At 37.9% G+C, this 62,886-nt stretch overlaps 2 protein-coding genes across 6 annotated transcripts in view; one reads left to right on the plus strand and one right to left on the minus strand.

The window, feature by feature from the left end:
* The window catches only part of LOC111865007 (spermatogenesis-associated protein 6), a 32,172-nt gene extending 5,865 nt beyond the window's left edge, over window positions 1-26,307 (plus strand). For 4 of the 5 annotated variants that reach the window (XM_033751650.1, XM_023852690.2, XM_023852688.2 and 1 more), the window contains 7 exons: window positions 1,521-1,658; window positions 3,055-3,270; window positions 6,288-6,407; window positions 17,237-17,436; window positions 19,643-19,812; window positions 23,286-23,413; window positions 23,635-26,307. In XM_033751650.1, coding sequence (XP_033607541.1) covers window positions 1,521-1,658; window positions 3,055-3,270; window positions 6,288-6,407; window positions 17,237-17,436; window positions 19,643-19,812; window positions 23,286-23,413; window positions 23,635-23,676 — 1,014 coding nt within the window. In that variant the 3' untranslated portion in view covers window positions 23,677-26,307. The remainder of the gene's footprint in view (window positions 1-1,520; window positions 1,659-3,054; window positions 3,271-6,287; window positions 6,408-17,236; window positions 17,437-19,642; window positions 19,813-23,285; window positions 23,414-23,634) is intronic. The other variant, XM_033751652.1, reaches the window with a different exon arrangement.
* Window positions 26,308-29,374: 3,067 nt separating this feature from the next.
* On the minus strand, window positions 29,375-59,196 carry LOC111865016 (LMBR1 domain-containing protein 2 homolog). Its single transcript, XM_023852707.2, has 11 exons — window positions 58,930-59,196; window positions 55,538-55,773; window positions 54,602-54,769; window positions 53,882-54,092; window positions 52,218-52,394; window positions 49,512-49,689; window positions 46,756-46,934; window positions 45,164-45,403; window positions 42,833-43,034; window positions 36,764-36,880; window positions 29,375-30,880 (listed from the first exon to the last, which is right to left on the minus strand). Exons 1-11 carry the CDS (start codon window positions 59,101-59,103, stop codon window positions 30,507-30,509), a joined length of 2,256 nt encoding a protein of 751 aa, XP_023708475.1. The 5' UTR covers window positions 59,104-59,196; the 3' UTR covers window positions 29,375-30,506.
* Window positions 59,197-62,886: the final 3,690 nt, after the last annotated feature.

A 62,886-nucleotide genomic window follows, 5' to 3' on the forward strand; every position in this document is an offset into this window, starting at 1 on the left:
AAGAGCAGTACCGGCTTTCATCATATAACTTGCGGCATCAGTCACAAAGAGCAATATGCGCTCATACTAAATGCCATTTGGCCATAGTAAATTCATGGAATTGATAAAAAATTCAGAAACTGCAGAGCTATTTGTGGTTTCAAATTGCTCTACTGCAAGAAGATATGGGGTAGAGTGTTCATTCTTATTAAGGGATCCAACTATACAATTTGTAATAAACCGTCCCTCACAATCTTGTGTTTCATCGATTGATAACCACACAAAATTATCTTGAATCTTATCTCTAATGCTTTCAGTTGTAAGATCGTAACACTGCTTCACGTAATTTTTGCACACAGTAGATTCATCCGGCACTTTGCACTGTGTATACTTCTCTATGAAGTTTCTCGGAGTAGGATTGGTTAGTTTCCACAGCAGAATATCTGTCGCTAAAAAGGCTTCGCATAAATCAAAGGGAAACTGTGAAAAACTATTATTAGAAAATTCACTACACAATTTTTGAACAGGAGCACTTTTCATGGATTTAATTTTAATATTCTCTTTGCGTATATTAGTGTTCAAATGCTGAAGCACTTGAAAGTGTATACACACGACCATGATTGAAAATTTGAACATAAAATTAAAAAATATATGTGATAAACATTTTAAAAAGGAAATATGCAGTATAAATAGAGATCTTAGAAAATATGATGCTTATTCATAAAACAGGCAAAATATGCAGTTATATGCACTGTCAAACCATGTCCAAAATTTAAGAAATTAAGTAATTCATACATATATCCAAATGAGCATACTTTCTGGTTGCAAGAAAGAAATATGCATTTGCATTAAAATCCGATCCCTAGTAATCACTGAAGATTATATACACAACAGTATTTGTCTTGTGGAAAGGATTCATGCCTTTATTTATATAGCAGTGTTTTCAATAAACAGTACCTATGAAACTCAATTTTCTACCAAGGAGAAAGATTAAAAAACTGTTCCATTAAAATTATTTCTGCTTTAGCTAATGCACCAACAGAGTACTTAAAGAATAATGCTTGAAGTTTAACTATAATGGTTAACTCTTTACACAACAAATTCTAGGTGGTATATCAGCAGATACCAGTTAATTAGTGTTTATCTCTTAAAAAACGCCATGATGATCACTGATGATCAATACATATCATGTAAGAATTAAAGACTATTTTTCCATGCACGTGCAAGAATTAAGAGTTTTAAAAATTAAATTTTGAATTTTAGAACTTTTAATGTGAGCTGCATGGGAGCTGGAAGTGAATATATGGAAAAATATACAGTGCAACAGAATAAAGACTAATTAGCTGGTATTTGCTGATATACTACCTAGAATTTGTTGCATAGATGGTTAACCATTACAGTTAAGTTCTAGCAAACAGCAGGATGCAAAAACTGAAGATAATTTTCAAAGTTTTATGTTACAACTGTTTATTCATTTAATGTTGATCTCTTGGCCTACATGCACCTATATCGTAATATTAATGTTTTTTATTTTGTTTAAGGTGACATGCCCAGGAGTGTGGTTGTGCCCAAATGGCAAAATCATTTTGAAACTTTTTATGTTTGGAAGTTCAGCAAGAGCACCTCATTTACCACCCATCTTTCCCTTGCTGTACCATCAAAAATTTGTCTTTCAGAAGGTAAACTGTAAGAATTTTAGCCGTGTAATTAAACAGAACACATTCTCTTAAAATAGAGGGCAAACAATAATACACAGAAAACAAGTGTTCACAGACGTATTGGATTAGCAGATAGACATTTGATAATGTAATCTGCAAGGGGCCAAGGTGTTCTTTTCCAAGGGAAAGTAATAATACAGCCGTCATGCATGTGACTCATGGCTTTACTCTGTCCTTTTGTGTTTATTTCAGTTACACTTCAGTTTCTTTCTATTTGCCATAGAGCGGTAACAAATTGTGTTACTGTGTGAGCTCTACTCCCTGCATTCTTTTGTATATAGGACATTCCATAACTTTACATCAAAAGCACAGGAGCTTATTTCTGATATCGTGCTTGGTCAGAAATGTCCTCTCTGAGTCCCAGTGCTGGGCTAGAATATTTGAAGTTTATCAGTTTTACATGTGACTAAGCTGCAGTATTGAACAGGTTTTTACATTGCATACATCTGAGTTTATAGTAAATGTTCAAAGTGACCACCTTCAGCTTGAATACACATTATGATTAATCTGACTACTGAATGTGAAACCCTACCAAGAACTTCAAGATCAGTTATGCATCTTGGAAAATCCATTAGTCAACAAATCAGTTAATCTTTAATTTCTGATTTTTGTTCCTATACAGTGAATTGAATGTGACCACACAGATGAAAATTTAGTTCACTGAGATCTGTTGACCTTAGTGGCCTGTCATAAGACATAGTCAATTCAATTTGTTTACTTGTGGTTAAGATACTGTGTCATTTGTTAGCTGAAATGTGTAGGTGACCGATCATACTGTAGGTACATATGTAATTGTATTAATCAGAGGAACGTTTTCTTAAAGGTGGAGCAGTTTATTCTGCAAATGAATTGGTATAAATGTTACATGTAAGCTAGTTTGCTGTTATAAGAACTCAGAATTGATTAATTTCTGGCTTTACAGCTGACTCAGCTGAACACATTAATCATGATTCTTTAAGCCATGTCAAGCAATTCAAATCACAACTTAAAGAAAAGGCAAAACTAACTTACATAATTTTTGTTAGTGGCATATCCTGTGCTCCAGACTTACTAAAGAAATATTAAGGAATGTATCCTACCCTTGAAACACCATGAACAAAGGACAATTAAGTGAGTCATAAATGAGACAGGACAGGCTGTGAAGAAGGGGAAGAGTGCTTATTAGAATCAGTGAGGGAAATAGTACTATAAGAATTACACCCTTCTGCTGTGGAAGTTGGCAAAATAAATGAGAGGTAGTATTTTGAATTTGTTGCTTCTCTGATTGTTGTGCCAGCATTCTTCCTCACTTTGTGTGCAACTTTTTCTCACCTTTGAGTTTTATGCTAATACACCATTTGTATTATTTATTTTACAGACTTTCACAAATGTTCGTTATCTAACAGATCTGCAGCATCTCCTTGGCAAAGAGTTTGTACATGCAGAGCTGATACAAAGTTCTGGTGGCAGTGGAGCCGTTTTGGCATCATTTGAAACAACAGTGCTTGAATTACTATACCCATCTCCATGTGTGAAGGGTTTAATCGCAGGTGTGGATATAGATCTTCTCATGGAACCAAGAAAATGTTTTCCTGTAAGCTGCAGTATGTACATTTTTAACATTACAACTTCTTATGGTTCAAAATTTGAACTGTTTTAAATGGTTGTTTCACTGTTGTTTTAATAAAACAGTGTGGTAGTTCCTGTACTTATGGTCTGAAATTTGATTTTCTGAGGTAGCTTCGTTAATCTCGAAGGATGAGTTGTTACTTTTGACACACACAGCCAGTTTATCCAAACTGAGCTTGTGTAGTTTGCATGTACATACAGTGAAACTGTAATTAAGTGAGAGCATCTTACAATAAAGATTTAATTATGGCAGTATAAACCATTGTATCTGTGAGTTTCTTAATGTTACATACATGGAAACCACTGCATAAAACAGGGTTTTTGTTTTCCTGCATGTTTGTCATAATGAGTGATTTGTAACTATTCACCATTGTTTTCCTGAAATATTTGCACCAACAATACTTTCAGTTTTACTTCTGAAGATATTTACAACTAGCAGTCTATTAGCTAACACTCTCTGTCCAGGAGGAAGTTCAGATTTCAAAATCTCAGAGCAGCATACCCCCTACAAATTTTAACCACTGGGGAATGTACATCATATAACCTCCTCAGAATATTTCCATTGTGCATTGTGTTGCTTGGCTTGTTTATTGAGGTACTACAGAGTATCTTTGCTTCCTTGTCCTATACGTTCCCCTCCCTCTGAGCTTCCACTGACCTTGGACTATGATGTCACAGAATACAACTATGCATGCATATGTTTAAGGTTTTGTCCCCATCAAACATCTGCTGCATTCTCGTTTGTGTTGACTGCACAATTTTTAAAAGTCCTAGTTATGGCATTGAAATGCAAGAGATTACACTTGAATATGAGGCTTGAAATAATATGAAAATATGCGTGAAGTTGGCACCTTGTCAAAAAGTGAAATAGGAAGGTGAGATGGGTCATTTTCACATTGTTTATAATACTAAAGAGAAGAAACCACGGTATTTACTAAACCCAAGCAACATGAACGCTCATTTTCACATCACATAAGGCAATACATATTTGTGTCATGATATCAAATGTCATAATGTATGTCACCATGAAAACTTAAAAAAGTCAGGATGTCACAACATCTAGATTAATGTCATGAATGAAATCCAGTTTGAACTTTGGTGACATCTTCAATAACTTTGCCACCCACAAAAAATTTCACACTGTCATAACCACAGATATCAGAACAACTCCAAATATCATGTGAAAACGACTGTTAACATTGTTCCTTATGAGCACATACTGGTGAAATTTGTTTCATGATCTCAGTTTTGTGATTCTGTGATCACCACAATGAAGTGAAATGACATAAGCATGGGATCTAGAGATGGTACAGATGCTATCCATGTATGTTATAAAGAGTTATTTTATTATGGCTATGGTAACTTAAATTTAATTTTATTAGGTTTGAAAAATAAACAGTCATAGGCTTATTCATGCTTTACCTGCCACTACCATGACATGAATTTTACTGTTGTGCAGCTAAGTATGACTGTTTATAACTGTTTCTTACATACATAATGTAATATGCATTCCAATTATGTTGTGAAATTTAAACTGCTTTGCATTTTGGTCTTTTACTTGAGTTCGATATGACATGATGCAGGTATGAACTTTTCAGTTCAGATAATGCTAACAGCAGTGAGAATGTTGAATTACTCTCAGTTATTTTCATTATTATTCCCCCACATTAGTATTCAAACCTTAGTGTCATAGTATATTATACTGTCACATGATAGTGGCTAGATACAGGGTTTGAATTGGTAATTGGATTTATTAGACTTTTACAGATTGTAACTACACTTAATTAGGGCACTGGTGAATTCACACATTCCACAATATGATGTAGTACACACTAAGTCTCTTTACATCTTCACTTGTCTATGCTGGGTAATGGATTCCAACACTGTAAATTCTTCAGCATCCATGTTCACATTGTCACCAGCTACCGACTCTCTCATAATTCCTCATGGCCACAACTGCTGACCATTGGCTGCCTAACCACCACTGGCTACTGCAGGCTATCACCCCCAACTCAGGACCTGTCTCAGAACAAACTAACTGCAGTGCAGTCACATTATATACAAGGATGCATTCCTGAAGACCTCATATAAGTCAAGAGAAGTTTTCTCATCAGAACAATTGTACTGTCATATTTTGGGGATTCACGTTATTTCAAACTTTGCCCAAAGAGTGAGACTTTATTAATATTTTTATATCCACTATTTCAAATTCACTTAAAATGTGACCTAACAGTATTAGGTTTAGTCCCTGGTATATAGCCTTGGCACAGACCCAACAGAGAACACCACCTCCAACAGTTCTACTGTTGCATGTGTATCTGTTGCAGCGTACCTGTGTGGAGGCGGGGTCGAATACCTCCAGCGTGACCCTGTGAGTCGTCGGAGTGATGAAAAGGGAAGTCTCAAATCTGAGACAGTAAAATATGGTCGTGAGTCCATAGGGACTCAGATCCAAGAAAGACTGCTCTGGCAAGGAGCGTATACAAAAGACAGACCTGTCCTTTCGTCAGAGAAGGTGCCCCACAATAGCAAGACTGTAACTGTCAAACAGTAATAAATATTTTTACTGACTGACTGACCGTCTGTCGCAATGTGACTTTGACTTTGACTTTGTTGCAACAGTAACGTGATTTGGTTGTCATGGAAATGTGTTTACAGAGCCATTGCCTAGCAACAGATGTCTGCTCTGGTTCTGCAGTTTTGGCTTTCAGCAGACATGTCCATGTAATTGGAAGTTAGGTGACAAACTTGTACTTATATATTTCAACCATTTTTGAACATTATGATTGTTAGAACAAGCATTTTTTTGAGTTTTATAACACTCATAATGTCAAGGTTGCACTGTGCTATGTAACTGTTGTATGTTGCAATTGGATGTAAGTATGTAAGTTTGGGATAGTTAATTAGTTAAAGAATTCTCAAGTTAAGGGACTTTAATAATCACTGTCAATTGGAAGTGGCTGATGCATAATATTGTTTCAGGGAATATTAGGTCCAAAAATTAAGGTATCAACCAAAACAACAATAGAAGAAGTTCTGGACACATCACCATCCAATAAACGAAATCCTGGTCTTATAAATCATAAGCTGCTGAGTTCTAAGGTATAGTTAAAATGATTGGTACTTAATAGTTTTTAAAATCAAAAAATTTTTTTACTTGAATGTGTTCTTTAATTTCAAATTAATTTGAAGTTGCACCTCTTTAGACTGAATGGAATGCCAAATTCAGGTTATATAAAATATCAAGTGCTATTTCATCAGTTAAATAACCTGTATCTAAACATACAGTTGGTATCCTGGTATCCTCTAGTTTATTGGCTGTTGTGATGACATCTTCCCTTGTGAGTGATTTCATTCATCAGACATTCATGCTGGTTATTTCATACTTTCTTTCAGAGTCGTTTTTGTTGACTGCATTCCACTAGATATGATAAAGTAAAGTAAAGGTAACCCTGTAACAGGCCGTTGAGGCCCATAGGACTGTGAGATGTTGAGGTTCCCATATTTTCTAGACAATTGGCTCATAGATGGCGGCAAGGTTGTCAGCCCTATGTGCTGGCCACCCTTTACCCGCAAGAATATTCCTGGTATTCATTTCTGTTGGAGGCTGAGTTGACCCCAGGGCCATAGTGCAACTGGAAGGATTAGATCAATTGAAAAAAATCCAATGACGTCATCAGGACTTGAACCCGTGACCTTCCGGCTTGTAGCATAGTGCCTCAACCTACTACGCTACCGCGTTCCCCACTTGATATGATAGCGGTCTCATTTATATTTAGTTCATGATGAATAGTATGTAAATGCTGATGTTTGATTATGTTCCCCTCCCCACCCCAAAAAATTCATGTTCTTCCAACAATCTTGCTGCAAAGTGTGAATGATCTTCTTCCCTCATGATTTGCTTACCACTGAGATATTCTGATACAGATTTTCTTGAAAATATTACAGACAATATAAACATTTCAGTCAGAGAGTCTCAGTTATTAGAAACTGATGCAGAATAAGCCATAGTTCATCAAAGAATGTTCAAGAGCTGTTAGATTAAAGGAAACAACCCAAACTGCAGTGGTTACAGGATCAAAGCAAAATAAATTAAGACAGTCTGAACAATGCAAGACATGAAGCTCGTAGACATTTCAGGAACAAAAAGAGGGAATATCCAAAAGACAAAATTAATGAGCTTGCAACAAACAATAAGGACAAGAATATTGGAGACTTACTCGTATATAGAGGTATAATTGGATTTAAGAAGAATTACTGACTAGCATTAACTTCGTTAAGGAAGAGAAAGGTGATATATTATCAGATTCCTACAACGTTTTGAATACGTGGAAGAATTACTGCCCTTAGCCATTGAATCTATGTTAGTGATGTTGGCAGATAGAAACAGATACAGCTGAGCCAATAGTGCTTCAGCATAGTCCTTTGATGTTGAAACTTCTGCTGAAAAGTTGAAAAAGGTGTAAATTACCAGGTATTGAAAAAATTGCAGAAGTGATTCAAGCAGGAGTCAAAATATTATATTCTGGGTTCTTTAAACTCATTTAATTCTATCTGGAATGAGGAAGAATTGCATCAGCAGTGGAAGGTGTCTGTTATAATACTGACTTACAAGAAGGGTGTTAAAGTAACTGTAGTACCTATTGAGGCATATCATCGTTATCAACATTATATATAATTGTATCCAATATTTTTCTGCGAAGTTTACGAGTAAGTCCATATTCATAGACTTCAAGAAAGCCTATTATTCAGTTAGGAGGGAAGTACTGTACAGTATTCTCATTCCATTTGGTCATACCCATGAAGCTAGTTAGGCTAATTAAAATGTGTTTAAATGGCATCTATAGTCTAGTGCATAGCTAATTTAAAAACCCGCGTTTGAACCTTGGACAGTGCTATATCATTGAATGTGTAACGTGTTTTGGTTGTTGAAGACACCGTTCGGATCGTTAATTGATTTATTCAACAACCTACAAGTAACGGCTACAATTAATTATCACACAGTTGCGGGGTTTCACACTTTATAACACTAATCACAAACCAATTCACTCTGTCTTCAGTAGCCTACACGTTTACAGTAGGGGAGCTATGTATCACTGTATCACACGCTCCCAATTACACAATCACACACACGTCCGGTTCTTCTTTCCGCGACGGCTGCTATATTCCAACTCAACTCGCAGGCTGCTGCCTTGAGAACTCTTGATAACACACTGGCTCGACTACTACTGAACTCAGCGATGGCCACATTTCAACTCTTCTCGCAGGCAGCGCAGCTCTCTTATGTAGTGGCTGTGTGTGCCTGTTACGTAGCAACGCTGTTACCTCACGCCGTCTTACGTCACCGCGCGTTGTGCGTTACGTTACCGTGCGGAGGGGGGGAGGGGAGCACTGACTCATCCGCCACGTCACTGTGGCCTGAGTTGCCACGTTGCTGCTGGGTAGGGAGGGGTTCTCCGTTGCGCAACATGTCACAAATGTTTAGTGGTAAGCCTGGCACCAGCCTGTCTGCTTTCAGGGTGCAGGCTTAGGCTTGTTCAGCAGAATTGAGTGAACTTGAAATCAGTGGGTGCAGTTGCAAGTGTTAGCATGTGCACTAACGCATGCCCAAACCCCTCCTTCTGTTCAATGAAGATGTGTGAGGGCTGCTTGGAAAGTAACCTGTTTGTTTGAGGCAACTAATGTAGGAGCAGGGTGGAGCTTGTGCATGTGAGGTAGTGTCATGATATGTCCTGCAATTGCTTTCTTCATGCAAAAAACATGAATGCTGTGGAAATTGATGGTGAATTAGGCACGGTTTATGACCAAAATGTTTTAAGTGAAGGCACTGTTTAAGACAATGGTGTAGAATGTTCAAAGATGGGTGATCAGATGTTCATGATGGAAAGTAAAGTGGTTGGCTGTCTTTAGTGAGTGATGTTCTTGTTCAAAATGTTGATCAAAAGATTTGTGAAAGACGGCACTTCACATTTTCAGAACTTTCGTGTGAATTTCCACAGATTTAATGCACTGTTCTCTACAACATTGTAACAGTTAGGCTAGGCTATCACAAGTTTTGCACAAGATGGGTTTGAAAATGTCCATGGGTGCACACAAAATGCAGAAAATGGCTTTGGCTTTGACATTTTAGGGAAATACCACAAAGATTGTGATGAATTTCTCAATCACATTGTATGAGTAACAGGTGATGAAACCAGGATATCATTTTTGAACGTTGAAACCAAAGAGCAGTCAAAGCAGTGAATGCACACACATTCACCAAAATGCTGAAAAAGTTTAAACAAATGTCTGCCAGAAAGCTGATGGCAACTGTTTTCTGGGACAGGAAAGGAATGCTGATAGTGGGATTCATGCAATGAGGGACCACAATAACATCAGAAGCGTGCTGCAGAACACTAAAAAATCTGTGTAGGGTCATCCAGAACAAAACGCATGGAATGCTGGTACTGATGTAGTGCTCCTCCATGACAGTGTGTGTCCACATACAGCTGCTCGAACTCAAGCACTGCTGGAGCATTTCAACTGGGAGTTGTTTGACCACCTCTCCTAACAGCCCTGATCTCGCTCCGAGCGACTACCTCCTGTTTACCTACTTGAAGAACTTTATGATATCACAGCTCTTCAACAATAATGAGTAGTTGATGGAATGTGTCAAAGCATGACTGAGCTCACAGGCGGCAGACTTCTTTGACACAGGCATACAAAAACTTAATCTCAACATGACAACCGCTTCACTTCTGGCAGTGACTACGTTGGGAAATAGCTGAAGTATGTATGTCTTTTTTTTTGTATACAAGGTCCATATAAAAAGTATCAGGGAAAAATCTTTCCCTTACGTGACTGTACACCGCAGCACACTCGCACCGCGCAGGCGTGGTAGTGGGGTCTAACCTTTAACACGTGCCAAGCGCTATTCGCCTGAGCGCGTTCGTAGAGGCCACGCCGTGTTTTGAGTGGACTCCTGTCGAGTGAGTCTGTGCAAGCGCAGAATGCAGCGAACGATTGAACAGAGGTATGCCATCAAGTTTTGTGTTGGACTGGGGAAATTGGGTACGGAGACGTTGGGCATGATTCGCCAAGTGTTCAAGGATGAAAGCATGTCACAAACTGCAGCTTTTAAGTGGCACAAGCTCTTCAGAAGTGGCCGACAGAGTGTGGAGGATGAGCCCCGCGGTGGACGGCTGTCGACGTCAAGAACCGACGACAACGTGCAACATGTGCATGACGTACTCAATTTAGACCGTCGGTTAAGTGTGCGCATGATTGCAGATCATGTTGGCATTGATAAGATGACGGTGCACACCATTATCACTGAAGATTTGGCGATGTGAAAGGTCTGCGCGAAACTCGTCCCGAAGGTCTTGACGGATGACCAAAAGCAGAGACGAGTGGTTGCTTGCGAAGACCTTCTGCAACGCGTTGAGGAAGACTCCGGCTTTCTGGACAATGTCATCATGGAAGACGAAAGTTGGATATTCGAGTACAACCCGGAAACAAAGCGTCAAAGTTCCGAATGGCACACTTCGGCATCACCTCGTCCAAAAAAGGTGCGAATGAGCAAATCCAGAATGAAAACCATGCTCATCGTTTTCTTCGATGCCCAGGGGGTGGTCCACTACGAATTTGTACCTGAGGGGCAAACAGTGAATGGAGCTTTTTACCTGGAAGTGCTAAGAAGAATGAAGAGAAGGGTCAATCGGGTGAGGCCAGCCATCGCCGGAAATTGGAAATTGCATCACGACAATGCACCCAGTCACACCTGCTCCAAGGTGACCGACTACCTGACAAAAAACGGCATCGCGGCGGTACACCAACCCCCCTACAGTCCCAACTTGGCACCAGCAGACTTTTTCCTGTTCCCGAAAGTGAAATCCTCCCTCAAAGGGCACCGTCATGGGACCCTGAGTGCCGTCAAAGAGGCTTGCACGCGGACCCTTAAGGACCTTCCGGAATCTGCCTACCAGGGAGCCTTCGTGTCCTGGCAATGCTGTTGGCAAAAGTGTATTGATGTACAAGGGATGTATTTTGAAGAATTTTGAGGCATTGTAGCAATATCTGAAATAAATCTATTTTCCCGGAACTTTTCCCGATACTTTTTATACAGACCTTGTATACTCGTAATAACATTCTTTTTTTCTCAATGCATGTTTTGTTAACAGCTCCCCTGAGGATACTTTCCAAATAACCCTCGTATTTTAATGTGCTTACTGGGGACCCCTCACCCTATCACATTTTGACTGGACGACTGCCTTAGTACTGAAAGAGGGAATTATTCACTTCTTGTTGGATGAGAGTTTTCTTGGTCCTGTATCCCTAAACAATTTTAAGAAACATTGTGGTATATGTGCCTGAAGACGAAGGAAGTGTGCAGGAATGAATCTTGATTGAACCCTAACATCATACCGTCCTGTGCCAGCCCATACCTGCATATATATATACACACAGGGTGATTCATGAAGTTTTACCCCCACTTAGGGAGGGCATTCCTGAGGTAATTTGGAACAAAAAATGTTAATATACTAATGGTATCCAACTCATAATTAAAGAGATAAGTAATTTGAAAACTGGCGAAAAATCTTTTTTTTTTTCAATTTCAGTCAAAACAAATTAGAAATACAATACAAACACTTTTTATATCGTTAATGTTTTAGGAAAGAAACATTCTAAAACCAATTTTTTTTTCTTCAATTTCTTAATTTTGCATTGTGCAACATTTTTCGTCGGTTTAGTGTTACAAAATTACATTATTTTCAGCATCCCATTCCGTAAACATACCAATGGTTGCATATCACACCCTTCTATCACTCTGTTTCCTTTAAACAATAGTGCTTTAGAAGACGACTGGATTTACATAAGATTTTCGAAAATGTCTCCCTGCACTTTAACACAATGTGTCGCACGCGTATGAACCGCTCTGCCTATCTACCCACGTGCAACATTCAAACTGGTCTACCTTATCTGCTGACATAGCTGACTGGAACGTATGGTCGCCCACGCTGAAGCATAGCGCTGCATTCACAGTGATGTGTTTCGAAAATCTGTTGTTACTCCGTAACTATTGAAAATCGACCACAAGTTTATAAGGAAATTTTGTAGGAAATAACCCAAGGAATATGTACCATAAGCCGGGGTAAAACTTCGTGAATCACCCTGTATACATAAATTTCCCACGTCCATGAACTGCCACATCTCTTTTGCCCATTACTCCAACCCCTCACAAAGTCCCACACAAGCCTGAATTCAAGATCTCATCCACTGACATCGCTGAGCAAAGCGAGCTAACTAAGTGCCTGAATTGCATTTATCTTTTGTGGACCCAGTCCACTGGCAACCAACTAGAATTATGTACACACACATGTCAATATGGTGGAACTGTGGATCAAACATTTGTTTGATATGTTTCCTATTCAAAATGATCTGAAGCAAAGAGATGCATTATCACCACTGCTTTTCAACTTTGCTTTAGAATACGCCATTATGAAGATCCAAGATAACCAGGAAGGATTGATAGGAAGATTTCTAGGAAAGAGATCACTAGGAAGGCCAGAACATAAGATTGCAGAATAATACTGAAATGTATCTTAAAGAAATAGGTTTGGGGGTGTGGACTGGATTAACTCTTAACGTACGGACTTTTAAATTGCCAGCAGTCCTGTACAGCTGGAACTCAAATCACCCTAATTAATTATCATTACAAAATTTCAGAAAAAAATGGATATTTTCCGTTCTATGTAACATAGAAATATGAACTAAAAAGAACTTGAAAGACAATAACATTCTCTACATATACATAAAAGAGCAAGTTTTACAAATGAAAATTAACTGTGAATATTTTGTCATGAAATGCAAAATATAATCTTTATTATATATGTTATGAAATTCCAAAGGACCTACACATTGGTTTTTCTTCAACCTTGAATCATGGTGATATTGTAAATATAATCACACTATATACAATAATATTTTGTTCAGACTGTACGCGAGTTTGAACTGCGTCACTTCACAGTTTACGATAACTCACACTCTGACGTGCGTGTGCCACTTCTCGAAGCAGTTCACCACACATAGCGCAATGTCGCACTTTTTACAGTAGTAGAGCGTGCTTCTGTGCTTCTTATTCTGAGAACAAATACGTCTTTGTTTCCTTTGGTTGGCCAGTGTTGTGAATGTTTCACCTCCAGTCGACACAATTGGGCCCCAGATGAACTTGGCCTCCCCTGAGAAACGCCACTGACTGTGATATTCGCCTCATGTGATGAAGAATCAAATCCCGCACCAATATTTCACGGAACTTTTTGTGTGTCATTTTTCCACCACATGAGTTGTGTAATAGATATGAATTTAGAATAGTCATGTATAGAAGGTGGAAAAACACTTTCTTTGTCCACTTCCATGTCCTAGCAATGCCATAACTGTTTATCATCCTGTTAGATTTATCAACAAAGCCCATGTGTGCATTGTAGTCTTCAATTACATGGGGTTTGACAGCATGGCCAGATTCATCTCGGAAGTTGCCTTCCAATGGAGGGGGGTGCAAATTCGTCAGAACATACACATCACGCTTGTCTTTCCAACGAACAACACTTAGATGCCCCCTGACTCTTGTAACAATATTCCCTTTTTTCAATTTCATTGACTTTGGCCGAATTTCTTGTGGCATTCCACGCCTATCATTGCGAACGGTGCCACATGAATTTATTTTCCTGTCTAAAAGATCGTCAAATAAAGCAGGAGAACTTAAATAACTGTCCATGTAAATTTTGTGTTCCAAGCCTTCTACTCTTCGAATTAGCTGGAGAACAATGCCATGTGTCGATGTAATTTCTTCTGTCACAAGTTGCCTTTGTTTGCCCAAATAAACTGTCATGTCATAAGTATGCCCAAAAAAATCGCAAAGCTTGTAAATTTTTATACCAAATCTTTTGCGTTTCTTTGGAATATACTGACGAAAAATCACTCTTCCTTTGAACAACACTGTGACTTCATCAACAGCAAGACGTTCTGCTGGATTGTAAAGTTCACAAAATTTGTTGTTGAGATTCTGGATTATTCTTCAATTTCAATACAAGTGTGATGCTGCTTCTCTGTTATAACAATATGTCACTTGTGTTTTTGACAGTCACACAAAATAATGTGTACGAGTATATGAAATACCGCAACCACTAAAGAAACTGAATCCCAAGACTCTTTTAACACAAAAATGCTGAATCAATGAATCATGTAACCAGCACATGCCAACTCACTAACGTTGCCAACTTATGCACAAAAATATGTTTGCTTATTTGTCAGAACTTGTATTTAAAACGATTCTTCATGTTGCAATGTCTTATTATGAAATTAGCCACTTTAGCTGGCTGAGAGGGTGACTCTGCAAACTTTTCTAATCATCACAGCTTGAACAATTCTGTCACCTGCTTCATATGAATAATCAGTGCATGTTCAGAATTAAAAACTGAACAAATAAGCCCAATAAGTTGTACCCATTTATGTGGCTGTAATCCAAATCATTGCATTTTATTCATGAAAAGGTATAATTTGGGACAATCACACAACAAATAATCAAAAAGAAATAAAGTAGACACTACTGTCTCAACATTTGTTTTTATGTGTTGCTGGTGGTAACGCTACATGTTTCTGCCCTTCTCTTGGGTCATCTTCAGGGGCAAAATGTGGTTCAGATATAGTTCAAACTAGACATTCAACTTGCTATTAAATGGATAAAAATTAAAATTAAAATTACAATTAAAATGGCTGTTAAGGTATTTATAGCCAATATTACAAATTCCATTTAAGCCTTATGCCTGCTGCATAACGTATGTGTGTTGTTTGTTGTTCCACTATGGTAGTGATATTGTGCTGTGGGGCAAATGCTTTCTGGGATCTTCTTCAGAATATAGGTCATGTTGTTTTTTTCTTTTTGATTATTTGTTGTGTGACTGTCCTATATTATATCTTTTCGTAAATGACACAACAGGATGCATACCATAAAGGTTCATTTTATTCATTTCATCATATTACATTTGTTTCAGTATGTTACCATATCATAACATCTACTGCCATATTGAGTAAAAGTACTATAAATTTACACAGCTTACACTGGAAAACTATAAAATGAAGAGTTTAAAATCATAGGTTTAGTTGTTTTGCCCACATTGTTGCTATTAAATAACCTCAGCAGTTTGTAAAATAATCTTATAAACAGTTACATTGAAAGTCCAGATTGCCAAAATATTGCATTTCATAACTAATTTGAAAAATGTAAATGCATAACAGGGAAAGTCGAGTCATAAACTCCTTAGGTAACCTGAATATGCATATCGAGTACACTGTATGGATTCTTTCAGAGATGCCTGTAGTTTTGACTTGACAAATGTTAAATTTAAAGTTATCTGTAAATTAATTAACCTTAAAAAAATCCCATCTACCCCCATTTTAAAGTCCACTACTCTTAGAGTATTCACAGTATTCTGTACCACCTGTTTATGGGTGTGTGTTTTACAGGAGAGGTCATGACAAAGGAAAGTACAATGGAAACTTACAACTATTACAAGGGTGAGTCAAATGAAAACCTTAAATTTGTAATAAAAAATCGAAATTTCACGCCATTATCCTGTAAGTTGGTAAGCGTGCTACAAACAGCGTGCAGAATGGCCTGTAGGTTGCAGCATAGTGCAGATGCATGAACACCGTCACATCACCAGTATAAGTTGGCTGCCCCACTTGAGACTGTGCACCAGGGAAGAACAGCATTCTGTTATTCGGTTTTTGTGTAGTGACGGTGTGAAACCTATTGAAATTTATCGAAGAATGACGTTTCAGTCTGGTGATGCATGTTTGTCACAGCAGCAAGTGTACGAATGGAGTAGGAAGTTTGCAAATGGTGTGACTTCAGTGGAAGATGCTCCTTGTCTGGGTCAGGCACATCGAGTTGTGACTCCAGAGAACACTAGCAGTTGAAGCCATAGTGAGGGAAATCTGCCGAGTGACATTGAATGAAATTGCAGCAAGTTTAAATATTAGTCATGGTTCAGCACACCACGATGTGCTCCAGTTTCACAAAGTGTCTGCAAGATGGGTGCCACAGCAGCTGACTCCTGAATTGAAAGACCGATGTATTGATGCTTGTGAAGAACTTCTGCGGCGTTTTGAACGAGGTGATGACTTCCTTGCAAGAATCGTTACTGGGGACGAAACCTGGGTTCACTTCCACCAACCGGAAACAAAGAGAGCGAGCAAGAAATGGCGCCATTCCTCGTCTCCAAAACCGAAGAAGTTTCGAACACAACCATCAGCGGGGAAGGTTATGCTGACTTTTTTTGGGGACGAAAAAGGCGTCATCTTGGAGAACTACACACCTAGAGGGACCACTGTCACCAGTGCATCATACTCAGATCTCCTAAAAAATCGTCTTCGCCCTGCAATCAAATCAAAGCGACGTGGATTGCTGTCCACAGGTGTCCTTTTGTAACATGACAGTGCAAGGCCCCATACTGGCTGTACAACAGTTGCGATAGTCAATGACCTGCATTTTGAGTGTCTTCCTCATCTGACATACTCACCAGACCTTGCCCCAAGTGATTTCCATATGTTTGGACCACTCAAAGAAGCAATGGGAGGAAAGACGTTCCGTTCTGATGAAGAGGTACACCACATGGTGCATGAGTGGTTGTGCGGACTACCGAAAGAATTTTTTTCTAAAGGAATTGTAAGTGCTGGAGGACTTGCACTGAGTGTGGGGGAGATTATGTTGAAAAGTGATACAGCTTTGTACCATTTGTGCACAATAAATAATACTCAAAAAAATTTAAGGTTTCCATTTGACTCGCCTACGTATAATGACAGTAACATCCGCAATTCCTTTAAGTAGCAACAAAGATTGGAGGAGTATAATTTAAAGAGTGTTATTACTGAAAGACTATTTTTCTGTGTAGAATTCCTCAACAACCAAAGGATGTTATCAGAATAAAACATATCATGATAAACATCAACCACACAGAAGCCCAGAACTGAGAAAGAAACCAGAGAGTCCATGCTGCAAACAAAACCCTTCATTATCTGCTGTGATGCCTAATACTGATGGCTCCAGTAGGTGTACTTGTGGTCACTGTCAAATGGATACTACTGGTAACAGGTATGAATTAATTTTGATATTAATTAGCAGTACTACTAAAGATGCTTTCCTGTGCAGACAACATGACCTGCTTTCTGGTAATGGAACTCACAAGGTTCAGTGCCACTAGTATTAAAGCCTACCATTGGACATGATCCTGAGCTACTTTCATCCTCCTTCAAGCCTTCAGCTACAAGATCCATCTTGATATTATCCTCCCATCATCTTCTTGGTCTTCCAAGTGGTTGCATTCCACATTTACCCACTCTTGACATGCTGGAATATTTAGATACAGTTGATAGTGACACTGATGATACAAGTGAAGAAGATGCCCCACATGCTACACCCCCAGCTGCTCACCCTACGTCTGACAGTGAAGAGGATGACATAGGTGATGACTGTAGGGAAATTCTATCCAAGAGATGTGCGCAGCAAGTGATTAGCAGTGAAGTGGGTAATGTTCCCACTCCTCTAAAGAATGGGAACAGAATTACAGTGTATGACATGAAAGGATTCTGGCTTGTATTCTAAATATGGGCATCACCAAAAGCCAACTATAGAATCATGCTGGTCAACTCCTTTCCGAATCCACCCCCCCTATGATTTGGGAAAATGTTTACCAAGCATTGCTTTTCCCACTTGCTGTGCTTCTCCACCTCATCAACAATGAAGGATTGCCAGACCATGGAGAACCAGACTATGATTCCTGTGCAAGGTACCAACCCTTATGGACCATGTAAACAGTGCAATCTGGCATCACTACACCCCTCATCAAGGAATTGGTGATGATGAAATCCTGGTAAGTACCAAAAACAAAAATTAGTCTCATGCGGTATTTGCCTGACAAGCACTGCCACTGTTGGGGAATCAAATTTTGGATGTTGTGTGACTCTGTGTCGAACTACTGTGTTGGGTTTTTCACATACTGAGGAGCCCACATACAGAAAGCTTTCTGTACACTGCCGTGAAAAAACTGCTTGAGATTGGAGGGTACCTCAGCAAAGGCTACCATGTCTTTGTCGAGAAGTATCTCATGTCTGTTCCACTTGCCCACCATCTCCATCAGCTAAGCACCTATGTTATTGGAACTGTTAGGAGGAATTGGAAACTTTTACTTCAGCAGTTCAAGAACAAATTTGCAGTTGGACAAAAGATGTATTGCAGATCAGTGTATTTTCTGCAAGAAGAAATCACAAAAGAAATGCTGTCATTCTTCTCTCCAGCCATGCCACAGTCCAAGAAGAGGAAGTATGGGGAAGACATGGTGGCAATCCACAAATAAACCAAAAATCATCACATCATACATCAAGTCCATGTCCATAATCGAGAGCTTGGGGAAGGAGGGGTTGGGGCTGAAGGACAATGCTGGAGCAGATGATCCTCGGGGATGAGGACTCAGAAAACTCCCTCAAAAGAAAGAGTCCCAGTGCATTGTCTGCAACACAGAGGAGAGGAGGCAGAGAGCCAGAACAGTATGCACCAGATGCAACAAGGGGCTGCACAGAGAATGCCTCCCTAAACACAGGTGATAACTGCAAAAGGAATGTATGCACTGTTTTACATAATGTGATGTAGTTCTGGACCAGAGAGCTCTTCATGCATACAACTTATATTAAGATTTGCAGAAAAATGTTCTCTTTCTTACAAGCTTGATGACAAGAGTAGAAGACCAAAAAGAAATTTTATTTTTTGCCTAAATGGTGTAAACTTTAAATTTCTATATTTAATTCTTTCAGTTTTATTTCTTTTTCAAATTAGTTATACTGTTAGCACTTGCAGGCTATTTTCATTTAAATATGCTGTTTATAGTGAATAAGTGTGATTTTTTCATATATCTTTGACAAAAATTGTATTTTTGGTGAATTTTTGAAGTGAGACTGGTAAATTGAGCCAAAATCGCTGGAGTATTTTAGGCCAGGTATTTGGAAAATAGTCTGAGTGGGAAAGGGTTAACCAGCTGGATCATGCGAATGTGTCATTACAGTAGTGTAATATATAGCCAGGAGAGGTTAACTGTATTTCTAAAAGTGAAGAGAATTAATGGGTGTATTCATTTGCATTTAAGGAACATAATCTGATCCTCTCATGTATTTTGTTACTTCTGTTCATCTACATATACCATACCTAAAGTTGGGACTATCATATATAATTTGCTCCAATTCATATCCTGTAACATAAACCGATGTAGCACACCTTGTCTTGACATGCAGTCTGTTCTATACTGTAGATCACTGTATTCGCAGAGTGCAGAAACATTTCAGGATTCATCTGCGCAGTTGCCCACTTCGACCTCACCTTCTGGGAGAGTTTACAGTCCACACACACACCATAACATTGTCAAAGCGTCAGCACAAGAAAAAGAAGAGCATCATACTAAATGGAGGAAAACAAGGAAAGGTAATTACAGGAATCCTACACATATTTATTTGTATCCTATAAAGTTAACTCTTTATAGAGATCAGAGGTTACTGTCTGTACCACATGCTTTAACATTAAAAGTGTCTGCATTGTGCCCACAGACTGTATTTATATCTTTTATATGATTCTGAGAATGAATGGGAATTATTTCCCTGAACAGCATTTAATTATTGGACTTTTTAATAGGGTCACAGTGTATTAACTGTGAGGTACGGACGGAACTTTTAAGTATTATGTAGGTTATCCAGAAAGTAAGTTCCGATGGACTATTGAAAAAAAATTATTTCCTAACCATTTATATTGCCATTTGATGTGCATACTGTATGCTCCTTTTCAACATAGTTTCCACCATTGTTGAGGCACTTGTCATAGTGGGGCACCAGTTTTTGTATCCCTGCATCATAAGACCTGTGATGCAAACCACGTGTTAATGGCTTCTTTGACCTCGTTGTGGAACCATCGGCCACCAAGGAAAGTTTTCAGATGCAGGAACACATGAATATCACTTGGCCCTTGGTCTGGGCTGTGTTGATTGTTGAGCCTTGAAGCAACAATTCCACAAGCAAAATGCCTTTTCTGTCCCAAAACACTGGGCACGTGACCTTGCGAGTTGAAGTGGTCTGTTTGAATTTTTTCTTTATCGGCGATGATGTGTGCCTCCATTTCATTGAATGCTGCTTCAATTCAGGGGTTACATGTGACACCCATTTCTTGTCCCGTGACTGTGCAGCTCAAGATGTAATCGCCTTGCTCACTGTATCGTGTCAGAAAGGTAACACACTGGCCTGCCGTTTCAGTTTGTGTTCATTTGTAAGCATCTTTGGCACCCAGTGTGAACACAATTTAAGAAAACGAAGTTTATCAGACACAATTTCATGAAGAGGTGACCGTTAAATTTGTGGAAAATGCAGGGAAAGTGACGAAATTGAGAATCCTCTGTTCTCTTCAATCTTCTCTTCCACTGCATGCATCAAATCTTCATTAACCACAGATGGTCGGCAGCTCCTTGGATCATCAAGCACATTTTTGCATCCTTTATTAAAGTTGACAATGAATGTCAGCCAGTTTCATATTTCTTGCATTCAAGAAACAGATTACAGACCGCATTTCACATGCGGCGGGCTTCTCAATTTTCTTGAACATTGTAAACACACAGAATAATGCATAAACATGGTTTGATTGTCTGCAAATGGCGTCCGTGCCTTCAAAAAGGACCAACAAACTCTGCACACATGCGTACCATAGTGACCGCAGTGCTGCAGCAGCAATATTTGCAAGTGGAACTCATTTTGTGGATACGCTTCATATTTATAAGAAATTTGTGCTTAAAAGGAATAAGCAGAAAAAGGTAATGAATAGTATGAAAGAAGTTTGAATGTACTATTGCTTCTGTCGTGATATTTTAATAAGCACAATTTTTTTTTATTTTTATGTAAAAACTGAAATATACTTTCTAAGAAATGAAAAGAGCAGTGTTAAATGCAATTGTCTTATTTTTCTCTGATACACTTCTCAGCTGATTCTTACATGTGTTCACTGTGCAAATGGAGATGGAAAGGAATGAGCGTAAGATGTACAGCATTTGTAAGACTAAATTTGTGCCTGATTGACTAAAATTACATAACATGTGGACAGAGAGACAGGTAGGCTGACAGAAATGGACAGGTGACTGGTTATTCTCAACTGTTAACACATTTAAACAAACAGAAATAAAAAATTAGCAAGTAGATAAATTATATGCATCCCATGTATTCTCCCAGAAGAATGTGGAATATATCAAAATGCAATAAAGTCAGTGCATTTGAACAATGAGTTCTAGAATTAAAAAACTTATCTTAGGAGATGTGCATTCCTGCAATCGCAAAAACTGCACTCATAATACATACCAATATTACTAATTAAACATTAAGAATTCACTTGGGTTAGCCTGTTGGTTTCATGTGATAGCTCTTGGACATGATTTCACATAACTGGTATATATGGATATCTTACGGGTGTCTATTTTGAAAAGAAAAATATCTTCCAAATCTTTATAAATTAATTCACATTCCCTCAAAATACCACTGCATTTCACATATCCACATCTAAATATAAGTATTATCAGAACTCCAATAATAAAAACTTGTACATTGAAACAAGAAACTGCATGCTGCATGTTTGTTCATCACAGCAGAACAGATTTGTATGTGTTAACACTGAGTCACTTGGTTGCTTTGGTAAGCCAAAAGAATAAAATTTTTTCATCTTTTATAAGTCTGCGTGCAAAACTTTTATCTAAAAATTCATAATTAAATTTACACATAAAATGCATAATGATAAACAGCCATGACACGCAACCCATCCAGCAAAGAATAATTAGAAATAAAAGACGAGTTTCTTCCAAGGAATGCAATCACAGGAATTACATTTGGAGATGCAACAGGTTAGTCTTCCATGAGGATGATGATAAAATCTTAGAGCAGGAACTCAATGAAATGAAAGAAGCTGTACTTAGAGTCAACAAAAGTGTGTTGGATAAACAAATTGTTTCCAATGTGAGAGTACTTAAAAAATACGACGAAAGGTTGTGGAAATAGATGCATATACTACTCTGTTAAGTTATGACTACTGGAGAAATGATCAGTTTCACTTAATATACATTTAGTAGACATGCATCTGTCAGTTTCTTTCTAAGGGAAAAATGTTACACATTGCTGTCCTAATGTCTGAAGAACATGTACTTTCTTTTCCCGCATAATGTGACTTATATAGAGAGTACAAGTTTCTTAGTACCTTATGATAATTATTCTGAAGAGGACAATTTGATGAAGGATTGTAAAAATGAGATTAAAACTTATTAGCTTAAGTCTTTTCAGTGCTTTTTGGTGATTGATCATCTTCACTTTTGAGTCCAAATTCTGATATGTTCTTCAGTTTCACAATGCCACACTTTGATTACCATCATTCAGATCAATTTGGTGTGTTTACACAACACATTTCAGTAGTAATGGATAGTATCATAAGCTAGGTGCTAGTTAACAATGGCAAGTATTGTACAGTGGAACAGTCTGTTCTGCATTATTATGTCAGCAATTAACTCATAGTACTCAAATTCATTGTCTTCTAGAACAACATTAAATGAGTATTTCACTGTAGTAAGGTTGCTACCTTTTGAGTGCAAGGGTCTGGTGTCAGCATTTCTAATTGGATCATTGTAACAGCACACTGTAACCTGCTCATCGTAGATTAATCAGTTTAAACAAGGCATATCATGAGAATGTTCCCTGAAAAGATTCTTCAGTCAAGTGAGAGGAAGAAAATATTACGAAGACCTTGAAAAGATGGCAATACTTTGTTTGTAGTATCTATAAGAGACCAGTTAAGTATAATAAGTGGAAGGATGATTATATGGTAAACGATATGTCCTAACCTACTGTATTCTAGTGTAATTATTTTAATTTTGTGTGTTTCAGATTTTCATCATGAGACTTGCCATGGTTGTAAATGTCATGATAGCCTTAGTCACAGGGCATGTAACTGTCCAGTATGCTCTAAATACAGGACTTACTTTGACAAACACACTGGTGTTGACCGTTCTGCTGTGAGTTAATATTCTGTATGTGTCCAGATTAAAATTCATTTAGTTATACTACACGAAATTCAGGAAGAATGTATGACACATATGAGTACTGTCCTTTAAATTCCTCAAAGAATATGGTGTAGCTAGCAAGAATTGTAAATTATCTATATTGTACCAGAGAATTACCCATTGAGATCAACAGAGAACTGAAAATATTAATACAGGGATCCTATTTGTTACAGGCTGATTCCAGAGAAAGTCATTCCTTATTAGAAGAAATATAAATGCAACTTAAAGTGGAAATATTTAGAGGAAATAGTAAAGTTTAGAGGTTTATTATAATAAAAGGAGATGTCATCCATGTGTGCTGCTGTTGCTATTCAAAAAACAACTTATAAGGATAGCATCACTAATTAAGGAAATGTCAGGAAACAGCATATCTATAATGGATTCTACACACTGCTTTAATTTCATTAACTTTAGCAGCCATGAAAGTTTCAAATATTATATAAATCGCTGGTTGTTACATGTCACCTTTACTAAAGCCAGCACAAAGTAAAACCATGAACGATCAAAGACAAGAGGTAACGCTGGTACGAATTTTGTACACCATTAATTTTTCATGCAATTCAGAAATTACTGACCACTTAAAATTTCATTGTCTATATTGAGTTTCATCATGAAGTGCAAGAACAATGCTTATATGTTAACTAAGTAAAATCCAGCATTTTAGCACAGGTTGCAAGTTTCTGAAGAATAAATTAAAAGTCTGTGATGTAATGATAGGGTTAGTGTAAAACAGATTTGTCTGATGCAGTCATCACTTTTTGGACTATATATTCATGCTTCACTGGAATAACTGTGTAGTAATTACTACTACAGGTTGCCAACAATTTTAATAGAATATTCAATACTTCAAACATGTTATTAAGCAAACAGTTAATTAATATAATGAATAATAAATTAATATATAATTGTCATATTTAAATACTATTCAGTTACATAATATTTTATATTACTTTCATGCCCATTTTAACAAACATTAACTTCTACATCTTTAAAAGTAAGTCCTCAAAATAAACTCACAAGCAATTGCTCAGTCACTTCCTCAACAATATTTACAAAACAATACACTACAACAGTACATCATAAAATAAAGACATATATAGAGTACTAAGATATGGAGAACAAACATAATGACAGCATACAACAGAGGGAGACATGTGGTCATCACTATGTCTATGCTTCACTATACAATTCATTTAATAGTTAATCCTTATATTATTATATACAGTATGTTATCAATGTCATAACATAGTTCCAAGGGCTGTTTTTAAGCAGTGAAAGAACAACCCTGAAATGTTCAGACAGATATGAAAAGTTGCTACAATCAGTTTCCCTGCTGTACTCTTTGTGCTGGGTCTTGAACATATGTGTGATTAAGGATAATCATAAACTGTACTGGAAATTACTGCACCATATCACCATATTACTAATTCTAAGGTGCTACTGGCTGTAACATGGCAATTACCTATGGTATTTGAAATTTTATTTAAAAATTAAAATACAACCATATGTAGTTATTACAGGTATCCAACAGCAAACTGAGATGATAATTGAATCTTCAAAAATGCCAATGATACTCAGTCCTCACACCCCTTCCTGAGCGTTGATTTTAAGAAATGTTTTAATATGCACCAATGAGCATATGTGTAACAATGAATGCTGGAATTTTAAACAATAAAAATACACAAACATTTTTGGAATGTCATCTCTGTTTACTATCTTGTGACTAGTGTTATGAATATGAAGAACTGCCTTCCACTTTAATCATACAATATAATTTTTTGACACTGATTCTTCGATCATCAAATGTAAGATGCACCCCAATTTCAGAAATTTTAAACTGCCCAAAAAATTATCTTAGGATTGAGAAAATATGTCTCAACATCACGTGACAGTTGTACATGAAACCAAGCCATAAAAACAAAGCTCAAGATGAAATATTGAGTCTCTGTATTTAAAATGTATTAGGAATAAGAAGAAATATCTTCCCTATGTTAGAATTGGTAGGAAATAATGGTTAAAGCAACAGAAGGTGAGAAATATTCTTATATCATGGTATAACTGTATGTCTATATATGCCACGTATCCTTCAATTCTCATTGTCTTAAAATTAGCTGCTACTGGTGTAAACCATTCTGAAAAACAGTAATCTGCAAGTCAAGTATTGAAAGGAATCAAATCCTCATAGATGTATTCTTTCCAAAATATGGGAATGTTTATTCTCAGATCAGTGAAGTTCTTCAAAGTTTAAGAAGTGGCTTACATGTTTCAATTATTTATGCAATAGGGCAGGTTGGAATAAGGGGCACAAAAAAGCCTTTAAACATAATATAAGTAAAAGTCATTTTCATTACTTTGCATTCACACAGTTTATTGTTCTGATGCTTTAAGAGCATATAACCGTCTACAGTTCATTCATAATGTTGGAGCACACCAGTCAAGAATGTTTTATGTCAATGTAGCACTTGTAAAAGAATCCACAGGGAGTTCCTATCCCACTTCCTATAAGCTAAAGGGACATATATTTCAACCTAAGTGAACACTGGGATTGCAGGTTTGAATTCTGCCTAGGACATCAGTGTATTTTTATCACAATCATCCTATTAATCATATTCACTTCATTTCCAAAATTCTGCCATGAGCTATCCATCCTTGTAGTTAAAACAATGCTTTAAGAATTGTGGAACATAATTTCTAGGGATGGATGAACCTAGCAAGTCAAAGAACAAAAACTCAGATTATTTCTATTGTCCTAAAAGGTGTTTTGCTAAGATGGTGTTTTAACTAACTATTTTCACTTGTGTTCAGATTTTTATTCACAATAAATGATAACACTGTTGATACACTTGCACCTGTTGTGTTACTGATGTTTTTACTGCATTTGTATTTTAAAATCCTTCAAATATAAATAGGAAATTAATGAAAGAGCAGAGAGTTTTCTATTGCAAAGCTGGTGCAAGTAAAACAAGTCTCAATAAGTAACTGCTGCATTTACTCACAAGTATCAAGGTGTCCAACCACCAACCCAGCAAGCAATCTGTAACTTCAGTGCAAGATTTAAAGACACTGGAAATTTTGAAGACTTCCCACAGTGACAGGCCAAGACTGGCTGTAGCACGAGGTTTTGTTCATAGTCCTAACAAGTCATTCAGAATATCATCATGAGAACTGCAAATGTCATGAAGTATCATACATTTAATGTTATAATCTTTGTGAATCAAACCGTACAGACCTCACTTGCTGCATGCTTTAAGTGATGGCAACCGAGACGGAATTCTGTGAGTGGTTCCTGATTATGCACAAGGCTGATCTTGGCTTACAAAAATTCTATGAACAAATGAAGCAACATTCAAGACAAATGGAAGAGTTAATTGACACAACTGTGTTTACTGGAGCGATAAAAACCCACACTGTGAAATAAAAGAAGAGCTTTGTGTTCCAGGAATTACTATTTGGGCAGAAGGTGTGTTTGGGCCTTTATTCATCAAAGGTACTGCAAATGCAGAGTAATATGGGTCTTGCTGCAAAATACTGTGATACCAGAAATCAAAAAACACCATAACCTTAAAAATTTGTTCTGGCAGCCAGATGGTGCCCCACCCTGTTCTGGGCACAAGGTTCACACTTGAAAAATTTCTAGTGTGGTTTGGTCACTGTGGATCAATTTAGTGCCCCCAAGGTCTTCTGATTTTACACCTTGTTATTTTTCCATATGTGGTCTAATCAAAGATTGTTAACAGCAAGACACCTGCTAGTGTTTTGCAAATGACGGAACAGATCTGCGTGTAATTGGTTAACTTAAATGCAAACAAAAATCTCTGTGCAGTAATCTGTGAATCACTTCCTAAGGGAAGTGAAATGTGCATTGAACATGATGGATAATAACGTGAACAATTTCTGTAGCTTCTAATTGTCACTTTCTGGGTTGTAAATAAAGTAATTTTCCCTGGAATGTGAGTATAATCTTGGAAAACTGCCTTTTAGGATTTCTTCTGTATATAACTTAAATACTGAATGATAATTACTGTGTAGATTACAGAATTTTCCCGATCTTTTATCTTATTTTGTATCTTGTATTTTAATTGTAATACCAAATTGAGGCAAATGTTATCTGTTAGTATATAATAATAGGACACGTTGCACTGGTATATATCCATATCAGTAGTTCAACTAACTAAACATATTCTTATATATTGTATAACTGCCTGATGATGGTTTTTTATGACTGAAACATGTAGCAGGACTAAAAAGTCAAATTGTAAAACATTAAAAGTGAGTATATTTGTTGTGTTGACAGTTAACCTAATTCCTGGAACACATAACAGGATGCAACCAATGAAGATAAATTGTATACCACATAAGAGTAATGTCTCCAAAATTAATTTACATTCAGGAAGAGTAAGAATAAATTAATTCAATATATGCACATTTTATTTCATATGTAATATAAATGAAAAGAAAAAGGGAATGGAGAGGAAAGTAATTCATATGCATGAAATAGAGCTCTTCTGACTCCATCAAGTCTTGACTAGAATAAGCTAGCATCACCATTCAAAGAACACTAGCAAGTGTAAGAGAAGTCCTACTACAACTAGCAGCACTGAATTTCATTTTACATGCTGCCATGTCTGAATCTTTGGATACTATTATGAAGAAATCTGTTCAGTTCAGTTAGTAGACCAGGTTTTTAATATATTAACAATCTATACTTTTACTAAGAAGATGCTTCTGCTCTCATATAAATTATTTAGTCTTCTAAAATTACAGATAGATACTGTTTTGTATCAGAACTCTAAGTAATGAGGCAATTTAATTTTTAGTAATCTGATCTATGAACATTATACATGCCTTCTATAGTAAGATTATGAATAATAATGGAGGACAAGAGTATTGTACAGGAGGGGACAGTGCATTAGTCTTGGCAATAACATCTGAACCAACTGATGCAGAAAGTTGTAACAAATTTTCTGATATCATCTGCTTATTTCAAACACAAAATGAATGGCTGTCATAGGCTGAATACTTACTTAGATCACTGGCTGGGAGGATGGTTACTTTTCCATAAGAAAAATACTATTCTTCTGAAAACTGAGCCAAAGTTAGAAAACTGGTCTCACTATTCTCAATTACAAATTACAATAAATATCAATGAAAAGCAAGACAGCTCAGATTAGAAATTATATGTACAGTAGAACTTGGTTATAACGTCATCAAAGGGACCTAAAAATAGTGTCGTTATAAACGAACGTCGTCGTAACCGAAATGGGTACTTCCACAGTAGAATTATGTTAGTCACGTAAAAATCTACCAAAACCGAGTTAAAATGTTGCATTTTTTAGTGAAATACGTAGTTAAGTACAGACTAACGTAACATTAACGTGGAATTGACCAAATGTGTAATATCAAAGACATATTACAGCGCTTTTCACTGACAATACACACAATATTTCACGAATCACTTTAACTTTCTCTTCAATGCTTAAAACTTTCCTTTTCATTGCCATGTTTTCGCTACTGCACTTCTCTGGGTTTAGGCAGGAACACTATAGGGTAAGTAGACAATGTGAGGTCCTGTTAGACGAGATTCTAGGAAAGGAATGCAGTTAACAACCTGCCGCGTCCTCTTGCACTATTCACGCAGTCCCACCCCACACCCTTGTTTTCGCATAAAACCCACGCTCCTCTTGCAGCCCGGGGTCGTATTCTTCCAAGACAGTCACATCAGCAAGTAGAGAAAGTGAGGGTGGGCAGACACATCGAACTTTCCCACGATATCAGAGAAATTCAGGAATGAAAATGACGTTACATACGAGGTTGATGCATTTGTGCATGTCGTACTAAGCAAGGTATAAAAACAGATGCTTTATGAGGAATTAGTTCGTACCATTGAATATTTGACGCAATAGGCAAGGTGTCGCAGAAACCGATGTTGCTATAACCAAGTTTTACTGTATATATACACGCACATGTAAGATGTGTGTGTGTGTGCTGCATGCTATCTTAAACGCACAAATTTGTTTTGTTCACACTTGGAGAAACAGTTAAAAGAACTGTGAAATCATTGAACTATCAGACCAATAATATTAATGTAATGATAAAGAGATGGCCAGTATATTTCCTCACACATGCTGTTTTAAACATTTAAAATCATTAAGCCCAGTAAGTTTAACCTCTGTTTATGAACCTGTTTTGCTTTCAGCACCACTAAAGCACATGACTCACAATTACACCCTATGTAAGTTCATATTTGAGACATTACATCATATTTCATATTGGATTTTACACCATATAACGGATGGGACAGTGCACTGCATACATTCTCATATTGACTCTTCCGTGTGCTTCCAAGTATTGCATAATCACACCCTATTACACATACTGGTCACAGAATTATTAGATACTTTAACTACAATGCGCAAATATTGTGAACTGTGAAGCACTTACGTTTCATCTCTAATAAACATATACACTTTTGTATTGTGTTATCTACAGTGGATTTGAATTTCAATTCTTAAACATCTAAATACCCAGTTCACTTTCACTCAGTCTACTATCTCAGTATCCCTTCATCAATCTTCAGTGAGCCAAATTCAGAAATGGGTAGGTTACATAAGGGTGAGGGGAGAATGGCCAATCCTGTTCTCCATGACCCAGTCCCCCCTCACTCTTCCAATATCGATTTTCAAAATTGGCTCATTTCTAACTGAAGATGCAGCAGATTCCTACAAAATGCTGGTAACAACCTATCACATTATGTGGTGCAACCAAGATGACTACAGTAAATAAAATCTTCAATACTGTGAAAACCTCAAATCTCAACAAACCTGTCAGTCAAAATTCTGAACATATGGAGCATAGACAAAATATCAGTCATATTATTCTTACACTACGAATTACAACCTGCCAGAAAGTAATTACCTCATTATTTTAAAAGAACAATTTAAAAATTACTTCTGCTTTTAGGAACAATCTGCAGATATCTGGACAAGGATATGTCCTCGCATTAAATTCAGTAAAAGCAATACTTAGATTCACATGTGTGATCTGTTCACACATCATCGAACAGTCCTCGAGGTGGAGGACCAACTCTATCCCTTGATATAGGTAATCCACCAAACACATTACCTGTAGTATCTGGAATGAAACTATCCGTCACTGTGCCTCCTTGATATAGTATTAGTGATCCTTGGTTGTCAGCACTATCTCTACCCAGTGTGGCATCCAAACCTGTACCTCCCGAAACTTCCAGATGTTGGTAATACTGGCTGCTGCTGTTTGGACCATAGAAATGATCGCTGCCATCTGTTGATGCTGTATTTGTAGAAGCTGTACCTCCACCTACATAATAGTCCAGTGGTTCAACATCACGAAGGAGAACAGCTCGAGCAGACTCTGTTGAATCATCACGATGGAGAGGACGCACTGCAAATTGAGAATGTAAGTTTCATACACAAAATTATTACATCCTAGCCTACTTTTGCTATTTTATGAGGAAAGATAACATTGTTCAACAGAGATTTGGTCACATGGATCTATATCTATGCTGATTATGAAAACTAAAATAGATATTATCTGTCACCTAGTTTTCAGATGCCACATGACTTTAAATTATTTAGGATTCTGGTTAGATGATGAAGGTGGGGGGGTGGGGGTCTGCTGCTTGCTCTTCCTCTGCTTTATAAGGTTCTTAATGCCACTAATTGCAAGTTCATGTTGGGACATGTACATACTTGTTCGATTTTTTCAAGCAATTTATGTGCTAACTTAACTTGCCAGTTACTTACTTTACTTCACTCAGTGAACCTTATATAATATTCCAGGTTTTTTCTTATTCAGGATCAATGATTAGAGAAATCATGAGATGGAGCATATGAATTTTCTTTGTGCCTATTTAAGAATGCTGTCAGTACTTATACTGTATACTGTGTATACAGCACTGAATGTCAGGATGACAGATGAATTTGGTAGGATTTGGAAAGAAGCAGTCATGGCCTAATCAAGGTACTAGTTCAGCAATTGCTTGGAGGAACTGAGTAAAACCAGGAAAAACGTCAGTCACAGCAACTAGTATCCTGGTTGAGATTTGAACCAAGAACATCCAGAAAAGGAGTCTAGAGAATTATCACTATGCCAACCCACCTTAACTAAAAATTAGGTGAAGGTGATGTTGAAGCAACAGGTAAAGGAACATTTAAAGCTGTGACCATCAAATTCTTTGAAACCTTTAAGGTAAAATAAGTTGGTAAGTCAATAAGTAAGTTACAAATGGATATAGAACTTAAACAAATAAGAGGACTGATTTGAAAAATGCTTTTATTTCTCAACATAATCTCCCTATACATTGAGGCACTTGTACCATTGGTTCACAAGCCCCTGAAAACCAGCAGCATAAAATTCTTTGGGTTGCTGTCGGAACCAAGCAGTGAGCGGGATCACGAAGGCATACTGCTCACCACATTCCAGCCTCAAGGACAAACGGTAAATGCCGACTCCTACTGTAACATTCTCAGGAAACTTCTTAAGGCCATTCAACGGAACCGACCAGGACTCCTCACCAAAGGCGTGTTGTCCTTGCATGACAACATGTGTCCCCATACTGCCAACAAGACAAATGAGATGCTGCGAAATTTCAAGTGGAAAGTCCTCAAGCATCCTCCATATAGCCCTGAGCTTGCTCCAAGTGACTTCCATTTGATCGGCCCTCTTGAACATCATCTTTCGGCTGAACATTTTCCCGATGATGAAGCTGTAGAAAGGGAAGTCACTGCCTGGTTCTGACAGTAGCCCAAAGAATTTCATGCTGCTGGTTTTCAGGGGTTTATGAAACGATGGAACAAGGGCCTCAATGTACAGGGAGATTATGTTGGGAAATAAAAGCATTTTTCAAATCAGTACTCTTATTTTTTTAAGTTCTATATCCATTTGTAACTTACTTATTGACTTACCCTTGTATTTTGAATTCCTTGTTGAAGAACCTCTCAATGCCAACAATGTCATGGTTGCAAAATGTCTTTAAAATTAATTTTCTGGACCCATATCTCAACTTTTTCTTAAAGAACTGGATGCTGTTAATGACAAGCATAAGAAGTACTTCCAGCAAAAAATATCCATGATGAAGTGATACCAGGGACAAGCGAAGCTCCAGCATGTTTGCCAACTACTGATGAACATTGGTAAGGAATGCTCCACAGGCATAAATCATCAGCAGCTATATTTGAGGTCATTTCAATAAGCAACATCTCTTTAGATATTGTTCTGATATCTTGAAGTCAGTCCAAAATGCACTTCTAATTCACTCGAAATTGGTGGTGGGTGAGAGAACAATTTTAAGACTATTTCTGAAATGATCATGAAGAAAAATTGTAAGATTTTTAATTCTTAATTTGGTAATTCTTTTACATGTAACAAGTTCCTTCTCATCCAATATGGTCTTATGCATTTGCATATCAATGTGTCCATCCTCCTTTAATAACTTTTCAACCATCTAATGAAAGGGAATATGAATATATAGCTTCTCCCTCTGCACTTTCCTGTCATCAAGAACATCAACTTGGACATTCAAACTTCTTATATGGCAGCTACTCCAGTACCACTTTATGAAGTATCCTGCAATTATGTGTGGTGAAAATCTTTGAAAAAATAGGCAGCTGCTACAGCTAGAAATGTAAAATGTTATAAAGATGCATATCCCAAACATACCTACAAATTCTGTATTAAAGATCGTCATTTAACACTTAACAAACACAGTGACTTTGCAAGAACTTAAAGGAATTATATCTGATAAATGAAACATAAAGAGAATCTGAATGCCTCACATCCATAGTCTCTCTTACTATTGCTACACTGCCACTCCTACTTGATTTGACCCTGGCAATGGAACCAGGAGAAGCTGCCACCTCCTATTACTGGACAGCATCAGCATTCCTTTGTCTTATTTAGTGCATCCACTTCCTTGTGTTAAGACAGACTAACCACTACTCCAAAAATTGGGGTGGCACTTCTTCAAAACTGAAGGTGGATAGGGGAAGGGAACCTGTTATAAATCAATCTAACAACAAGGTACAAAGAACATATAAGGAACATAAGACTAAACAAAGATGAATCAGCATTTCCCCAACATATACTAAACGCCATCAGTACAGACCAATGACAGTAATCATGGAAATGACTGAGAAAGCCAAAAAAAAAGGAAGCATCATGAATATAAAAGAAGACTTCCACATACTACTCTGTCCAAAAAGTATCAGACCTTGGGCCAGGAAAAAAAAGTTCTGTATCTGGGTGGTTACAATACCTAATCGCCTTCAAAGTAGGCCCCTTGTGACTCCACACACTTAGCCCAGCGGTTGTTCCATCACTGGAAGCAATTCTGGAAGGCTTCTTATGGAATGGCGTGCAGCTGTGCCGTCGCGTTCTGTATGATGTCCTCATGGCTGTCAAAACAGCAGCCTTTTAGCGGTGTCTTCAATCTCGGGAACAGAAAGAAATCACAAGGAGCCATGTCAGGAGAGTAGGGAGCCTGGTGAACCTGCGGAATGCCATGCTTGGCCAGGAAACCCTGGATCAGGTGTGATGAATGAGCTGGGGTGTTGTCATGATGCAGCTGCCAGTTGCGTGCGTCCCACAGCTCCGGTCTCTTGTGCCGAACTGCATCACGAACATGGCGGAGGACTTCTTGGTAGTTCTCCTTATTGACAGTCTGGCCTAGTGGTGCGTACTCATGATGCACAACACCCCGGTAATTGAAAAAAAGTCAGTATCACCTTTACATTGCTCCGAACCTGTCATGCTCTTTTGGGCCTCAGGGATGTTGGATGCTTCCATTGTGACACCTGGACCTTGGTTTCCGGGTCATATCCATACACCCACGACTTGTCACCAGTGATCACAGTCTTCAGGAACTCAGGATCCCTATTGGCGCACTCCAGCATGTCCTGTGCGACCTCAAGACAGTTGTTGCTGCTCCAGCAAAAGCAGCTTAGGCACAAATATTGCTGCCACTCTTTGCATGCCCAAATCCTCAGTTAAAATTGTGTTTGCAGAACCTCTGCTGATCCCAACCTCATCAGCAAATTCACGGATGGCCAAACGATGGTCCTCCATGATCAGTGTACGCACTTTTTCAATGACATCAGCATTGATGGTCTCCCGGAATGCTGCTCACTGTCCGCCGACATACGGCCATGATTAAAGTGGTTGAACCACTCTTTAATTTGAGTGACCCCCTTTGCATCATCGCCGAAAGCCTGCTGAATTTTGCGGATTGTTTCCACTTGGGTATCCCCAAGTTTCTGACAAAACTTAATGCAGTATCGCTGCTCCAAGCATTCTGTCATCTTGAGCGAAATGAGAATGCGACAAACATGTGTTACACTACTTCGCTATCTGGCACCCACAGATGCATCCAGCAGTGTTGCAAGTCAGCAAAAAATCACGCATGCACATGAAAGTCCCTTCTACCATTACGCTCAGTTTCCCCCACCCCTTTGGCCATTACTTACAGCGGAAAAAAATAAAGTCGGATACTTTTTGGACATACAGTATATCACTTTAATAAGCTCAAAAAATTGATAGAACAACAAAAACACACACAAGAAAGTAATAACCAACATAACATGTTCGACCTCATAATACAACATCAGAACACCCCCACGTTAACGTCACAGACAAAGGAAGTATAAATACGCAGCGCAACACACTTTAGAATGGTAAAAACAACACAGCATGACACAAACACACANTTAACTTAAATAACAGAAGTTTTAAAAAATTTTAATATACCAAGACAACCATTGTAGTTGTGAAAACTTTGGATTTTGTATATATTGTGTATTACAAACATTGTATGTGCATATATTTTAACATTCAGAACACCCATTGTAATAGTGGTTTCCAAAGAGTATCTATGTCCCTCTGATGATGGTCTATAGGGACTGAAACGTGTAAGGGTTTTAAGAACTGAAGTAGTAAAAACTTCAACAGTCACACTGGATGGAGTTGTTTCCTCTTTTATAATGTTGTTAGTGTGACGGACCAGAATGAAACAAATCAATCTGCTATATTCAGCAGGACACATCATTTTGAGTGCCTTACTATATTCAGTACCATTTAAGGACTCTGTACCCTATTATCTTACACCGAATTACCATCAGCAGCAGTGATCTGAAAATAAAATAAAAATGGGGGAATAATAGTTACACAGCCAGGTTCAAAATGATGGCTGTAAAATATGCAGGAAAGAGCATACATTGCACTCTTTCTTACTATTATGCATCTGTAATATTCCTAACCTCAATGATCTAATATGTAAAACTGTACTTTGAAAAGTAGTACTCACATACTGTATGTTCTGCAAGTTTCAGATACAATTTCTGGGTGGTAAAAAGATACATAAATTAAACCTGTCAATGTGGTAATGATAAACTCCTGAAATGTGATGAGAAAGAAATGGCCAATGAGTTTTGATCATTTTAGTATTCCTGTAAGAAGCGGTGTCATATGAAATATATGAGGAGTATTCACAAAGTAACTTATGGCAAGCTGTTAACAAACCAAGTATTAAGAAAAAAAATTATTATATCAAAAAAAATTGTACATACTTAAGCTACTTCTAGATGTAGTCACTGCCAGGATTGAGGCACTTGTCCTATCAGGGAATAAGTTTTTGTATGTATGTCTCACAGAAGTGAGCTCGGCAATGTTTTGACATCCTATTTGCTCTTCATTACTGTTGAAGTGCTTTCATTGAAATCAGTTGTTCAGGTAGATAAACAGGTGGCAACTGCTCAGAGTGAGATCACGGTTGTAAGGAAGCTGGTCACACAACTCCCAGTTGAAATGCTCCAGCAGTGCCCAAGTGCAAGCAGCTGTATGCAGATGTGAATTGTCATGGAGGAACACTATATACCAGATATCAGCATTCCATGCCTTTTGATCGAATTGCCCTACACAGTATTTTCAGTGTTTCGCAATACACTTGTGATGTTACTGTGGTCCCTTGTGCATTAATTCCACCTCCAGCACTCCTTTTCTGTCCCAGAAAACACCTGCCATCAGTTTACTGGCAGATTTTTGTTGAAACTTTTTTCTGCTTGTTTCATGAATGTGTGTGCATCCACTGCTTTGACTGCTCTTTCGTGTCAACACTGATAAATTAAACCCAGGTTTCATTATCTGCTACTTGTACAATATGATTGAGAAATTCATTGCACTGTGGTATGCCTCTAAAACGTCAAAGCTGAAGCCATGCATTGCATTTTGTGTGCACCTGTGAGAATTTTCAGAACCCGTAATTTGAAAACTTACCCCTATCTTCTGGTTTCTGCCGTGGAGTTCGGTATCGTGATGCTACTCCACCAAATCTTTCCTTAAACTCTCGGCGTCGGTTAACAGAATCCTCAGCTCGTTGCCGGCGCCGCTTTTCTGTACATTAAGTATCACTTTCAATAAATCATCACAAGGGAACAATCATACCCAATGCAATCCCTCACACATATAAGTCACAGACTTCCAAAATAAGGCAGTCAAATACAGACTACTATTTTTGGAAGCATAGTGTACTCTTCATAATTTACAAACTTTTGTTAATCTACAGTTGAATCATGGCTTATCACTCTTATTTTATATAAGGAAATATGGTAATATCTTGTATGTGCATCATCCATCCATGTCAGTACATATGAATACCCCTAATAATATGTAACTGATGAATAGGAGTTATATAAAATGTGGTTTGAATATCACGCCAACAGAAGTCACTATGCCTTTATGTGTCTTAATTTACTACAGTAATAACATGATGGATGTGAGAACTCCTAGTGCCACTTAACAGAGTTTTCAAGATCTCTGAAAAATTTGCAGTTCTGGTTATGGAAGAACTTTTATAGAATGCAAACAATGTAATGGCTGTACATAATCAGTTTGAGAGTTAATTAACCACTGAAGCTAAGACTGCAAATCTTGAATGAAGATAGATCACAACACAGACACTTTGTAATAACCATTTCTTTTGCATGGTAAGATTAAAAATATGGTGAAGGTGTGGAACTATGGGGTTCTTTTTGACATGTTTAAAATAGTCCACATCGGTACTAGTGGAAACTATGCACAGAAAAGGATGGCTAAACTGGCATTATTGGCTTACATTTCTTGATAACCTCACCATATCCCTTACAAAATGTCTTGTTATATGTCTGACTCCATTTTATAAAGATAAAAAGGTAGTATCCCTGTAACAGACCACGGAAGCCCACAGAGTTGTGAGATGTTAAGGTTCCCATATTTTCTAGGCAAGTGGCTCACAGATGGCACTGAGGCTGTCAGCCTTATGTGCTGGGCACCCTTTACCCCCAGAAGATTCCTAGTACTCATTTCTGTTAAGAGGCTCATGGGGGGGGGACTCCAATGAATTGACATTTTTAACACAGTGAAAACACAACAGTACAAGTATAGTTTACAAGGACATCACCACAGTGACAAAAACAACTGAAACTGACAATTTCTTAATGTTGTACATATAAAACCACTGCATAAAATGGTGACATTTTCCCAGCAAGATTCCTAAATAGCTGTCTCTGTTTCCCAGTAATTTTTTGCACCACCTACACTTGCAGTTTTGCTTCTGAAGTCATTTATGGCTAGCAGACTGCTGTGGCGGGAGACTTTGGAGCGCTGGCAGGCCTGGCAAGCACGTGCCCAGGAGCGGCAATCCTTCTGCACGCCTGGCCACACGAAACGCTGTGCGACCAGTTTTGCCGTTGCTTTGGTCCCTGGATGCGACAGATCATGGACGGACTGGAACACTTGGAACCGAAGAGGAGCTGGGATGTACGGCCGAGGTTTCCCGGCAGAGGTATCGCAGTAGATGGACACCGTGGTACCAGGGATTGGTAGCTTTTCGAGCCGCAAGGCGGTGTTTGACTGCCGAAGTGATTGGAGTTCGTCGTTGCTGTCCTGCGATGCGGCCAATGCGTCGTAGGACGGTGGCGCCGTGATGGATTCGACGCGGGAAAGCGCGTCGGCAACGACGTTGTCCTGTCCCGAGATGTGTCGGATGTCGGTCGTGAATTGTGCTATGAAATCCAGGTGGTTGAATTGCCTTGGTGAGCATTTGTCCCTTTTCTGCTGGAAAGCGTAGGTGATAGGTTTGTGGTCTGTGAAGATGCTGAAGTGGCGCGCTTCCAGCATGTGGCGAAAGTGCTTTACGGCCTCGTAGATGGCCAGCAGCTCGCGGTCATACGCACTGTATTTTTGCTGGGCCGGGTTGAGTTTTCTTGAGAAGAATGCCAGGGGCTGCCAGGCGTTCTTGACGCGTTGCTGTAGTACGGCACCCATTGCGGACGTGGAGGCATCTGTGACGAGTGCAAGTGGCGCGGATGGATCGGGGTGAGCCAGTAGTGTGGCGCGTGACAAACTCGCCTTGCACTCTTCGAAGGCCCTGTGGAGCTCCGGTGTCCAAGTGATGGGGTGGGAGCCCTTGACCTTGGGTCCGGAGAGGACGTCGTGCAGTGGTGCCTGGTGTGCTGCCGCGTGGGGCAGAAATCGCCTATAGTAGTTCAGCATGCCCAGGAAACGGCGGAGTTGACTGGCGGTTTTGGGAGGTTGACATTCCTGAAGGTGAGTCACTCGTTCTTCCAGCGGTTGGGAGCCTTCGGCGGACGCCTTATAACCGAGGAAGGTGATCTCACGTACTCGGAAGACGCACTTCGCCGGGTTGATGAGGATCCCATACTTCTGCAGTCAGTCGAAGAGTGCCCGTAGGTGTTTACCGTTTACCGTTGTTTACTCGTCGTTGCTAAGCAATGACGCTTGCATTGTCACACTTGCTTGAATGTGGGCAGTTCCCACACTGCAAAGGACCCATTAACTCACTCTCTCGGTCCTCTAGGAGAAAGTTTACATTCCAGAATTTGTGAGCAGCTTATTCCTCCAAGTTTTAGCCACTGGGAAACATACATCACATGTTCACAGCACCATATACCACCTTCCCTTCCTTGTGACACACACACACACACACAGTCATCTAATTCAGGTGGGATGATGTCATAGAACACAACTACACAGGGGAATATTTAATGTTCCATCACACTGAACATCTACTGTGTTCTAGTTCGCACTCTCTCATGGAGCTGAGCCCGTCTTGAGAAACCGCCAATTGTGCAACTACTCAAGAATTTCCCAGCATTTTATGTAACCTGAAGGTTCATACCGTGTTCACAAGGGCCCTCCACTGGTCCCTATCCTGAGCCAGGTCAATCCAGTCCATACCATCCCATCCTATCTCTCTAAGATCCATTTTAATATTGTTCACCCACCTACACCTCGGTCTTCTCCAACCTCCTATGACTTCATCTCTCTTCAGTCAAAATATTCTCCTCAACACCCTCAGTCTATGTTCCTCCTTTAATGTCAGAGACCAAGTTTCACACCCATACAGAACTACAGACAAAATTATTCTTTTGTATATTCCAATTTTTAAGTTTTTGGACAGCAGATGAGAAGAAAAAGGTTCTGGACTTAATGGTAGCAAGCATTACCCGAGTTCAATCTCCTCTTAATTTCCTCCTGAATCAGGTTTTGATTTGTTATTATTGTTCCCAAATATCTGAACTGTACCACAATTTCAAAAGATCTGTTACCTGTCTTTGTCATGATTTTGCCCTTCATTTTGGTGATGAGACAGCAACATGTACTTAGTTTTCTCTGTGTTTACTTCTAGACCAACCTCCTTAATTGCATCAAAGTCTGTATGTTTTTCTTTATGGTATCTATTTCAGTTGGCAATAACTGAAAAATTTTGTGAAACAAAAATCAAGGCAACAAAATGAAAGAGCTTACACTTGAATATGAAAATTTAAATGATAAATTGGGGTGAAGTCAGCAGCTCACCAATAAATGAAACATGAAGGTAGTATGGACTGATGACATTTTTGATACTGATGAACCAAGACAAAATAGGGTATATACTAAACCAAAGGCAATTAATACTGTTCCTTTCTCTTGTCATTACTGTGTAAATAGGATAAGTTGACAGCATATACGTGGATGCATTTTTGAATAGCTTCATGTGTAACCACTGTGATTTCTTGAGTTTTCTTGTGTGAAAACTTCAGTTGTACTGTACATATGTTTTTCCACTTACACGACTTATTCCACAGCCTACTGTGATTCTGACTAACTATGGATTCAAGGAATTCAATGTAACATAATGAAATTCATTTCATGATCTCAATTTATGACTGTGTGATGGACATACTGAAATGAGACTGTGCTACCAATGTTAACATTAAGGGCGTGTGAACTATAGAAGATGGTACAGATTCTATCCAGTTGTCTTATGTAAAGGTAAAAATAAAGGTATCCCTGTAACAGGCCATGGAGGCCCATAGGGTTGTGAGATGTTGAGGTTCCCACATTTTCTAGACAATCGGCTCATAGATGGTGGTAAGGCTGTCAGCCCTACACGCTGGCCACCCTTTACCCCCAAGAATATTCCAAGAATAATCCTGGTACTCATTTTTGTTAAGAGGCTGAGTTGACCCCAGGGCCATAGTGCGGCTGGAAGGATTACGTCAATTGAAAAAAGCTAATGACCTCATTGGGACTTGAACCTGCGACCTTCCGGCTTGTAGGATAGTGCCTCAACCAACCATGCTACTGCGTGCCCCCCATCTCTTATGAAGAGGCTTATTTTTATTACAAGCATGGTAATGTAACAATATTATATTTGAGCATCCTGTTACACTCACACAATATATATGAGACAAACACCGTCTTAAGTGTAACAATTTAATTGTAGTTCTTTCTTCTTCCCCTCCTCCACACTACATGTTTCGGCCCTAAATGGCCATCATCAGGTGTGTATTCTTACGTAGCTGTTACACTGCCTGTTAAAATTTAAAATCACCAGTCTTTCTAATTGTATAAAATCTTTGTTAACCTACACGCATTAATTTGATTTCTAAAATTAGCACTTTTTTAAAACTTTAATGCAAGTTAAAATGTCTATAAGATTTCTGTTCTTTCTTTGTTACACTTAAGACGGTGTTTGTCTCATATATATGGTAATGTAAATATATCATTTGACAGAAAAATAAACAGTTATGGATTCACATACATGTGCCATTACTGTAACATGCATTTTACAGTTAACTATAATGACTGATTCACAACCTTTACTTCAATATGTACAGTCATAAAGTTGCACAAATTCTAATAATGGAATTTAGAACAATCCTTGTCATGGTACATGGCGGTGTCAGTGTGCTTTAAACTGCTCTATGTATGAGTACATCTGTTACACAAGTTTGATACAAATTTGTGTTTATTCACATATAGACACATGTGCTGTAAACTGTGGGTGGGACTGGTGAGCAGAATATGAATGATCTGTGCTCACTCATGTATGCAGAAAATGGTGGGGCTTTTGCTTGTAAAGGGCAGCTCCTAATTAATAGTCAGTTTCAAGGAGAAGGATTATCTAAGTTCAAGAAAAATCTTTAGCTCTTTGGTTCACATAATGAATTATTCTTCATTATTTTCATATCCCCATGACAATCACTCCAAAAAAGAGGAAATATTGCTGTATCCACATTGTTATTTAAACCTTAGTTCCACACTGAATTATTCACCATCAGAAGTTAGGGGACAAACTTACAATTTTGTATGTGAACCATTTTCAGACACTTGAGTATCTGCTACAACAATAATTTTATAAATTCTTGTAATATCTTGCTTTCACTGTGTTTTACTGTACTCCTTTTAATAGAGTAATAATGGACTAGTTAAATTCATCTCTGTACTTCAGCACCATGCCATGCATGCATATGTATGGGTGCAGGCATAGCTTAACACATGTTTAACTTCAGCAATAGATGAAGGTGTGTGGTTGGCTTCACAACAAAGCCACTTTACACCAGGGGGAAAAATCCAGTACCTAATAGCTATAATCAGTACTAGCATTTCTCATAGTTACAATTCAGGCCTCAAAATTAACCACTATTAGAAACAAATACAGCAAATCCTTGATTTATTGAATTTCGGATTTAACAGCCAAAAATTCTTTGGTACTTTCCCTTTATTCTCAGGTTCATATGTTGGTACCTCCCTGTAATAGTCTGGTTGTTATGTTCTGTATGTGTACTTCATCAGTTGTGCTATGAATATAACATGTACCTAGTACATAGATCATTCTATTACATATTAAATTTGTGCTGTTGGTTTCATACAGACACTATTTTATGGACATTTGGATTTAACTAACATTCAGCAATACTGGACACACACTTCCCCAATTAGTCTGTTAAATTTATGATATACTGTATAAAATTAAAGTACATTTATACAATGTGCTTATAGCAGACATAAAATTGCAACCTCTCTTGATGAGCTCTCGGCCTTCTTCCACAAGATCAGCAGTCACTTCATCATCACCAACAAACTGCTGGAATCCAAGCAATGATAGCAGTCGTGATCCTACACTGAAGTATGTTGCCAAACAGAAGGCCAGCATTGCCATGGGGAAATACACATTAAAGCCATCAGACACAATAGATATCACATCCATGTGCCCCATAACCTGCAAAAGGAAGATCTTAACTTTTGGACAATTATGTTGGGCATTATTGCAAGAATGCAATTCACTTCTGCCAATAGTGTTGGATCATTTAAGCATGACAAACCCATGCTAGTCTCTATTTTTATTGCAGCCAGCTTGTTCTCTGTGAGGACAAGTCAAATTTGAGAACATACATAGCTAGATGGAAATTTCTGCCTATATATTCACATATGGTTACACTTATAATCTTCAAAAGCTTAAAACAATATTTTAAGCTATTATATAACAAGTGTGTTCACTGCATTTAGTAATTTTAAGATTGAAAAATAACACTGTCAAACATATCTGTAACTTGAGGGCTATATGGAAAGTAACCTCCAGAAAGCTGTTAACAGAACAAGCAATGAGAAAAAATGTACATACTTAAGCTACTTCTCAGTGTAGACACTGTCAGAATTGAGGCACTTGTCAAATCGGGGAATAAGTTTTCATATGCCTGTGTCAAAGAAGTCTTCCGCTTGTGAGCTCAGCCACGCTTTGACACCTTCTTTCTTGAAGTCACTAGCCTCCATTTAGTTTCACTATTCCTTTCATGTTCCAGATGCAGTGTCTTCACAATTCCCATCTTATGTCTCACATTCACTGCTCACTCTCTCATGCTCACTGCCCGCATTCCCAACATCTTCCCTTTTCTCCATTCCATCAGATATACAGCAGTCTTTACATCCTCTGACTTTCTTTTCTAGAGAGATCCATTGCCATGGTTTGATCCACAGGTGCAGCAGTTACATACTGAGCTTCTTAACTGTTCTGGTGGTGCCAAAACATGGTTTCCTGCCAACAGCCATCCAGAATACAACTGTTTCGAACATTCCTTAAAAGGCCTATTCACAACATGTAGTTATGAAGACATCCTTCCAGATACAACCATAAAGTCAGTATTCACTGCATGAATCATAGATCAGACATGAACTGATGATTGACTTTTAAATGCATCCAGCACAAAACATTCCTTATTTAATAAACAATTCCCTTTGTCTCCTGTTCCAGAGAACTTATAACCAGTCCCACACCATTTCATTTAGTCATCCATCTCTTTGTTTTAATAACTCTGGCAGCACTATGCTCACATCTTTTCTCTGCACCTTTTCATTACAACAGGTTTTGCACCTACATCATGAATGGCTTAGCTGGATGGCATACTGATATACACTGGCATTTCCTCAAAGTGTGATGGTAACTACTTCTGAAGAGAAGACCTTGACTGCAAAGAAAACCTGTTCCTCTGCATCACTTGTTCAAACCACCTTGAGCTGGACACAATTTTGGCATCCTGTAAACAGTGGATATTGCATGAAATTGACGTTCCAGTCTGTCTCTGAATTAGCAAAATACACTGACGCTGAACAGCAGTCAACTTCAGGTTCTCCACCTTCAGAGACATTGTATTTTCATGCTGTTTCACAGTTCTCTATTTGTTCCATGTATTTAATCATAACTTCAGTGCCTAACACTTTCTGACAAATTATTCCCTTTCATACTAGTTCTCTCCTTGACATAATCTGTCATTTTTATGTTGACCAACAGATGCAGTTTCACAAGCACAGAATCTTGCAGTACTGCTAATCAACAATTTTCTTTCAAATACAATACACGTCTCTTCTAACACGACCCTGATGTACAAAGCAAAAGTGGTTATCAGGAAACTCTTGAAATTCAAGAATAAAAAATTAAGTGTGAATCGAGATAGAATTTTTTGCTTCATCTTGAGAATTTAAGACTCGAATATGACTAGGCTCAACCATATGTACAGAAAAACACTCCAAACCAATGGGTTAAACGATTTTTACAAAATTATGGATTACATCTATAAATATAATATCTTCAGCACAACAACCATCTAAAGTTTTCTTTCAGACGAGCTTCAATTAACAATTCCTGACCCCTGAGGCCAGTTGTAAGTTGTGCCAGTACCTTCTCATGATACTTAACATTTTCATGCAGTTAAGTTGTGTTAATATTGCAGACAATGCAATGCACATGGTGATGAACAATGGTTCAGTTGAACTGGCAGGTGAGGATAGCCAACCTCTCATATCAGACACAAACCAACCAAATATGAAACAGCAATGGTATCCACTACAATATACCTGTGTGTAATGTGTTTCCCAAATATGATCCTTAATAATGTGGCTATCCATGTGAATGAGGCCAAGAAAATTGAGACACATAGGCGGCGTGAGTCGACACAGCATCATTCCCGAAAATATCAGCGAGTATTCATCTGTTTGGTGATGAGGTGCTAAGTAGTATAAATTCAGAAGTCGTATTTTCAGCACTGTTGAATATGCACAGTAACACATATATGCAATGATCATAGTGGACAAAACCTGAAAGAAGAAATGTAATTACTGAAGGCACACTGTATTATCAAATATGCTCAAAATCAACATCAAAATTGATGTAATCTACAAAGAACATACATTTACTGTACACAGTTCCATGTTCAGCAATAATTCTTCACTCTCCAAAGAATATCTCAATGTTAAATTCAACAATCATACTTATTCCCCAATGCATATATCAATGTTCAACAATTACTGTAATTCCAAGGATTTAAACTGTGACATATCTTTGTGAGAGAACATAAAAGTTAAAATTATGGCCCAGGATAATAAAGCTCCAGCATTTATTCAAACATAATCTCCTTAGCTTCAGGAAACTTTCTGAAAGGCACTGAATGGAACAATGGACATGAATGAGAATTAAGAATCTGACAGGCAGCTGAAGGGGTGCAGAAAAATGTCACTAATAATCTACCTAGTAACAACTGCATCATGTCACACTGCATACCATGTAAATGCTTCCTGCTTCAGAACACCTTCCTCTTAACTGTGTGAAACTCATTCCATTTATTTTCATATGCATTAAACATGAATATATACATGGCATAACCAAAAAAAAAACAAAGTTTCTTCCTCATGTCATTTGGAACTGTTACACAGTAAAAAAGCAAGACATAAATTTAAATGTGAAGGACCTAACACGTTCGAATGTTTCAATGAAAGTAGAACAACTGCTTTTTCAGGAAAAGTTTAGTTACTCTGATGGCACTTAAATGTGAAAAGATTTCAGTCTAGACAGTTCACCTTTGGGAAAATATACATGATGATCCTCACTTCATGAAGATTTGCATTATGAAATTTCACTCATAACATTATTTATACTGAAGTGCACATTCTTGGCTTGGCCTGCCATCTAAATACAAACTTACTCATCTCTAATCCTTTTCAAACTGAAATAAACAAATGCAGTGTCACCCAATCAGTCCCCCTCATGTTTTGCTCTGCTATGTTGTACACTTTGTGTAAGACTTTCCTCCTTTCTGATAATTCTAGCAGATTTTATTGGCCTTTTTTATAGCATAAACTGATTTTTCCAGTGTTTTATGCATTAATTTCAGGCACAAAAATTGGAAATACATAACCTCAATTACAACATTCCAACTATGGAAAATAATGATTCACTTTACAAATTTTGCTTCACAATCTCTCTCCACGAATGCAACTATTCATGAGAACAGGGGCTACCAGCTGTTAACCTTCAAAGAAGTTTGTGATAATTCTGAGGTATTTACTTTGAAATCTTCAAAGTAATTTTGTGTATTTTGAGTAGGCAAAATTCGATAGTATGTTGTTTTCTTAAGACTGCTTACAGAGTTTGGAATAATAATGATACTCACCTCTATGGTGAAGTAATCGTAGTTTACTTTAGCTGGATTGAGGAATTTTGCAAAAAGTGACAGAGGTTCCTTATTGAAGAAGGTTACCTCTGACCAGACAACAGCTGCTGATAGTAATCCAGCTACAATAGCAGCCATTTTGAGTACATAGCCATGAATCACACATTTCCAATACCACTCTGAAATAAGTCATAACATGATACAATAACCACTGCACATATAGAATGATTAAACCAGGATTAATTAAGGTAGAAAATGTTCACTAAATACATTTTTTTTTGACTATATAAGGGCTCTTTGGAAAAGAACTCAGAATTGAGGCACTTGTCACGTCAGGAAATAAGTTTTTGTATGCCTGTGTCAAAGAGGTCTGTTGCCTGCGAACTCAGCCACGTTTCGATACCTTCCATCAGCTCCATAGGTAAACAGGTGGTAGTCACTCAAAGCAAGACCAAGCCTGTAAAAAGTATGGTCAAACAACTCCCAGTTGAAATGCTTCAGCAGCACCGAAATGTGATCAGACACATGAGGACACGCGGCCATTGAGAAGCATAACACCAAATGTCAGTATTCCACGACTTTGGTTCTGAGTTGCCGTACACATTTTTTTTAGTGTTTTGCTATACACTTCTGATATTACCGTGGTCCCTTGCTGCATAAATTCCACCATCAGCACTCCTTTCCTATTCCAGAAAACAGCTGCCATCAGCTTTCTGGCAGATGTTTGTTTAAACATTTTTGGCTTGTATGGTGAATGAGTAAGCATCCACGGTTTTGACTGCTCTTTGGTTTCAACATTCATAAATAAAACCCTGATATTCATCACCTGTTACTTGTATAATGTGACTGACAAATTCATCACTATCTTTGTGCTATTGCTCTAAAAATTCAAACCTGAAGCCATTCTCTGCATTTCGTGCACACCTGTGAGCTTTTTTTTTGAAACCCATCTTGCACAAAATTTTGATGGTCTAGCCTAACTGTGATAGTCTCATAGAGAACAGTGCATGAAATTTGTGGAAACTCACACAAAAGTTCAGAAATTGTGAAGCGCTATCTTTCATATTTTTTTTCGTCAATACTTCGAACAATAACATCACTCCCTACAGATGGCCAACCTCTTTGCTCCATTGTGAACATTTGTTCGCCCATATGTGAACATTCTACCCTGTTGTCTTACAATTCCTTCACTATTTACATTCTGGCTGTAAACTGCCATCCATAAATCATGCTGGATTTCCAAAGCACTCATGTTTCTAGCATAAAGATACTGCTAACAGCAGATGATGGCATTATCAATTGCAGGACACATCATAACTCACGCTGTAGAGACAAGAACAAATACTAGGTGACCAGTTATGTTAAGGTTTGCAAGGCAATGAGTCATGTGATGCTACCTTGCATGTGTGAGCTTGCCCCTGCTACTATATTAGTTGGCTAAAATAAATGGAGTTACTTTCTGAATAGCCCTCATAATATAAACAACATGAATTGAAAAATAATAGCTGAGAATGGGAGAATATCAACCAACAAGACTGTTAGTGTCTAAGAGAAATCCATCTCATCTGGAATCCTTTCTATCACTACCATCATCATCTTCTGAAGTTTCTATTATGGTGAGAATTCTTATAACAAAATCTCCTCCTTCATTCTCCCATACCCCTCTTCATATGTGCATGTTTACTGTTTTCCTTATTCTCATTTCTTGTGTATATATGATCTCTAAATATAGTCCTTGGTTTCTGCAAAGGTCATTTAATCACTGTCCTCATTTCTGTTGTTCTGGAATGAGTCCTTTCCCATTTATAATATCATACAATTAATTGACTGGCAAAGATGCAAAAATGAACGTCATGAATAAATTATATGGAGCCCACAGTCACAGTGCACATTTCAGTCTTCAAAATTCATGTTTTACTTCATAAATCTTTCCTGTACAGAAGCCCTTCACTGTATACACTGTATAGAATCACATTTTGTTCATCAAAACCTACCAAAAATCACTTGATTATCCTGTTCTTCATGAACTTAACAGGAATCTCACTTCAGTATCTTCGAGACAAAACTTGGTATGTCACATTACTCAAAGTAACTATGCATTTGTTTTTTCTTTATTCTTTCCTCCACATATACCAAGAACATGGTTATGTGAGATGAGACTGGCATGGCTGCCAACAGGGGAGGAGTAAACTGCATGTTTTCCCCACCCTTGGATTAAAAAAAAAATGAAGGGGAAATCCAAAATATGCAACTAACACACAGTAAACCCTTCTCATAATGGACCTGAAACATGATGGATTTCAGTAAAAAGAAAATATATTTGTGTACAACTGTAAATTGTTTGAGATGCTGAGGCACTAAGAAGGTGTTTTAGTTAGGAAACTATTTAAAATAAAAGAGAACACCAATATAAAAACCTTTATATGACTACACTGTGTGATTCTATGTTTACTGTGTGTACTGACTATGTACCCTATGATGTACTTCTGTGAATAACCTTTCACTCAGTTATAATGGATATCAGTGATAACAGACATCCTATCCCCACTCTTAGTCTGTTATAACAAGAATTTACAGAGCTTGTTTTAATCAGAAGAAATAGTTTTAAATGGCTTATATGTAAGTACATAAGAAAATTTTCTGGCTGCCACTCCTGGTGGAACTATGGAGAAGAGAACATCAACCAAAGTAATATCAGTAAAAATAAAGCAAAATGTGTAATATCTCTTGCATACAACTACAAACTACAGCCTTACCAATAGTTGGACTGTACAGAACACGAAGCCAAAATGGTCTTGGTGACTGAAAGGTTGGTTTGAATCGATGATCATGACTAACTTGATTTTGAGCTACATCTTCTAGCATCAGAATATGATCCACAAGAAGACCCCACTGTGTTTCTGTGCGGTGTTGTGTCTGTAAGGCTTTAATAACCTGCAAAATGGAACATTAAATTGGAAATTAACAAAAGAGAAAACAATTTTTTCCATTAATTTAATAACTTCATTATAAAAAATGTTAATATATAAAAAGCGTTTGTGTATTGGTGTCACCTGCATAGACACCATTCATAATTAATGGCAACACTTACTCCATGAAGATGAGCCCTTCTTAAGAAGCCATCACATGTGCAGCTACTCCAGAATTTCCCAACATTTTATGGAACCCATAGGTTCATTACCATGTTCACAAGGGTCATCCACTGGTCCCTATGCTAAACCAGATCAATCCAGATCCATTTCAGTGCTATCCACCCACCTACATCTTGGTCTTCTCAGTGGTCTCTTTCCTTCTGGCTTTCCCACCAATAACCTATATGCATTCCTATTCGCTCCCATTAATGCCACATGCACTGCCCACCTGATCCTCCTTGACTTGATCATTCTAATTACACATGACGAAGAGTACAAGTTATGAAGCTCCTCAATTTACAGTTTTCTCCAACCTCCTGTCACCTCATCCCTCTTCAGTCCACATATTCTCCTCACCACCCTGCTCTCACACACCCTCAGCCCCATGTCCCACCCTTAACATCAGAGACCAAGTTTCACAATCATACAGAATCACAGTCACAATTATAGTTTTATATATTATAATTTTTACATTTTTAGGCAGCAAACAAGAAGACAAAAGGTTCTGGACTGAATGGTAGCAAGCATTACCAGAATTCAGTGTCCTCTTAATTTCCTCCCGAATGCAAATGGCTCACTGTAATACATATCAGTTCCCTTTGTGTTTCTACTCTGAAGGCTTCATTAACAGTATTTCAACAGGTGAAGAAAGTGCATTCACTTTGTTCTAAGACAGGAAATAAAACAGAGCGAATCTGTGCTAGGGATAAACTTTAAGAAACTAGAACCTGTATAGGACATTTACCTTGCAAATCACTGATGCAACTGGCTCAAAAAGAACAGGTTCCGATGAACAGTGTGCAGGGTGACTAAGAAGTTATGTCTACTGCCACATAAAATTAGACATGTTCAAGCAACTGAAGATGGTGTTTACAAGATACAAACATGTTTCTGTCACTGCTTCTATATATGGCAATATGGGCAATATATGAAGATGTTTTTGACCCAAAACTTACACTTTTACTGATGAATCTTGGTTCCATTTGAGGGCATATATCAATGCTCAGAACAGATATTGGAGATTTAACCTAATGTTCTCTATTTGTGATGCTATAAACATCAAAATCTAAATAAAATTCTTGCCTCTTTTCATACTAATTTGTTGTAACAAACTTCCTTAGCCTCTGCTTCAAATTTGCCATATTTTCTGGTAATGATGAAACATGAACCTCATACTTTACAAACCTATGTAGAAAAAAGTCAGGCAGAATTAAATGATACAGAGTAAATGCACTGACTGTGGGATGTCTTTTCCATGACTGCAAAAATGACCAACGACTAACATATTCAATGGGAGTGTGCAGTTTTACACCTCTCGTATACAAAAATGTTGCTTCATCACTAAAATAAGCTCTTCACAGACAACACCACCGCTACGGCCACCACCACAGCACTTCTAAAATCTTGTATTTCTACGATCAAATTACTACACACATATTCTTTGTTCTAAGACATTCATGTAACTGCCTCTACCCTATAACTGCCCCATCCAATTTATAGGAAACTGAAAAGGCACACTTGTCATTACTAGATTTTGTGTAGGAGTAAAATTTTCCAACTTGTACATTCATTGTGCTCTCCTGTTTGGAGGTAATGTTGTGCCAGGTATATGACCCAATTGTGTGAAAGCACAGATACAGAACAGGATGACTTTGCCAAGTCTGAAGAAAATTAACTGTTTTTAAGCCTATACAGAGAGTAAATGCCAGTAGGTTTAAAATTTCCATTACTGCTATACTACTTTAATCACAAGAGAAAAACTGTATAACTGTTCCACCATTGTTTTAATGCAAATGTGAAATCAAGTGAGGCAATCATGGCATTCCCTAAATTGTTAGGAAAAAGTTTAAATTTCTATTTAAATAAAACTTCTTGTAAAACATAACATGACCTGCTGCCATAAAATAATTTAGCAATAGTTTTGGAAGCCAATAATTCATCAGTAAAGAAATGCAAGTCCATAAATCTTACAGCAAAGCTGTACAAATAACATACCACAATATTTAATGAAATACCACTGATTATCTTAAAATAAGCCAGTACTGCAAACTTCCTAATCCTTGGTAAGACTCACATCAGTATACACCTAACAATAAAGGTATAGGAACCTGAATGACAGAAGTATTAAATGCAGCCAGCTCTAAAACCACTGGTCTTACAGTGTTTATAAAGCAGTGTAGGTTTCTTATTATGTTACAAATTTACATATAAGCACCTGTGATCTTGACCATCAGTATAAAACAATTTTAAGTCACTAAAATTTGTTTGGAAAGAGTAAAACATCTTTTATGAATGAAGATTGTGAAAACCACGTATAAAATCTGGTATCACCTGCTTGTGAAGTCGTATAAGTGCTTTATCTGAAGGTGCCTCAGTGGGTGTATCATCAGGAAGCTGACGTCGATTCATTCTTTCCTGTAGCTCAGGAGGGACTTTCTGAAGAATTGTCTCCAAGTTTTGATGTAAAGGATGGCCTGAACCTATTGACATGGACACTGCCTGAAGAGACTGAAAGAATGAAGAGAGCAATACAAATAGATGCTGGACATATGTATATCGTACAAACACTAAATTTTGCCTTGCAATATACATGTGATGGCTAAGTTGGTAAAGTGATGGTGATAGGTTACAGGGCTCAATTATACGAGGGTAAGTCAATAAGTAAGTTACAAATGGATACAGAACTTAAATAAGAGTACTGATTTGAAAAATGCTTTTATTTCTCAATATAATCTCCCTGTACATTGAGGCACTTGTCCCACTGTTTCGCAAGACCCTGAAAACCAGCAGCATAAAATTCTTTGGGCTACTGTCGGAACCAAGAGGTGACTTCCCTTTCTACAACTTCATCATCGGGAAAATGTTCATGTGAAAGATGATGTTCAAGAGGGCCAAACAAATGGAAGTCGCTTGGAGCAAGGTTGGGGCTATACGGAGGTTGCTCGAGGACTTCCAACTTGAAATTTCGCAGCATCTCATTTGTTTTGTTGGCAGTATGGCAACGCGCATTGTCATGAAAGAGCAACATGCCTTTGGTGAGGAGTCCTGGTCACTTCCATTGAATGGCCTTACGAAGTTTCCTGAGGATGTTACAGTAGGAGTCAGCAATTACGGTTTGTCCTTGAGGCTGGAATGTGGTGAGCAGTATGCCTTTGTGGTCCCATTCACCGCTTGGTTCCGACAGCAGCCCAATGAATTTCATGCTGCTGGTTTTCTGGGGCTTGTGAAATGATGGGACAAGTGCCTCAATGTACAGGGAGATTATGTTGAGAAATAAAAGCATTTTTCAAATCAGTACACTTTATTTGTTTAAGTTCTATATCCATTTGTAACTTACTTATTGACTTACCTATGTATTATTATGGGCCGCGCCAGAGCTCAAGCGGTTAGTTGCTGGCTTTCCACCGCAGCGGCCCGGGTTCGATCCCGGGTCTGGTCAAGTGGGATTTGTGGCAGACAGATTGGCACTGGGGCAGGTTTTCTCTGAGTACTTCACTTTCCCCTGCCAATCTTCATTCCACCAATTGCTCCACAATCACTCTCACCTATCATCTGGGGCTGGTACAATAGGCCAAAAGTGGCCGCAGTACAAGGGACTTAGTCCCACCCCACTAATAGAAAAAAAAATAATACCTACCTACTATACAAATATTTTAGAATTCCATTACTGCTCGACTTCACTCTTATATACGCACCTTCACATTATAACAGGGAACCCACAACCTTGTTCTAAGGTAAAAAGTTTTGCAAAAAATGGAGAGAAATTATGTAAGTAAGTAGAGTATGTGAAGGTTTAAGTTTAAAATTGCAAATGTTTCAGATTTGAGCTTTTCATGGCACTGAAGGCAGTCTGTAGTCTTCTGTATTATGACACCATACAATCTGGTATGTGGTTACCCAATCATTTAGGGGAACATGTTGCCACCAATATCAGGGTAGAAGTCACAGTGTCAAATGCAAAAAACCACAGTTTTCATTTGTGGTTGCTAATTCACCTCAAGAATATCATCAACAGTCTCTTCTGCTTCACACTTTTCAGAGCTGAGTTTGGCTGCTTTGAAGTAGCTGTAGTTCAGAACATAGCCACATTTGCTACAATTCCATAGAGAACGTGGAACTTCAACCAAAGCATAGCCTAAGAGTAACACAAGAAGGAACAGGCCCCATGTATTGCTAGCTGATGATGCAATAGCCTTCAGTTTCTGCCTGAAATCCAAACAACCCTTCATCTGATATCAGTTTACCAGTGAAAATACATACAAATACAAGGGCAAGGAAAGGAGAAGGAAAGAAGGTGTCAATGTTTTCAGTTGATAATATCTCTTGCTTAAAATTAATTCCTATATTTTTCTTTCATTTTAGTCAAATTAAATGCCAGATCCATAAGCCATCGCCTATATAGCTGGCAAGAAGAATTAAATTCAAAAATACATCATAGAGATCTGAAAGTTAAAATCATCAGCAAATGATAGGCTTGCAGAACTGAAGTAATAAAGTGGTTTGGTAACTTTTCTTCAAGTACATACTGCCTACAATCATACAATTCCTCTGTTAATTGTTTATCATGGTTTGAAATATTCTGGTTAACCTGAAAATAAGTACTGTGTACACCACAGACTTCAGTCCACATTACAATATTTCTGTACATTTTCCTGATGTCTGAATATCAAACTTCTGTCATAAATTATCTTCAATTTGATTCATCCATTTCTCACCCATCAAGGTCAAGACCTGGTTTCAATGCAATATAGATGAGCAGCACCCCACAAATGAATAGATAAGATCCATAGTAAATGGCATTGTCAATCAAAGCAGATTTCAGCTTTCCACGCACAGTGAAATCCCCAGCCTTTATGTAGGACTGCATCAATGGTAACACAAGCCTGTAACAACCAACAATAATTCTGATCAATTTAAACTATCAGAGACACTAGTTCTACTCTCACTTTCATATCAGATACAAGGAGACAAAGAAAAGATTCTGTCTACATCACAGTTTTTTATGATGCTTCTCAATCCTACTATTGGATGAATAAAGAGAAAGAATTCAAATGGAATCAGAAGAAACAAATCCTTGGAGATGTTTCAGGTGAGTATGTGAAACAGAAAGGGAAATAAGGTAGAAGATTGGATGCAAAAGAAGACATTGTGCAGACAACAAGAAATTAAACATCAAGGTGGCATAGGCTGAAAGAATAGATGAAAATGGACTAAAGTAACTAATTCACTGGATACCAACTGGAAAGGATGGCATGGAAGAAATAAAAATATTACCAATCAAAAGAAAAAAAAATTGAAGAGACTGGAATTAGCAGCAATGAGACAGAACATTAATGAAAACAGTATACTCATAGTAGAAATAGCAGAAAAGATTTGTGTGCTGGACACAAACCAAATTCTTTCAAATTATCTCTATTTTATGAATCCAAGCATTTGAAAAAATGCATGTATATGTAATATTTGCCTGCTATCTAAGACTTGGAACTGGATATGTTATTCTGCTGACATGCAAAATGTTATATATATGTGAGTGTGTGTTTATTCATATATAAATACAGACAAGGATATACTCAATTTTCTTAAATTCATTTTCATAGTTAAATAATATTAAACCATTATCTTTTAGTGACCTTATTTCCTAGTATACTTACCAAGTGAGACACTGTGATGTCCAATAAACAACACGCCATAAATTTAGTAAAACATTCTCAGGCACATTGCTCCATGGTTCCTCACAGTGAACAGGAAAGATACTGCTTGTATTTTCATCTTCCAGTGATGCATTCCCCAGACCAGACGGTATACTTGTTGAATTCACATGAGAAAGATACTGTCCATGAGTGAAATATTCCGGTTGTTTTTTTTGCATGCACTGGCGATACGCTGTCTGAGAGAAACAGTCACAAGTGATTACAAATTAGCTAATGAAGAACTACCATAAAAATGTGGTATATACAACAAATCCTCGTCCACTGTGGGGGTTAGGTTCCTTGAGAGTGGCACATCAGGTAAATCTATACTGGACAAACTTCATATTTTATGGGTTACATGAACCTGGCAGCATTAATTCTCTGATTTATACATAGTTTTTTACACACAAACAAAAAATGAACCCATTTATACTGCTCTAAGCTATCAAAAGCATCATGGTCTACAGCACAGGTTGATTACCCGATGACATCTTGGCTACATAAAGACTCAAATGTCTTGATAATTCCTAAGTTCATTTTTACACACAAAAAATGAACCCATCTATACTGCTCTAAGCTATCAAAAGCATCAGGATCTACAGCACAAGTTCACTACCGGTTGACATCTTGGCTATATAATAAGACTCAAATGTCTTGATAACTCCTTTATCCATTGGTTGTAGGACTCATGTAGTGTTAGAAGGTAAAAACATTACAATAAATTGTGATGACTGAACTGCAATGTTTCAACATCACAGCCAGGCGGCAGACTGTACATTAACTTTCTTTGCATTCACCAAAGAACCGTGTTGGACTTGTGGTTCTCACAGCACTGGCTATGAAAAGATCTATCTTCTGGGATACAATGCCACAAAATTCTGTACAATTTAACTGATATTTCAGAGGAACACACTGCCTCCATATTAAGGATCAAAGAGTATGCCAGCATGCAAAACTCTCTTTGTTGCCTGTTTCATGATTTCTTGCTTGAAGCTAGCTTCTTGCTTGGCTTATTCTTCAGCCCTGAAGATGGAGATGATATATTCATCTGAAATGTATCCCATAAGACAGAACTCCTCAGCAAATAACTGTTTGGTTTTGTTTTTGCCAGTATAAGAATATCCACATTGGAAAAGGGCTTACTGTATCCAAGATGCAAACTTAGAATTTAAGAATGTTATAAATGTCAGTGCTTCAGATGTCTCTGGTGTGCAGGTGACCATAACAACTGAGAGTGCTTAAAAAGAACAATGGTGCTAGCGAACTAAAATGCTGCAATTGAGGGACAGCATCCAAGCAGCTACACAGTGTGGATGTACAAAGAGCAGCGACACAGGATTCAGCATTCTGGAAACCGATCCCACTAACCACAGTATTATGTTCAAACAGATTATTCTAAGGGAAATGTATGCCCTGGCAGCAACAATAGTGAATCCAGGAAACTCATGACCAACCAAGAACGAGACTATGGAAACAGTGAAGCCAGCAGCTAACAGAAGTAGCACTGACAGTGATGTAATTACCTTCATTACCACAGTGCAACAACATGACAAGTATGAAGCTAGCGCAAGCATAAGATGAATGTTTCACCTTCATTACAAAGGCTGTCTTCATGCTCATAATGAAGAAATAATGTCCTACCTCTGTTGTATATGCAGCACACACTGCACCTGTCTACACATGTGAACCATTTTATCCTCATTGAGATCAAACCAAAGTTGGGGGGAGCAAGTGCCTTGCTGCACATCACAATATGGTCAGGAGTAAAAATGTTGATGTATCTGACACTAATTGAATTCAAAGTGCCCCTTTATTTAGGAATGGTCTTGACAAAACAGACAATGTAGGAATCTGCCTGAATCGACACACTCCCAGGTGAAAACGATTTTCAGTGTTCTGTATAAAACACCAGCAGGATGCTGTCTTCTTCTGCATCCTGGTTTCTTTCATTGTTAACAGAAAACTTCTGTTAAAACAAGTGATTTAAATTCACCTTACACAGAGTTGTCCTTGTGCTTAACCCTTTGCCTGTAGTTTACATTTATAACACTGATGTGGTGCTATCATCCCAATTGTTCTTTGATGTACAATGACAAGCAAAACACATTCTCTGGCCATATAATACAGAAGAGCATATGGCTGACACATGTTGATGACAGGATGAAACACTAGTGCAACCTATGCATTAATTTCAGATTGTCCAGAGGAAGAGCGGCCAACACATCTCAGCGACTGTTAGTTGACATTGAATTAACATCAGTACTAGATGACTTCACACTCTGGACACTTTAATCTGTAGGACTATTGTGTATTATGCGCATTTGTTTCAACCATCTAAGAATATGAGATATCATACTACTTCTAATATAAGACACACTTGAAGTTAAAAAGAATTCACTTTTTGAAAGTGGGTTTTAGGGAAAAAGATTAGAAAGGAGCACAATCCTCAAATTTAAGATGCACCTCAAGTATTCAATGGAGGAAGAAAGTGTAAAATGCATCTTATATTCAAAGTAATACAGTATATTATAATAAAGATGATCATCAAACAACAGAATAAGGTTTTCTGTAATGTATAAAAGAATATTTTAATACACTTTTACATACAGGATATAAGGGACAGCCAGTGATTTAAACAAAGCTTCACTTTGCTTCCATGGATTAGGAAAAAGTCCGATACAGACCTACGGATGTGGCAAGTATCTCACAGATTTCAATGATCCATATTGAGTTGTGATTAATTATGTTTTAACAGTTTTTATTAGTCACAGTTCTTTAGCTAGATTTTGTTAATTCTTTGCTGGGATAATGCAGTGTATCCTAAAGCCAAAGCCTAATCTCTGTGCCCTTTTCATAATCTTTTTTAATGTATTTAACATGGTAATGTTATGGAGTGTAGTCTTCTAAGATGTGACACCATACAGTCTTGTAGATGGATATGGACATTTTGGAGGAACACACTACCTCTATCTTCATGGCTGAAATGCTTCATTCAGCTACAGACTGCAAGGAAGGCAGATGGTGAGCCCCAAGGGAAGTCATAAGGAAATGGAGCTTGGTGTAGGCCAATGAGAATGGCTTGTATGAAAATTGTCCTTTCCAAGAACAAGGCTATACAGTGTCACAAGTTGATAGACCATNGGCCCTTTTAAGGGACACATAAGCCTTTGACACATGCAGGAAATGGAACAGCAAGAAGGTATGGCCCTTTCCAAGAACAAGGCTATACAGTGTCACAAGTTGATAGACCATACTGCAAAAAGTCACTTCTGTGAAAACCACTTATATTTTGTAATTCCATTTACTGTGTTTTATTCTGTAAGTTACAGCAAATCTTTAACTTCTGCACTCACCGAAGACACATCCAGTGGTAGAACAAAGATAATGAGAAATGAGAAGTACCATGCTACAAGAACTGCAACTGTAACAATGATATGATGTTTTAGCCAATTTCCATACTTATAAAGCACACCAGCAGCCAAGCAAAATGTAACCACCACTTCAGTTAAAAGTGGACTCAGTGTCATGATGCACTTATATTTTTGCTAGTTTCTTGTTCCACAAATTAAAACAAGTGCCTTAAAATCAATGAGACTAGTTCAACTTCTCTGTTCATTCATTTCCTGTTTTTTCAGCTTTTCCTCTGCTTCCTTCTGCATATTTTCTAACTTTTCAAGTGTCACTGATTTCAATGGCATCAGTTTTGGTTTGCAAAGAATGTACTCTGGTATATCTTCATGATGTAAAAGACCTCTGTTTGGAAGGTACTCCTTTAATGTTGCCATCTTTTCTTTCCCAGACATTATCTTCTTAATTATATGTACCTATAAAAGAAAACTATACATTATTATACAAGTACAAGGGAGTCAGTAAATAGGTCACAAATGGATTTAAAACATAAATCATGTGATTTATGAACTTGGAAAAAACATTTACTTCTCAACATATCCTCCACCAACATTGACCACACATTTGTCCCGTCACTTTACCAGTGTGTTGAAACCCTCATCACAGAAGTCTTTTGACTGTTCTGTCAGACACTTACACACCTCTGCTTCAACCTCTTTGTCATCAGCAAAATGTTTGCCAACAATGTGGTTTTTTAGTAAACCAAACAGATATAAGACACTAGGGGCTAAGTCTGGGCTGTAAGGTGGATGTTCAAGAAGTTCCCACTGTAGTTCTTGAATTTTCTCCTGGGCTGCTCAGGCTATTTAAGGGATCTGGCACCCACTGAGCACATACTTTCCGAAACTTCAAAAGATCATGCATTATGATGTATGCTAAACAACTGAAACACCATAGTGCAGCTGCTACACTGTCTATCGTCATCCTGTAGTCAGCTCAAAACAACTTGTCCACCCGCTGCACAGTTGCTTCTACTGCAATCTCATCAGTCTGACCTGGTAGGACATCACCTGTGACTTTCAAACCTCCTTCAGAGAATTTCTCGACTTAGTTGTGAACCACTTTACATGACAAACATTTCTTTATGAATATCCTTTGCATTGACTCCTTTTGCCCACAAAAAATGGACAATAGAATGCTGCTCTTCGGTAGTACACCCCTCAAGCATGGTCGCCATTTTGACTACTGAAACCAGCCTCTGAACATGCACATTTGCTACCCACACTTTTATTTAAAAAAAAAGATATATAAATATATAAATGGCCTAGACAATGACCATATGGCACTACCCAGACTGTCATGCTACCTAGCAATACACACAGAAAACCCATTTCATCCATTACAGCTGTTTTACTTCCAGCTGTGACCTATTTAGTGATTCGCCCTTGTACGACACCAGTACACTTGGTACACATGTCAAATTTTCCTGAAAAATGTCTGTCACCAAACTCTGTCTCATCTATTAAATGTAAATCATAATCATAAACGGCCTACACCTAATGTACAACTACAAAAAACTCAAAAAATGTTCAGAAGAATATTAATATACACACCACAGTTTTGTAAATATCATAAATTAATATTATTTCTATAGTACTACATAAACTTCACAAGCGTACGTGTATTTCTGTGGTGCATCAGCATCTAAAAAATTTGTATATGAATCCATAACCCAACCTGATGTATTATAAATATATATGTCAGACAGCAGAAAGGCCTGAAAATAAGTTTAGGGATCAAACTACGTTATTTACACACCAAACATACATTAAAGTAACAGAAAGATGGCAGGCTGTACAGGGTCTGTGACTGATGTCCTAAAGGGTAAACATTATAATACAAACATAGATACTTCCATGGGGTGGTAAGTTCAGACATTAAAATGGAGTAAAATAACAATAGTTATAAAGAAAAACATAATTCATAAAATAACAGCAAAAATTAAGCATTCCCCTTTGTAGTCTGTAAATTTTCTGTCTTCCACTGTCACAGGAACAGCAAACACACAAAAATTATGAAATTTACTGCATACAACTCCAACCATGACAACTGATTGCATTCAGGAGGTACCTGCTTTGAATCTCGGCTGGGACGTCAATTGCATGAGAATTAATGAAACGGAATACCTAGTTATGCTAGTTCTTGAGAATACAGTAAACACTGTATCATGTATCAGGTCTTCAGGTTCCATAAAAGGAAGGGGATTTTTTAAGATAATGACAGATTGCTTATAGGCCATTAAGGATGGACGGTGTTTAATGGAGATTATGGTAACTTATTACAACTCACAACTAAATTTAAAACATCCATTCCTAAACAACAAACGAATTTAAGTTTTCCTGCAAGGTTTGACTAAGCAAATAATCTACCAATATATAAACTACCCACGTTAAATACTTCATAACTGTAACAGAAAATAAATATTTAAAAGACCGCTACAATAGCATTACATTTACAACTGTGTAAAAGTACACGACTATCATTTACCCAGACAGGATAAGATTACATACGTGTCATTTCTTCACTTCCTACGACAATCACATAACCAAATAACTAACCACTGCACTGCTCACACTGCAACCATTACACTAACCAACAATAACACACCAATCCATAACCTAAACTGCACAAGACCGTAAGGACCGTAAAGACGGTAAAGACTGGTGTACGCTAATCACTGATTATCTTAAAAGGCTCTGACCGCTCTGACCCTTGATCTATGATACATTTCTTTCATGAATCCTACATGGATAAGTCATATATTCAGATACGAACACAGGAGCGCACAGGAATGTCTTTCTGGGTTTATGCATCTTTGACATCACGGATAATGTTTCAATTTAACTCTTATTTAATTACAAGGATTACGAGCTCGGCTCAACGGCCAGTAACCAATTTTAGATGCTAATAACAATGTCACGTACACGTATGACAGTGACTACTGACGGGGTTTGTATTGGTGTGTTAATTTTTAATTAAGGCCGACGGTCGTCGGCCAGGCTGTCTTCGAATAAAGCACCCATCTGGATCTGGAACTTAGACCAGATTTCTAATAGTGTGAGACAGCTGAGGGCGTTGCGGGTATTTTGATGCGGGGCGCCCCGCCTCAGGAGAGGACGGGTCTGTCGTTTCAAATTGCTGCTGGCCTTGCCAACGCAATCATTTTCGGGCCCGAGTCCCGTGCGACGCGTGCGATTCGCAAGTATATATATTTTACTGTCTCAGATTCGATACTTCCTTTTTCGTCGCCTCCTACGACTTGCTACGGTGGTGTTCGACCTTGCCTCCTCACGGGATTGGATTAGTTGCTTGATTTATTCACCACTTATACCCTCACGAATCCTTGTGAAACATCGATTCAGAAATAGTGTGAAGGATGTGAAGACGCTTCCTGGGGCAGATATTGACTCTGACCACAACTTACTGGTTGCCAAGTTCCAAACCAGGTTGAAGAAAATTATAAGATTTCGAAAGCGCAGACCCAGATGGGATTTGGAGAAATTATATGCTCAAAGACAAATCGTGCAAGAGACCCCAGAAGAGAAACTCGGTGCAATTGAAGGTGAAAACGGAAATGCTGAAGCGCAGTGGAACAATATAAAAGAATGCATGTTAGATACTATCAGTGATTTGGCTGGTAAAGTTGAGAAGATAGCAAGAAAACCATGGATTACACAGGAGATGATGAGTAAAATGGAGGAGCGAAGGAAATGGAAGAATGTCAACAATGAAGAAGGCAGGAGGAAATACAGGAGACTGAGGAATGAATTGAAAAGAGCCACGGACAGGGCCAAAAAGGAATATCTTGAGAAGATATGTAATGAGATTATGGAATTTCAAAGAACAGGCCGTTATGATTTGATGTACATGAAGACAAAAGAACTAGGATGGAAAGAGAATCA

The sequence above is a fragment of the Cryptotermes secundus genome, unplaced genomic scaffold, assembly GCF_002891405.2.
Source record: "Cryptotermes secundus unplaced genomic scaffold, Csec_1.0 scaffold766, whole genome shotgun sequence".
Classification (NCBI taxonomy): domain Eukaryota; kingdom Metazoa; phylum Arthropoda; class Insecta; order Blattodea; family Kalotermitidae; genus Cryptotermes; species Cryptotermes secundus.

Coding starts and splice junctions, on each gene's coding strand:
- LOC111865016 (XM_023852707.2), bottom strand. CDS start 59,103: ATGACACTGAGTCCACTTTTAACTGAAGTGGTGGTTACATTTTGCTTG. Junction 54,770..55,537: donor ACATCACAGTGTCTCACTTG/GTAAGTATACTA, acceptor TGGTTGTTACAG/GCTTGTGTTACCATTGATGC. Junction 36,881..42,832: donor CCGAGAGCTCATCAAGAGAG/GTTGCAATTTTA, acceptor CTTAATGTACAG/AAAAGCGGCGCCGGCAACGA.